Below are 72,089 nucleotides of genomic sequence, written 5' to 3' on the forward strand. Positions count from 1 at the left end.
TTCCACCAGAGGGAGACAACGCTTCAGAAAAGCCATTGTAGCAAGCCAAAAAAGACATTTTAAGTGCAGCAGAGTAACCAGCGCACAAACCTGTTAGCTCAGGTGAGTTTAAAAGGCTGCAGTTGATAACAAGGGCATTTGCTAAATAGATGGTGTGTGTGCAACAATATACTGAAAGAACAATTATATTGTGCAGCTTATCTCACCACCTGTAATTAGTTAGGTGAAAGCTCCAAAATGCTTGCCTAATATGGCTGTTTATCCAAAAGGAAATAAAGGGGGAGAGCTAGATAGATAGCATTGCAGTACAGTACATGGCAATGCAATGCAGAGTTGCTGAAGTTGAGCCAAAATGAGTTTGTCATCTGGCTTCTGCAACTTTTAACATGAAAAATCCAATGAGGAGAAGAAAAGCAAAGCCAAAAAGTCCATCCAAAAATCCGACAAACAAGCAAAAGCAACAAAAAGCATTGAATTCAATTCTTTCTGATTTTAGAAACTGCATTAAAGAATGAGTGCACCGCTCCTGGAGATACTGCAATACCAGGTCAATGCGTGGAGTGGACAGAGCAAGCTCTTTTACCATCTCCCTGTTGTAAAAATCCATTTAATATATGGTCCCCAGATAGGGGACGTATCAGATATTAAACTGATAAGAACAGATACTACACTTGATCTTAGCCAAAAGGCCGAGAAGCGATAACCAGAATTGGTTTTGGCCTACGGTGCCACCCTCGGATTCCGTAAAGTCCATTTGTGCAGATGGGCGCCTGGACTCCCGTTACGAAGACATGTTGTCAACCTCTAGATCCCTTACATGCCTGCACTTTTCGGCTTGCTGCTGCAGCAATCCACGCGTTTTAGATCTGCATGACTCCAACTATTTTAGCACAGCACCCTCACCCCCTGCTGTTCCCACCCGCCTCAACACCCGTGGAAGGGAGGAGAACCAATTAAGGGGGGGACGAGCAGCTGTCTACCCTTAGCAGGAGTGTTGCTGATTACTTACCTCTCCTGCTGCTGCTGGCTGTCCAGCAGCAGACTGAAGGTGGCTGCTGCCGTGCGCAGGTATATAAAGGCTCAGAGCCTATTGTGACACGCGCAGCAGTGTTCCATTGCCACATTCCATCTACTGCAGGCAGGATACCTGGCTGGCTGAACAGCATTGAGAAGCTCACAGAGACCTCCATTAGCAACAGTTTAAAAGAACGCCACAGACCAATTAACCAAACTTTTTTTGGGGGGGCTATTTTTTTATAGTCTGCAGGCTTGAAATGAAAGAAAAAACCCAAACTAAAGTCTAGTAGGTATCTAAAGGTAAGTCAGACAAGTAGAGATATAGCATGAAGAGAAATATAAATAGATACCCAAGACACATTGGAGATCTATACAAAGCATAATCTTTATTCATAGCAACATATTATTCTAAATAAAAACATCACATAAAGAGGTATTGGGAAAAGAGCTGCTAAAACAGTAAGGGATACAGGGTATATAAACCCAAAATAGTAATGAGACCGTAACTAAAGCCCCAGATTAGTATAAATACCACATAAATAATGATTTCATATAGATAGAGTATATCAAGAATGACTAAATTATTTATGCTAGAGTGAAGCACATAAGACAGTGATTGAAATCAGAATAAAACAACCACTGAGGGCAGTATACCATGCTGGCTCAAGGTAAGTATAAAAATCTAAAGTATCTCAGTTTATCTAGGTAGAAGTGAGAGGTCAGGAACTGATACGAATAGACAGCCTGACATTAGTTTAGTCATGTAGCAATATACCGACCAATGCTGTGTAAATAATTACCTTGAGTCATGATAAAGATCAGGGGCTCGTGATAGCGGTCTGCAAAACGCCTCGACGCGCGTTTCGCCTCAGCTTCGTCAGGAGGCGTGGTTAGAGTAAGAGGTGGGTCCTTTTTATGTGAGTGAAATGTGCATTACTGCCAATCGGCGCGCTATCCCCCGCGATGCCGCGCCCCCAGCGATGACGCTGACCGGCGTGCAGCCCGCCGGATGAGGAGGAGGAACGATGTCATCCCCCCCATCACTAAGGCAACCACGCACAGGCCCCGACGCCGCCGGAGCGCCGCAGCACGCGAGTGAGAGCGCATCCACAGATAAACAGACCGGAGAGACAGAATACAAACACAGGTACTCAATACTCACTAGTGGCATCATTGCTGCCAGGGGGTGGCCAGTCCCCTGCCACCAACGAGGACAGATAGGAGGACAGAGGAAAATAATAATAACAGCCTGCCCTGACCTATAATATGACAGTAGAGGACATAAGTCCAATATCTAATAAATCATACCAGATGCCATAGGGTTCTGAGTTATACTCAGGATTAATCACCCAAGTGCTATCCACAATATGTCTGAAAATATTTGCATAATTAGTGATAGACCAGTGGAAAAAACCAATACAGTAAATATAAATACAGTAATTATATAAATAACTTGATACATGTACATAAACAGATGGGCTACAAGTAGATAGAGATCTTGATAGGAGACCATCTGGAGAGATCACTCGAAGGATGTATGGTACTTTTTCCTTTATTTAGTAGAACGTCAGAGCTTCATGTCAGAATAGACAAAGACAATGATGGAGTGATAGCCAGTAAATGACAGAGCACTAGAAATGTCAAAGGACATAAAATCAATAATGAATAAATACAACACAACTCATAAAGGGAATAAAAGAAGAGACCCTTTGGTAGGAACCCATCATTAAAATAGCGCAGTAGCAAAATATTTACAGAAAAGACTTGAAGCTAACAGACTCATTCAAACCAGAGGGCATAACCCTGTCCAATGTGATAATCCAGCGTGTCTCTTTTTGGAGCAATTTTTGTTTAGTATTGCCTCCCCTAATGCCCATGTAGACTCTATCGATGCCCCGAGCTGAAAGGCCCTGAGGGTTACAGCCGTGGGCATCGAAAAAGTGCCTGGGGATAGATTTAAGTTGTTGGGGGTCTAAGCTGGAAGCGGCATTTTTTATGTCTCTAATATGTTCCTGGATGCGGATTTTAAGGGGTCTTGTGGTCATTCCTATGTAGACTAAATCACACGGACATCTAATGTGATAGACAACCGCTTCCGTTTCACATGTAATGTGATGTAAGATTTTAAAATTTTTATTCCTACCAGAGTCTGAAAATTCACCCGTTTTGGTGATGTATTTACAGATTGAGCATCTGCCACAGGCGAAACAGCCCCATGGTGGACCCTTACTACCAGGAAAAAATTGTTTTTTTGGAGGGACATAGTGACTTCTGGAGACGATATCTCCAAGGGTCTTAGCTCTACGCCATGTTATAAGTGGTTGTTTAGTAAGCTGACCGCGTAGATCACGGTCCGTAAGTAAAATTGGCCAGTGTTTAGAAAAAATCTTTTTAATATTAATCCAATTGGTATTGAATGTAGTAATGAATCTAGGTGATATGTCAGTGTTCGATTTCTTTTTAGAATTAGACAGTAGGCTTTGTCTACTGGTGGCTTTGGCTCGTAAGAAGCCGCGTTTAATGTCCTGCTTTGGATAGCCCCTATCCTGAAATCTACAAGATAGATCGTATGCTTGATGATGAAAATTATTATCGTTAGAACAGATGCGTCTTGCCCGTAAAAATTGCCCTACATTTCACTCACATAAAAAGGACCCACCTCTTACTCTAACCACGCCTCCTGACGAAGCTGAGGCGAAACGCGCGTCGAGGCATTTTGCAGACCGCTATCACGAGCCCCTGATCTTTATCATGACTCAAGGTAATTATTTACATGGCATTGGTCGGTATATTGCTACATGACTAAACTAATGTCAGGCTGTCTATTCGTATCAGTTCCTGACCTCTCACTTCTACCTAGATAGAGTGAGATACTTTAGATTTTTATACTTACCTTGAGCCAGCATGGTATAGTGCCCTCAGTGGTTGTTTTATTCTGATTTCAATCACTGTTTTATGTGCTTCACTCTAGCATAAATAATTTAGTCATTCTTGATATACTCTATCTATATGAAATCATTATTTATGTGGTATTTATACTAATCTGGGGCTTTAGTTACGGTCTCATTACTATTTTGGGTTTATATACCCTGTATCCCTTACTGTTTTAGCTGCTCTTTTCCCAATACCTCTTTATGTGATGTTTTTATTTAGAATAATATGTTGCTATGAATAAAGATTATGCTTTGTATAGATCTCCAATGTGTCTTGGGTACCTATTTATATTTCTCTTCATGCTATATCTCCACTTGTCTGACTTACCTTTAGATACCTACTAGACTTTAGTTTGGGTTTTTGGTTTAGTGATTTGGAGATGGCATTTCACCTCTGGTGATCTGCTTTTGTTTTGGTCATTACTTGAAATGAAAGAAGTCAGTGTTCCACCAGAGGGAGACAACGCTTCAGAAAAGGCATTGTAGCAAGCCAAAAAAGACATTTTAGGTGCAGCAGAGTAACCAGCGCACATACCTGTTAGCTCAGGTGAGTTTAAATGGCTGCTGTTGATAACAAGGGCATTTGCTAAATAGATGGTGTGTGTGCAACAATATACTGAAAGAACAATTATATTGTGCAGCTTATCTCACCACCTGTAATTAGTTAGGTGAAAGCTCCAAAATGCTTGCCTAATATGGCTGTTTATCCAAAAGGAAGTAAAGAGGCAGAGCTAGATAGATAGCATTGCAGTACAGTACATGGCAATGCAATGCAGAGTTGCTGAAGTTGAGCCAAAATGAGTTTGTCATCTGGCTTCTGCAACTTTTAACATGAAAAATCCAATGAGGAGAAGAAAAGCAAAGCCAAAAAGTCCATCCAAAAATCCGACAAACAAGCAAAAGCAACAAAAAGCATTGAATTCAATTCTTTCTGATTTTAGAAACTGCATTAAAGAATGAGTGCACTGGTCCTGGAAATGCTGCAATACCAGGTCAATGCGTGGAGTGGACAGAGCAAGCTCTTTTACCATCTCCCTGTTCTAAAAATCCATTTAATATAAGTCCCCAGATAGGGAACGTATCAGATATTAAACTGATAAGAACAGATTTATTTTTTTTTCCTCAGATTAAGACCCACATTAATTTATGCATCATAGCGCATATTCACATAACGGGTTCTCAAATCATCATTCGGAAAAACAAAAACAAAATCCAAAAAAAACACAACCCTGCAATTAACTGTTACTTACTGTAAGAAGTCCAATGTGAAAAGTTCCAGAGTGCTTCTGCTGCTGTCTCACCGTACTTCTTTTTATCCAATAAATAGGCATAAAACAGTCTAGCAAGAAAAATCTTTCTGCATTCCATGGGGGAAAAAACAATCTTTTTAAAAATTACCAAATTCCGAACGTCCCATAAAACCTCTTTATATATGACAAAAATAATCCAGCTTGCCCGCTTCCTTTGCGAGTACTTAAAATCTTGACCTATTAAAATCCTTTCAAAATCGAAACAATGAAAACCAACTAAAGCAACAAACATACGTGACAACAAGGTAAAAACTTTTTTAGCAAAAAAACAGTCCCAAAAAATATGCTGTATTGTTTCCACCTTATTGCAACCTTCCCTAGGACATAGTTCTTGAACCTTTACCCCCGGTCATTCAAAAAAGCCCTTGTTGGCAAGCATCCATGCAACGCCATCCAGGTTACATCCTTCTGTCTGTTGCTGATTCCACGCATGAAAAAAAGCTTCCACACCTGTCCAGACTGTGCATTATTACAAAACGGCACATCACATAACATCTCCTTCTTCTTAATACCTGAGACAATCAGTTTTTTGTCCGGTCTAACCATGGAGCTTATCCCATTTTGATCATAGAAGGACCTAAGCACCACATAAAAAAACGGTATCACAAACGAAACTGGTTTTCTTAAATCCTTCTCACACCAGCTCCATTTCTGGAAAAGCCGTCCTGCTAAATATTTGCACATGTCCGCAGTCCTGTTATTGCACTGGGATAATTTATAAATGTTCAAAAAATAATGCATTCTTAAAAATAAGTCAATGTTAGGAAAATCACAACCCCCATTTTCCACAGAACACATAACCATTCCTCTTCTTAGTTTCTCCATTTTGGATCCCCAAAAAAACACAAACAGATTCCTTGTCACTCTCTTTGTCCAAAGCACAGCAGGTGGGAAAATCAAAGCAGTGTACAGCAGAAGCGGGAGAATCACAGACTTGATTACCAGCACTTTCCCTCTCAGCGACAGGTTCCTTAGTTTCCAAAAGTTCAACTTCTGATCCATTTTGTCTTCTAGAATCTTCAGGCTGCTTTTCCCTTTCAGTTCCTTCTCGAAGATGACACCAAGAACCTCAATTTCCTCCCTACTCTCCACTCCTGCCACCTTAACCTCAACCTGCCTCCCAAAGTTACAAAGCTGGCACTTCCCCCAATTCACCGCCATACCAGCCACACAACAAAAAATCCTTACATGCAAATTCACTCTATTGAGATCCGCTTGTGAACCACAAGTAAAAACAATATCATCCATATAACTCAAAGACTTCACTGGACCCCCGGATCCCCCAGGAATAAAAACACCAGCCACACACTTGTCAACTTGCACACTTTTTAAAAGGGCCTCCACCACACAGATAAAAAGAATTGGTGACAGGGGACAACCCTGCCTAACTCCCGATAAAACATTAAAACTGGAACTCACATGCCCATTAACTAAAATCTGGCTACTGACCCCACAATAAAAACTCTTAATGACCATCAATAATTTATCCGGAACACCAAGGTGACTTAAAGCAGAGAACAAAAATCTATGTGATATTTTATCAAAGGCTTTCTCCAGGTCCACCGACTGTAACAAAAGAGCATTCTTATTCAAATTAGCCTGATAAATTAAGTCTCTTAGAAGCAGCAAATTATCTGAAATTTTCCTACCAGGCACTGCACATGCCTGATACTCCCCCACCATATCACCTATCACATCTGCCAGTCTACCAGCCACAATTTTAGAAATAATTTTGTAATCACTGTTTAACAATGTTATGGGCCTCCAATTTTTAATATCCCTCATGTCCCCTTTCTTATGAATCAGTGTAACAATCCCCCTACGCATAGAAACCGATAAAATCCCATGAGTAAAACCATATTGCACCACCCGGGAAAACTCCACACCTATAATATCCCAAAATGCAACATAAAATTCAGCAGGAAGACCATCACAGCCTGGCGTCTTGCCTTTCGCCAAGCCATCCACTGCCCGTCTAATTTCATCTTTCCCAACCTCCTCACTTAAAAACCCAATTTTCTCCTCAGGAATATTATTAGTTAATACTTTGCAATAATCATTAATTTCCGCATCACTGGCTCTACTATCGTTAGAGAAGAGTGTTTCATAAAAGGAAAGAATACTGCCAATCATCTCATCCCCAGATACCTCCCCTGCAGGAGAAAAAACAGACTTAAAAACCCCTTTAGGTTTAAAACATTTTTGAAAAAAGTATCTCGAACATTGCTCATTTTCCTCCATGTGCTTTATTTTTGCCTTAAACATAATAGTCTTCCCTTTTTCAATAAGTATCTTCTTCAGTTCGTCCTTCAAATCTGCAATCTCTTTATCCACCTCCATCCCCGCTCTCTTAAACTTATGGAGTACTTCCAATTTTGAAATAATAGCAGCATCATGATCCCTTTTGGCTTTCGCTCTCCTAAAACATACCCCTTTAAAATAACATGCAAATTTCTCCTTAGCCCAGTCCCACCACTCTAGCAAGTCTTTAAAAAGGTGCTGTTCAGACACACAAGACAAAAACACTTTATTAAAACCAACCTTAACACTCTCCTCTTCCAGCAGGCTTACGTTCAGCTTCCAGAGTCCCTTTCCAAAAGCCAGGGACTCAGCTATACACAGATCTACCACTATCATCTTGTGGTCAGAAAAAGTCGTCATCACGTGGTTGCACTTGGCCACCTTAATCCCCTCAGACATAAAAACATAGTCAATTCGGGAAACACTACGTCCACTATCTGATATGTATGTGAACTTATCACTTGGCCCAACCATCAGACCAGCATCCGTGTAGCGTAAATCCTGCACAATCTGATTTAAAATATTAGACGTAACATCAGTCCTACCTTCCGTAGAGCTCTTACGATCTTTTGCGGATCTGACACAATTAAAATCTCCAGCCACTATAGTGAAGTCTCTGCCTGGTAAAAACAACTTTAAAGACTCCAAAAACCCAACTCTTGCTTGTTTATCTGCAGGGGCATAAACATTAAAAACCCGTACCCGCTGACCTAAAAAATCCACTAATAAAAACAAACATCTCCCAGGTATGATTACTTTAAACTCTAAAACCTTTAGACTAGAATTACACAGTAAAATGCCCACCCCTTCATTCCTGTTTTCTGAGCATGGGGACCAAAAGGATTGCCCCTTATTCCACTCACTCTCATGCGGGGCAGATTTAATTACACATTCCTGCAGACAGACAATATCTGCATTCACACTCTCAATGTAATCCAGTATCCCTGCTCTCCTACAAGCAGAGCCAATCCCTCGTACATTCAGAGAAGCAACACACAACGCCATCATAACAACAGGAAAAAATCTCCACCATACCCGATCCATCATGAACCAGGAGAAAACCCACTCCTGCCACCCACTTTTCTACGTATATCAGGCGACTCAGAACTCGAGTCCCTGTTAGAATAACCTGGTCTTAGGGAGACTGGATCTTCCTGCCCCCCAGACCAACACCCCTCCACCTTACTTCTTTTAATCACGGAGGCATAACTCTCCTCCTTGCCATCATCTTCCTCCTCATTTTCACTCCAATCACTGTTAACCCTATCACGCTGCTGAGGGGTTATAGTTCCATCCGAATCAGAATCCTCCTCCTCCAAAACCTCCATTTCCTCACCCCCATCTCTTCCCAAAACAGGATTCACTGACTCCGCCATATTAGACAAATCCATCCCATCACCCGGGCCATGCACATCAGCTACTTTGTCTATTACTTCCAGCCCCTCCCTCAAACAAACTTTCTTCTGGCTCCGCCCCTTTTCCTCCATCTTGGGCACCGCATGGTCTCTTCCCCTACCACCATCTTGTTTTTGGCTTTTCCCCTCTGAGTCTGAGCCTTCGTCCTCCTCCCCACTTTCCTGCCGAGTCTTCTTCTGTCTCTCTTCAGCGTCCACCTGTGACCTAGGAATCTGAGCCCACAATCTACATTTCCTTGCAAGGTGATCTGCTTGTCCACACAAATCACACACCTTATTCATTGGGCAACCACTTGCAACATGACCAGATTTCCCACAACCTCTACAAACATCACCTTGCACAGGACAATCTTTCTGAACATGTCCAAACTCATGACGCTTCCTACAATATTCCATCTGTCCATTATAAAAACAAAATCCCCTTTCTCCTCCGATAGAAAATTGTGCAGGAATGCTCTTGGCACCCCCAATAGCTCTATCATCCGGTCTCAGTTTCACAACATATCTCCTCTTGCCATTTAGATAATTGTGTTTGTTCCTCATTCTTCCCACAAATTTAACCTCACTACAATACCGGGCTAAAAAATTGGAAACAGTCTCATCCGGAACTTTAGGGTTATACATGTGCACAACCACATACTTATATGTCTGCTGGAACAGAGGTTCCAGTACAATAAACTCTAGGCATTCCACTTCCTTTTCTTCCTTCATTCGTACCAACTCCATGTAGATTCTCTGGCAAATACTCAAAGAAACAAAAGTAATATCATAAATTCCTTGTTTCTGAAAATCCTGCAGTGCCAATACATCCGTTACCTTCAAGCCTTTAATGTTCTTCAAGACATCAACGCAAATTTGGTCCAAACCGATTTCTCCTTCATGACCTGCAGCCACCTTCAGACGGACCGAGTCCTCTAATCCACGTGCTTTCTCCACCATTTTTACAGCAGATAAACACAATCGCCGCTCAATCGCACACCAGGGCCCCACAAGGGGGAACCCTAGTCACAACTGCCCTCCAAATAACACCAGCAGCAGAAAACCACCACTGATCTTGCCAAAAGGCCGAGAAGCGATAACCAGAATTGGTTTCAGCCCAGGGTGCCACCCTCGGATTCCGTAAAGTCCATTTGTGCAGATGGGCGCCTGGACTCCCGTTACGAAGACATGTTGTCAACCTCTAGATCCCTTACATGCCTGCACTTTTCGGCTTGCTGCTGCCGCAATCCACGCGTTTTAGATCTGCATAACTCCACCTATTTTAGCACAGCACCCTCACCCTCTGCTGTTCCCACACGCCTCAACACCGGTGCTGGTGAGGAGAACCAATTAAGGGGGGGGGGGGGGAACGAGCAGCTGTCTACCCTTAGCAGGAGTGTTGCTGATTACTTACCTTTCCTGCTGCTGCTGGCTGTCCAGCAGCAGACTGAAGGTGGCTGCTGCCGTGCGCAGGTATATAAAGGCTCAGAGCCTATTGTGACACGCGCAGCAGCGTTCCATTGCCACATTCCATCTACTGCAGACCGGATACCTGGCTGGTTGAACGGCACTGAGAAGCTCACAGAGAACACCATAAGCAACAGTTTAAAAGAATGCCACAGACTAATCAACCAAACTTTTTTGGGGGGGGCTATTTTTTTATAGTCTGCAGGCTTGAAATGAAAGAAAAAACCCAAACTAAAGTCTAGTAGGTATCTAAAGGTAAGTCAGACAAGTAGAGATATAGCATGAAGAGAAATATAAATAGATACCCAAGACACATTGGAGATCTATACAAAGCATAATGTTTATTCATAGCAACATATTATTCTAAATAAAAACATCACATAAAGAGGTATTGGGAAAAGAGCAGCTAAAACAGTAAGGGATACAGGGTATATAAACCCAAAATAGTAATGAGACCGTAACTAAAGCCCCAGATTAGTATAAATACCACATAAATAATGATTTCATATAGATAGAGTATATCAAGAATGACTAAATTATTTATGCTAGAGTGAAGCACATAAGACAGTGATTGAAATCAGAATAAAACAACCACTGAGTGCAGTATACCATGCTGGCTCAAGGTAAGTATAAAAATCTAAAGTATCTCAGTCTATCTAGGTAGAAGTGAGAGGTCAGGAACTGATACGAATAGACAGCCTGACATTAGTTTAGTCATGTAGCAATATACCGACCTATGCCATGTAAATAATTACCTTGAGTCATGATAAAGATCAGGGGCTCGTGATAGCGGTCTGCAAAACGCCTCGACGCGCGTTTCGCCTCAGCTTCGTCAGGAGGCGTGGTTAGAGTAAGAGGTGGGTCCTTTTTATGTGAGTGAAATGTGCATTACTGCCAATCGGCGCGCTATCCCCCGCGATGCCGCTCCCCCAGCGATGACGCGGACCGGCGTGCAGCCCGCCGGATGAGGAGGAGGAACGATGTCATCCCCCCCATCACTAAGGCAACCACGCACAGGCCCCGACGCCGCCGGAGCGCCGCAGCGCGCGAGTGAGAGCGCATCCACAGATAAACAGACCGGAGAGACAGAATACAAACACAGGTACTCAATACTCACTAGTGGCATCATTGCTGCCAGGGGGTGGCCAGTCCCCTGCCACCAACGAGGACAGATAGGAGGACAGAGGAAAATAATAATAACAGCCTGCCCTGACCTATAATATGACAGTAGAGGACATAAGTCCAATATCTAATAAATCGTACCAGATGCCATAGGGTTCTGAGTTATACTCAGGATTAATCACCCAAGTGCTATCCACAATATGTCTGAAAATATTTGCATAATTAGTGATAGACCAGTGGAAAAAACCAATACAGTAAATATAAATACAGTAATTATATAAATAACTTGATACATGTACATAAACAGATGGGCTACAAGTAGATAGAGATCTTGATAGGAGACCATCTGGAGAGATCACTCGAAGGATGTATGGTACTTTTTCCTTTATTTAGTAGAACGTCAGAGCTTCATGTCAGAATAGACAAAGACAATGATGGAGTGATAGCCAGTAAATGACAGAGCACTAGAAATGTCAAAGGACATAAAATCAATAATGAATAAATACAACACAACTCATAAAGGGAATAAAAGAAGAGACCCTTTGGTAGGAACCCATCATTAAAATAGCGCAGCAGCAAAATATTTACAGAAAAGACTTGAAGCTAACAGACTCATTCAAACCAGAGGGCATAACCCTGTCCAATGTGATAATCCAGCGTGTCTCTTTTTGGAGCAATTTTTGTTTAGTATTGCCTCCCCTAATGCCCATGTAGACTCTATCGATGCCCCGAGCTGAAAGGCCCTGAGGGTTACAGCCGTGGGCATCGAAAAAGTGCCTGGGGATAGATTTAAGTTGTTGGGGGTCTAAGCTGGAAGCGGCATTTTTTATGTCTCTAATATGTTCCTGGATGCGGATTTTAAGGGGTCTTGTGGTCATTCCTATGTAGACTAAATCACACGGACATCTAATGTGATAGACAACCGCTTCCGTTTCACATGTAATGTGATGTAAGATTTTAAAATTTTTATTCCTACCAGAGTCTGAAAATTCACCCGTTTTGGTGATGTATTTACAGATTGAGCATCTGCCACAGGCGAAACAGCCCCATGGTGGACCCTTACTACCAGGAAAAAATTGTTTTTTTGGAGGGACATAGTGACTTCTGGAGACGATATCTCCAAGGGTCTTAGCTCTACGCCATGTTATAAGTGGTTGTTTAGTAAGCTGACCGCATAGATCACGGTCCGTAAGTAAAATTGGCCAGTGTTTAGAAAAAATCTTTTTAATATTAATCCAATTGGTATTGAATGTAGTAATGAATCTAGGTGATATGTCAGTGTTCGATTTCTTTTTAGAATTAGACAGTAGGCTTTGTCTACTGGTGGCTTTGGCTCGTAAGAAGCCGCGTTTAATGTCCTGCTTTGGATAGCCCCTATCCTGAAATCTACAAGATAGATCGTATGCTTGATGATGAAAATTATTATCGTTAGAACAGATGCGTCTTGCCCGTAAAAATTGCCCTACATTTCACTCACATAAAAAGGACCCACCTCTTACTCTAACCACGCCTCCTGACGAAGCTGAGGCGAAACGCGCGTCGAGGCGTTTTTTCAGACCGCTATCACGAGCCCCTGATCTTTATCATGACTCAAGGTAATTATTTACATGGCATTGGTCGGTATATTGCTACATGACTAAACTAATGTCAGGCTGTCTATTCGTATCAGTTCCTGACCTCTCACTTCTACCTAGATAGACTGAGATACTTTAGATTTTTATACTTACCTTGAGCCAGCATGGTATAGTGCCCTCAGTGGTTGTTTTATTCTGATTTCAATCACTGTCTTATGTGCTTCACTCTAGCATAAATAATTTAGTCATTCTTGATATACTCTATCTATATGAAATCATTATTTATGTGGTATTTATACTAATCTGGGGCTTTAGTTACGGTCTCATTACTATTTTGGGTTTATATACCCTGTATCCCTTACTGTTTTAGCTGCTCTTTTCCCAATACCTCTTTATGTGATGTTTTTATTTAGAATAATATGTTGCTATGAATAAAGATTATGCTTTGTATAGATCTCCAATGTGTCTTGGGTATCTATTTATATTTCTCTTCATGCTATATCTCTACTTGTCTGACTTACCTTTAGATACCTACTAGACTTTAGTTTGGGTTTTTGGTTTAGTGATTTGGAGATGGCATTTCACCTCTGGTGATCTGCTTTTGTTTTGGTCATTACTTGAAATGAAAGAAGTCAATGTTCCACCAGAGGGAGACAACGCTTCAGAAAAGCCATTGTAGCAAGCCAAAAAAGACATTTTAAGTCCAGCAGAGTAACCAGCGCACATACCTGTTAGCTCAGGTGAGTTTAAAAGGCTGCAGTTGATAACAAGGGCATTTGCTAAATAGATGGTGTGTGTGCAACAATATACTGAAAGGTCAATTATATTGTGCAGCTTATCTCACCACCTGTAATTACTTATTACTTACCTTTCCTGCAGCTGCTGGCTGTCCAGCAGCAGAGTGAAGGTGGCTGCTGCCGTGCGCAGGTATATAAAGGCTCAGAGCGTTCCATTGCCACATTCTATCTACTGCAGGCAGGATACCTGGCTGGCTGAACAGCACTGAGAAGCTCACAGAGACCACCATAAGCAACACTTTAAAAGAACGCCACAGACCAATTAACCAAACTTTTTGGGGGGGGGCTATTTTTTTATAGTCTGCAGGCTTGAAATTAAAAAAGTCAGTGTTCCACCAGAGGGAGACAACGCTTCAGAAAAGCCATTGTAGCAAGCCAAAAAAGAAATTTTAAGCGCATCACAGTAACCAGCGCACATACCTGTTAGCTCAGGTGAGTTTAAATGGCTGCTGTTGATAACAAGGGCATTTGCTAAATAGATGGTGTGTGTGCAACAATATACTGAAAAGACAATTATATTGTGCAGCTTATCTCACCACCTGTAATTAGTTAGGTGAAAGCTCCAAAATGCTTGCCTAATATGGCTGTTTATCCAAAAGGAAATAAAGGGGGAGAGCTAGATAGATAGCATTGCATTACAGTACATGGCTATGCAATGCAGAGTTGCTGAAGTTGAACCAAAATGAGTTTGTCATCCGGCTTCTGCAACTTTTAACATGAAAAATCCAATGAGGAGAAGAAAAGCAAAGCCAAAAAGTCCATCCAAAAATCCGACAAACAAGCAAAAGCAACAAAAAGCATTGAATTCAATTCTTTCTGATTTTAGAAACTGCATTAAAGAATGAGTGCACTGGTCCTGGAAATGCTGCAATACCAGGTCAATGCGTGGAGTGGACAGAGCAAGCTCTTTTACCATCTCCCTGTTCTAAAAATCCATTTAATATATGGTCCCCAGATAGGGGACGTATCAGATATTAAACTGATAAGAACAGATAAGGTTTCAACATAATTTTTATTGTACATAAGTCAGATTACAAGATAATAAATGCGAAACCTTTCAAGTACAAAAAACATAACAACATTTAACAATTATACATTACAGAGAATAAAAATAATCAATAAAAAATGGAATTCCACATATAAAAGCACCATCTACGGTTCGCTTCCTTCTTGCCCATATCTTTTACATTTTTTAAATAGTAAACATACATTTCACTAAAAGCCAGTTTAATACAATCAAGCACAGAAATAAAATCACGATTAAACAATAAAATATTCCTTGCTTTCCAAATTGCATTCTTGGCACAGTTTATTATACACCAGCAGATTTCAGATTGGTATGCAGTAGGGCAATTAAAAAGTCCGTATAAAACATATTCATAATAAAAGTCCTTTAAACCGCAAACCCACTTTAAAAGAATCCCCAATTTCCCCCAGAGTTCTTGTGCAAAGGTGTAGTTCCAAAAAAGGTGCATAACGGTCTCATCACAATGGCAAGAGTCTCTTGGGCATTTTGCCCGTGCCACCAGGCCTCTCCGGTGTTGAAATTCTCTGGTTGGGAGGCACTGGTGGACGGACATCCAGGCAAGGTCTTTATGGACATTGGCGAGGAACTTCCCGAAGACATTCCTCCACACACGTTTGGATCTGTTCCATGAGTAGTTACAAACTGGGGATGTCTCTTCTTCTCTCCTCAAGTGGACAAATAGCTTCTTCCGGTCCAGAAGGATGTCAGCTCCAAGGTCTTTTAAATTATGAGTCTTTATAACTTTTTCTAAAATAATAAGGTGCTTTGGTGGACACAATAAAACAGGCGCTGATAAGGATGGCCTAAACCATCTCTTAAAGATAAAACCACACGTGTATTTTAAAAACAGGCCAAAAGTACTATCAGACTTAAAAGCTTTAAAACAAAAACAGAAAATATTTACATATAAAAACAGGCGAAGATCGGGAACATCTTTTCCTCCATTCTGCTTTCTCTTATACATTTCTGATCGTTTAAGCTTTTCCATTTTAGAGCCCCATATAAACATAAAAATACAACGAGTTAGTTTTTTAAGCATTAAGTCAGAGGGAGGATACACCATGGCAATATATAAAATCATAGGTAATAAAACAGATTTAATAACAAGGACTTTCCCTTCGATCGAAAGATTCCTCAGGGTCCAAAAGGAAAGTTTCTTTGCCATTTTATCTTGAACCTCTCCCCAACTCACAAGCCCATCATTATTTGCATCAAATACAACCCCTAAAATTTTCACATTGTCATATTTCACATTAACAGTCGATAAGTCATTTCTATCCCACGCACCCATAATCAAACACTCAGTTTTATTAAAATTCATTTTAAAACCAGAAGCTTGACTAAAAAGATTGGTGCACAATACTACTCTCCGGAGTGAAGCAGGATCAGTACAAATAGCCGTCACGTCATCCATATATCCAAGCACTTTAACCTGAGCCCCTCCCCCTCCTGGGACAGGAACCCCCCGGACTACCTTGTCTTTCCGGATCATGCATAAAAGGGGTTCCATAGCGCAAATAAACAGAATTGGGGATAATGGACATCCCTGCTTCACTCCGGATTCCAGTGGGATAAAATCAGTTAAAAAACCATTGACAGAGATTTGTGAAAACATATTGTTATATAAACTCTTAATGCGAGATAAAAACCAGTCTGGGATTGCCATTTGTTTTAAAACTTTAAAAAGATATTCATGAGAAACCCTGTCAAACGCTTTCTCGAAGTCTAGCGCTAACAGGGCCAGCCCTTGATCCCTGTCTTTACTGTACCATATTACGTCTCTGATCGTATTTAGGGTCTCTGTAATACTCCTCCCTGGTACACCACATACTTGTTCGGGTTGTATTAACACATTAATAACAGTTTTAAAACGGCATGCAATAATCTTAGCTAAAACCTTGTAATCCATGTTAAGGAGGGTGATAGGTCTCCAATTTTTGAGGTCGTCCCGAGCGCCCTTCTTCTTGTATATTAAGGACACTATCCCCCTCCTCCATGACTTGGGTAACTTATCACACAAAAAAACCTCTTTAAAAAGTGCTAAAAGATCCTCTTTTAAAATATCGCAAAAGGATAAATAAAATTCCACAGGAAGACCATCAGCTCCTGGGGCTTTCCCTCTTGAAAAACTTTTAAAAACACTAAAAAGTTCTTCTAAAGTAATATCTTTTGTTAAAAACCCCTGATCTGCAGAATTTAGCCTAAAATCCAGGACATTAAGAGCATCTTGTAAAAACACATTATTAACACTTTTTTTGCTAAAAAGGTTTCTATAAAAATTAAAAGCTACCCTCTTCATACCTTGTATTGTGCTATCTCCATCTAGGCAGGTAATCGTTTCTTTCCTCTCCACCACTTTTTTGAAAAAGAAACGTGTACACTTTTCCCCTTCTTCTAAAAATTGCACCTTAGAATTAAATATTATTTCCTTCCCTTTTTGTTCAAGGTATGACTGTATCTCATTTTTAAGGCTTACAATATCATCATGCACCTCTAAGCCTATCTCTTTGAATTTAAGGAGAGTCTGCAGTCTAGTATTCAAATTTGCATAGCCCTGCTTCTTCTGCCTCGCCTTCCTCTTCCCAGCCCTGATAAAAAAATGTTGGATCTTGTCTTTAATCCCTTCCCACCAGGACAGCATTTTAAAATATGGGGGTTTGAGCTGCCTCCATTTTTGGTACTTTTTGATAAAATCTGACCTTACTAGGGGGTCTTCCAATAGGTGTACCCCCAGGCGCCACAACCCTCTATTAACCTTTAGTTCCCCCTGGTATTCTAACTCTAATTTTAAAATGTTATGGTCAGAAAATAAATTAGGAATTAAAACAAAATACACAAGGCTAAAAACTTCAGATAAAAAGATAAAATCGATCCTGGAGGCCACTCCCCGACCGGACCACGTAAATCCCGGGTCCGTCGGCGATAGCGACCTCCAGGCATCGCGCAACTTAAAATCTGTCTGCAAATTGCTTAATAAAAAACACGATTTATCTAATTTACAGATCGGGTCCCCTCCTCCTCGGCGCTCGTTTACACTGAGGCAATTAAAATCCCCAGCTACCAAAAGAGGAGATGACCCTACACAGAACAACGGTAAAATCTCAAACAACTGTATCCGCTCTTGTTTATCTGGCGGGGCATACACATTTATAACACGAAAGTTAAAATTATTAAAACATAAATGTACTAATATAGCTCTGCCGGGCACAATCTCAGTGACAGAGGAGATTATAAAAGCATTACCTCGGCAGAGCAGACCCACACCAGCTGATTTATTCTCATTAGAGCCGGACCAAATGGAGGGCCCTAGTTTCCAGTCTTTCTTTAGCTCATTATACCGTAGTCCGTGTTGCAGACCGCATTCCTGTAGGAAACAAATATCAAAGTCTAATGTTTTGAAATAATCAAAGAGAGCAGCCCTGCGGACAGGGCTCTTTAAAGATCTCACATTGAGTGAGAGACACTTAATAGATGGCATTTGTGTCATGGGGGAGGGGAGTCATCCATTATATCCCCTGCAGCGCCCGTCAAGTTCTCGAGTGTAGAGGAGAAGCAAAGAATATTCTGGGAGTCCGAACCAGATATCGGATACCCGGAGGAACCGGGTTGCCATATATCATCCCTGGCAAGGCACACATCAGGCGAGTCTGGATTAAATGCCGGAGGATCGTCCGCTCTTAGCTTTTTCCCACACGGCTCAATCACGTCGCTCGTGCAGTCATCCTCCGCTATTGCTGTGTGGCCTCTCACTTCCTGAAGACTCTCCAGGTCAGACATAAAAAACTCGCCATCATTGCCACCTGCTGAACAAAGAACCGTGGTCTGCCGGCACGAGTCCCTAGGTATGTCTGGGGTCTTCGACACAGAGCCCCCCACCGCCAACTCATTGGGGGCGCCCTGCTCCAACACACCAGGGACCATCGACGCAGTGGTCTTCTCCCTGACGGGAGAGTCCCTCTGCTCCGGTCTTTGGGTGGTCCGCCCTCCGCCCTTTTTCTGGGACTTCGCCACAGGAGGCTTTCCACGGGGGAGACCCGACTCCTGCTCCGTCCTCTCCGTCTCCTTCCTCGCGCCCTTGACCTTCTCCGCCACCTCCTCTGTTGTGGAAACAGAAGGACGAGGCTCAGGTCCTTTACTGGTCTCCGGAACACGAACTGGTCCTTCACGTGGCATAGGTCCTCCAGCAGCCTCCGCATATGTTCGGGTCTTGGTCTTCAGTGGGCACTCCCGAAATATATGGCCGTCCACTCCACACAGGTTGCAAGAATCCTTATGGGGGCAATCCTTAAATAAATGTCCTAGTAGACCACAGTTATTACAACGGAAAGCCTTGGACTCCGCACAATTGCTCTGGACATGCCCCATTTTCCCACAATTTCGACAGTACATAGGCATGCCAGCATAAAATAAATACCCCCGACTTTTCCCAATAGTGATAGTAGAGGGGGGTGATGTGTTCCTCCATAGCCCTGGGGATCCTCCCGCAACCGCACAAGAAACCTCCGCTTCCCACCCCAGAAGCCAACAGAGTTCTTCACAGGCCCAAGGTATCTCACCTCATCACAGTGACGGCTCAAACAGGTTTGAATGTCCTGCATCTCCACAAAGGGGTTGGGAAAATACGTTGTTATTTGTACCTCCTCATGGACGAAAAGTAGGGAAAACACCAGGCCATCCATCTCATCTCTCCAGCCATTCTCGTTCACCTTCTGGACCAACTGTTGGCAGCATCCTTGGTTCTTAAAAGTGATGGTATAAATACCTTTGAGTTCATTGTCCTGGAAACAAAAGATGTCATCTCTGTCAAACTCCAGGATCCCAAGGAGGATGGTATTGCAGACGAAGCGGATTCCTTTCTGCTCTCTGAAACTTTCCAAGACCTCAATACAGACTGTGTTTCTCATCCGGGGCTCCCCCGATGCAAAAGAAATTGTAGCAGGCATCCTTCCACGAAAGCGTACCAACTACAGAAGAAAAGAAAAAAGGCGTGAGCCTTTTTAAGGGATCGCAACACGTTGTAAGGGGACTAAGCCAGCTCCCTAATAGCAGCAGGGGGGTGAAGCCCCACCGTAAGGTGGGACGATCCCCCCAGGCCAAGGAGCCGGGTACCCCAAACACCTATCAGCCAAGACCAGATGCAATGCCTAAACACCACACCCGATCTAAGCCAAAAGGCCGAGAAGCGATAACCTGAATTGGTTTCGGCCTACGGTGCCACCCTCGGATCCTGAAAAGTCCATTTGTGGAGATGGCCACCTGGACTCCCGTTAAGAAGACATGTTGTCAACCTCTAGATCCCTTACATGCCTGCACTTTTCGGCTTGCTGCTGCAGCAATCCACGCGTTTTAGATCTGCATGACTCTAACTATTTTAGCACAGCACCCTCACCCCCTGCTGTTCCCACCCGCCTCAACACCGGTGGAAGGGAGGAGAACCAATTAAGGGGGGGACGAGCAGCTGTCTACCCTTAGCAGGAGTGTTGCTGATTACTTACCTTTCCTGCTGCTGCTGGCTGTCCAGCAGCAGACTGAAGGTGGCTGCTGCCGTGCGCTGGTATATAAAGGCTCAGAGCCTATTATGACACGCGCAGCCAGTGTTCCATTGCCACATTCCATCTACTGCAGGCAGGATACCTGGCTGGTTGAACGGCACTGAGAAGCTCACAGAGACCGCCATAAGCAACAGTTTAAAAGAATGCCACAGACTAATCAACCAAATTTTTTGGGTTGGGTTATTTTTTATAGTCTGCAGGCGTTAAATGAAAGAAGTCAGTGTTCCACCAGAGGGAGACAACGTTTCAGAAAAGGCATTGGAGCAAGCCAAAAAAGACATTTTAGGTGCAGCAGAGTAACCAGCACACATACTTGTTAGCTCAGGTGAGTTTAAATGGCTGCTGTTGATAACAAGGGCATTTGCTAAATAGATGGTGTGTGTGCAACAATATACTGAAAGAACAATTATATTGTGCAGCTTATCTCACTACCTGTAATTAGTTAGGTGAAAGCTCCAAAATGCTTGCCTAATATGGCTGTTTATCCAAAAGGAAGTAAAGAGGGAGAGCTAGATAGATAGCATTGCATTACAGTACATGGCTCTGCAATGCAGAGTTGCTGAAGTTGAACCAAAATGAGTTTGTCATCTGGCTTCTGCAACTTTTAACATGAAAAATACAATGAGGAGAAGAAAAGCAAAGCCAAAAAGTCCATCCAAAAATCCGACAAACAAGCAAAAGCAACAAAAAGCATTGAATTCAATTCTTTCTGATTTTAGAAACTGCATTAAAGAATGAGTGCACTGGTCCTGGAAATGCTGCAATACCAGGTCAATGCGTGGAGTGGACAGAGCAAGCTCTTTTACCATCTCCCTGTTCTAAAAATCCATTTAATATATGGTCCCCAGATAGGGGACGTATCAGATATTAAACTGATAAGAACAGATTTTTTTTGACTTGGAATGTACCCAAACATAGGTACACCCGTTTATTGGATAAAACTTAATTACAATACATTAGATATAAACATAAAATCGTTACATTTTAAAATGCATTCATACATAAATTGATTTCAGTTCAATAAGGCAGTAAAATTACATTAAAATACAGACAATGTGTTTAGATTGCTGTGTTCCATTCTTTTACCAGCCATTGTTTTGATAAAATTACATTTCTCTTTTTATCCAATAAATAATACATATACATTTCACTAAAAGCCAACTCTAAAACATCTTTCACAGATAAAACATCGTGTTTAAAAAGAAGGATGTTCCTGGCCTTCCATAGAGCTTCTTTGATGGTACTGATTGTCTTCCATGCGATGATCCTCTTGCTGGCGTTGGGGCACTCCACACGACCAAATAAGACAGTTTCAAAAGTAAGATCCTTAATGTTTGTCATTTTTTGAAGTAAAGGAAATATTGTAGTCCATGTTTGTCGCGCAAAGTGACAAGTCCATAAAACATGTAAAACAGTCTCATCTCCGAGGCATCTTTGTCTTGGACATCTGGCAGTTCTCACGAGTCCTCTTCGGTGTTGGAATGCCCGACATGGAAGACAATCATGCACACAGCTCCAGGCCAGGTCCTTCTGGGAATTAAAAAGATAGGGTTCATTAATAACTTTCCATATGTCAGTACATTTATTATCATTAAAATTCCCAATCTGTGCAATTGATTCCTTTTGTTTGAAACCATTTAAAATCATCTTGCTATCTTTTAAGTCTTCTGCACTTTTCCCTTTTAAGTCATACGTGTTTACAATAGTTCCTAAAATCTTATAGCTTTCTGGTGTATTAAGAGCATATGGGGAACTTAAAACTGTTTCAAACCATCCATGACGTTTCATAAAATAACCTGTGTTAAAACGGATAAAATATGACCAATAACTATTTTTCGACAGTGCATTAAAACATAAAACAAAAAATCTTATTAAAACAAAAGCTCTAAAATCGGGGAAATCTTTACCGCCTTTCTCTTTAGGCTTGACCACTAACTCTCTTCTCAATTTCTCCATCTTGGAGCTCCAGAAAAAAGTGAAACAAGCTTTGATTATTTTCGTAAAGGTATGTGTGGGGGGGGGGGGAACACCAAACTTAAATATAATAACAAAGGCACAATTACCATTTTTATAACTAGTACCTTCCCTTCCATTGTTAATTTCCTCAACCTCCACATACATAGTTTTTGATTTACCTTTTGTGCCACAAGATCCCAGCTTTCTTTACCTTTCTTTGTTTCGTTAAAAATCACACCTAGAATCTTTACAGAGTCACATTCAGGAACCGGTACATCATTTAAAATCATATTCCCCACATTTAAAATACAGCTTTTGTTAAAATTTACTTTAAAACCAGATCCACCACAGAAGTATTCCACTTGTCGTAGTGTTTTCCGGATAGACAGGGCATCTTTACATGTTATGGCTACATCATCCATATATCCAGTAACTTTTGCTTCTAGCCCTCCCCCACCTGGCAAATGGACGCTTCGGATTTGCTTGTCTCTCCTTAAGACACTGAGTAGGGGTTCAAGGGCACAAATAAATAACAAGGGGGACAGAGGGCAACCTTGTTTTACACCAGAATTTAAAAACACATCACTTGTCTTAAAACCATTTACTAAAACCTTACTAGTGCAACCATGATAAAATGCTTTGAGAGAGCATAAAAAACCTTCTGGTATACATTAAAAAGGAATTGGTGTGACACTCTATCAAATGCTTTTTCAAAGTCGAGAGACAGGACCGCCAGCTTACTTCCCCTCGACTTTGTGTCATCTATTACATCTTTGATTAGATTCAAATTTTCCCAAACACTCCTTCCTGGTATGCCACACACTTGGTTTGGGTGGATTATATTACCTATTACCTTTTTAAGTCTATTTGCACAAATTTTTGCCATTATTTTGTAATCACAATTTAGAAGGGTGATAGGTCTCCAATTTCTTAGTTGCGTTTTGTCTTCCTTTTTGTGTATAAGGGAGACCTCACCTTTCTTCCAGGAGTTCGGTAGGGTTTTTGTATTAAAAACCTCGTTAAAAACATAAAATAAATCCTCCTGTAAAATATCATAAAAAATCTTATAAAATTCTATGGGTATACCATCAGGCCCCGGTACTTTACCAGACTTAAAGCTTCTTATGGTCTCAGATATCTCATCTTCAGTTAGACTCTGTAATAAAACATCTTGTGAGACAGGGTCTAAAACAGTTGTAATTTCATCCAAAGTACTTTTCATAAAATGGTCATCAACAGATTTTGTGTTAAAAAGCTCGGAATAAAATTCATGCACTTTAGCTAAAATACCCTCTATGTCTTGTTTACCTTCCATTGATTCAATAAAAACATGATTTTTCACCATACATTTAAAAAAATATCGTGAACAAGTTTCATTATTTTCTACATGTTGGACCTTTGCATGGAAAATTAACTCTTTACCTCTCTGTTCTAAGGTATGCTGAATTTCACTTTTTAAGTCACTAATTTCTTTATCTACTCCAATCTCATGGCTCTTCAATTTATATAAGGTCTCCAATCTAGTGTTGAGTTGCCAATAAAATTCTCTTTTCTCTCTAGCTTTCTGGACCCCAACCTTCATAAAAAAATCTCTTATGTTCTTTTTCATCTTTTCCCACCACCTACTTATAGGAATATGGGGGTCTCTTATTCTTTTAAAATGTAAATAAAATTCAGTAAAATCAGATAAAACTTGGGGGTCTTCTAAAAGGGAAATGTTTAACTTCCAGGTACCTTTTCCTTTTTTCTTAAAATCATTACATTTTACATAAAAGGATAAAAGTTTGTGATCAGAAAAAACATTAGATAAAAGCTCACATTTAAAAGGCAATACATTTTTAGAGCAGAAAATAAAATCAATCCTGGAGCTACAGTTCACGTTGCTCCAGGTTACCCATTCCTCTGCAGGCAAGTTTTTATTACATTCCTTAAAAACATCCGTTAAATTAAAATCCTGTATGACATTTTTTAACATAAAAGATGTTTTATCATAATTCCTACTTGTGGAGCTTGAGAACCTTTTTTCTCCACCTAAAATGCAATTAAAATCACCTGATAAAATAAGAGGGACAGAATCATTAATAAATAAGGGTAACATATTCAACATATCAGCTCTTTCTTGCTTATCTGTGGCTCCATAAAAGTTTAAAAATTGCCATTTAAAACCATCAATAAAAGCTTTTACTAATAAAATTCTACCTGGTAAAACCTCTTGAACAGAGTCAATAAAAACATTCCCTTTAAAAAGAATGGCGACCCCTGCTGACCTGGACCCGTTTGATCCTGACCATACTGAGGGTCCATGTGCCCAATCAGTCTCATATTCTGTATAATTTAAACTGTGTGGGATGCAGCATTCCTGTAAAAAGAAAACTGTAGCTGTTAGAGAGGATAAAAAATCAAAGAGAGCAACTCTTCTGGTCTTAGTTTTCAACCCTCTAGCGTTAAGAGAAAAACCGCTAATCCCTGCCATAAGAGAAAAAAATAAAATTTAGCATTCTTTCAAACTCTTACCTCAGCTGGTTTATATTTCTACTCCAGGAGATGAGGGATCATTGATCGTCAACATAGAGCCCGTCACGGAGGACTCGTCATCTGTTAGTGTCCCAGACCGTAGACCTCCCAGGATATACTCTTGTTCCATTCTGTCCAACTCTGCTTGGTCCTATTGCCTGCCTCTTTGCTCACGAACCCCCATTTGGACCTCTATCGAGGCACCATCTGGGGGAATCGTATCGAGCACATGCATCTCAGGCGTTCACCACTTATTTTCTGGAGTTTCCAGGATCACTGAGGCAGCCATCTCAATCCCTTCCTCCATTTCTGAAGGGGGTGGGACATTGGCAACCTCTTCACCCTGTAAAGGCACCGTTTGGGGTTTCCCACTTCCATCCGGGGGTTCCGGTGGGGGTACTTCCTCAGGTGCCCCATCCACTCTGTGCAACCTGCGTTTTTTTGGCCTAGACTTTTCGCGCTCTTGAGTATTCCCAGGAGGATTCGAAGGTGAGGATTGGCCTGTAGCACCCACCCTCGGTCCCTCCGCAGGGGTTTCTGTTTGTGGGTTACCACGCCGTTCCCTCTTTTGCTTCGAGTTTCCTACAGTACACCATGGCTCACCATCCTCGGTCGGTATTTCCATACTCTCCCCCTCATTCTCCTTCTCCGTGGGCTTGTCCAAATCAGCCGAGGGTTGGTCAGGGGGTGAGGGCTTTTCTGGTTCAGGGGGTGAAGGTCTCTCTCTTTGCCCAGCTTGAGCTCTCTTTGAGGCATTCCTAAAAGGACAATGAGAAAAAGCATGACCTCTGGAAACACAGTTGCTACAAAAAATTCCAGTTGTACAATTTTCAGTTTTATGGTCTTTGCTCTCACAGGCTGCACAAGTAATCTCACAGTTAGAATGGCCGTATTTTTTGCATTTCCTACAGAATACTGGCATCCCATTAAAAAAGAGGTCACCATTCGTGTTTCCAATTCTAAAACGTGCTGGGGGAAGTCTTATGCCCCCCGGGCCTGAAGGGTCCTTAATACATGTTACCGTAAATTTCCACTTACACGCCCAAACTCCGCACTCATTCATTACTTTTCCATGGCTTACCACCTTGCTGAAATAATTGGATAAAAATGAAATAACATCACTTTCTTTTGTATAAGGAGAGTAAATTTTAACAATTATAGTTTTTATCACGTCTAATTCATGTTCGACAATTTTAACACCTTTAAAGATTGGCTTTCTCTGGTAAACTATATCAGGATCATTCATTTTACGGCAAAAATCTTGGTGGATACCTTTTTCAGTGAATGTGACATCATATACACCACGCTTCGGGTAGTCTTGTATTGCCAGGATCTCGGATTTCTGGATTGAAAAAAATTTCACAAGAAGTTCATCTACAATAAAACGTAAACCTCTGTTATCTTTACCTCCCTCATGGAAGTAAAACCGCACCGTATGCCGTAACCGGGCATAGGTCGGAATTTCACCTGGATCTGAATACATGGTGAAACAAGGATTTCCGCAACAGGAAAACGGGGATTTCCGCAACCAATAATGGGGGATTTCCGCAACTAAGGAGTCGCTGAACAATCCTAGGACTGTCCAGCTGGGATCGCAACCCGTTGCCCAGGGACTAAGCCCACCTCCTTATAGCAGCAAGGGCCTAAGCCCCACTACAAGAGTGGGACCCGAACCCAAGGCCAAGAGGCGGGGTACCCCAGGCACCTTCCAACCACAACCAATGCCAGTAAAAAACCAACACTGGATCGCAGCCAAAAGGCCGAGAAGCGTTAACCAGAATTGGTTTCGGCCTACGGTGCCACCCTCGGATCCTGAAAAGTCCATTTGTGGAGATGGCCACCTGGACTCCCGTTAAGAAGACATGTTGTCAACCTGTAGATCCCTTACATGCCTGCACTTTTCGGCTTGCTGCTGCAGCAATCCACGCGTTTTAGATCTGCATGACTCCAACTATTTTAGCACAGCACCCTCACCCCCTGCTGTTCCCACCCGTCTCAACACCGGTGGAAGGGAGGAGAACGAATTAAGGGGGGGACGAGCAGCTGTCTACCCTTAGCAGGAGTGTTGCTGATTAATTACCTTTCCTGCTGCTGCTGGCTGTCCAGCAGCAGACTGAAGGTGGCTGCTGCTGTGCGCTGGTATATAAAGGCTCAGAGCCTATTATGACACGCGCAGCCAGTGTTCCATTGCCACATTCCATCTACTGCAGGCAGGATACCTGGCTGGTTGAACGGCACTGAGAAGCTCACAGAGACCGCCATAAGCAACAGTTTAAAAGAATGCCACAGACTAATCAACCAAACTTTTTGGGTTGGGTTATTTTTTATAGTCTGCAGGCGTTAAATGAAAGAAGTAGGTGTTCCACCAGAGGGAGACAACGTTTCAGAAAAGGCATTGGAGCAAGCCAAAAAAAGACATTTTAAGTGCAGCAGAGTAACCAGCGCACATACCTGTTAGCTCAGGTGAGTTTAAATGGCTGCTGTTGATAACAAGGGCATTTGCTAAATAGTTGGTGTGTGTGCAACAATATACTGAAAGAACAATTATATTGTGCAGCTTATCTCACCACCTGTAATTAGTTAGGTGAAAGCTCCAAAATGCTTGCCTAATATGGCTGTTTATCCAAAAGGAAGTAAAGAGGGAGAGCTAGATAGATAGCATTGCATTACAGTACATGGCTATGCAATGCAGAGTTGCTGAAGTTGAACCAAAATGAGTTTGTCATCTGGCTTTTGCAACCTTTAACATGAAAAATACAATGAGGAGAAGAAAAGCAAAGCCAAAAAGTCCATCCAAAAATCCGACAAACAAGCAAAAGCAACAAAAAGCATTGAATTCAATTCTTTCTGATTTTAGAAACTGCATTAAAGAATGAGTGCACTGGTCCTGGAAATGCTGCAATACCAGGTCAATGCGTGGAGTGGACAGAGCAAGCTCTTTTACTATCTCCCTGTTCTAAAAATCCATTTAATATATGGTCCCCAGATAGGGGACGTATCAGATATTAAACTGATAAGAACAGATACTACACTTGATCTTAGCCAAAAGGCCGAGAAGCGATAACCAGAATTGGTTTCGGCCTACGGTGCCACCCTCGGATCCTGAAAAGTCCATTTGTGGAGATGGCCACCTGGACTCCCGTTAAGAAGACATGTTGTCAACCACTAGATACATTACATGCCTGCACTTTTTGGCTTGCTGCTGCAGCAATCCACGCGTTTTAGATCTGCATGACTCCAACTATTTTAGCACAGCACCCTCACCCCCTGCTGTTCCCACCCGCCTCAACACCGGTGGAAGGGAGGAGAACCAATTAAGGGGGGGACGAGCAGCTGTCTACCCTTAGCAGGAGTGTTGCTGATTACTTACCTTTCCTGCTGTTGCTGGCTGTCCAGCAGCAGACTGAAGGTGGCTGCTGCCGTGCGCTGGTATATAAAGGCTCAGAGCCTATTATGACACGCGCAGCCAGTGTTCCATTGCCACATTCCATCTACTGCAGGCAGGATACCTGGCTGGTTGAACGGCACTGAGAAGCTCACAGAGACCGCCATAATCAACAGTTTAAAAGAATGCCACAGACTAATCAACCAAACTTTTTGGGTTGGGTTATTTTTTATAGTCTGCAGGCGTTAAATGAAAGAAGTCAGTGTTCCACCAGAGGGAGACAACGTTTCAGAAAAGGCATTGGAGCAAGCCAAAAACGACATTTTAAGTGCAGCAGAGTAACCAGCGCACATACCTGTTAGCTCAGGTGAGTTTAAATGGCTGCTGTTGATAACAAGGGCATTTGCTAAATAGATGGTGTGTGTGCATCAATATACTGAAAGAACAATTATATTGTGCAGCTTATCTCACCACCTGTAATTAGTTAGGTGAAAGCTCCAAAATGCTTGCCTAATATGGCTGTTTATTAAAAAGGAAGTAAAGAGGGAGAGCTAGATAGATAGCATTGCATTACAGTACATGGCTATGCAATGCAGAGTTGCTGAAGTTTAACCAAAATGAGTTTGTCATCTGGCTTCTGCAACTTTTAACATGAAAAATACAATGAGGAGAAGAAAAGCAAAGCCAAAAAGTCCATCCAAAAATCCGACAAACAAGCAAAAGCAACAAAAAGCATTGAATTCAATTCATTCTGATTTTAGAAACTGCATTAAAGAATGAGTGCACTGGTCCTGGAAATGCTGCAATACAAGGTCAATGCGTGGAGTGGACAGAGCAAGCTCTTTTACCATCTCCCTGTTCTAAAAATCCATTTAATATATGGTCCCCAGATAGGGGACGTATCAGATATTAAACTGATAAGAACAGATACTACACTTGATCTTAGCCAAAAGGCCGAGAAGCAATAACCAGAATTGGTTTCGGCCTACGGTGCCACCCTCGGATCCTGAAAAGTCCATTTGTGGAGATGGCCACCTGGACTCCCGTTAAGAAGACATGTTGTCAACTAGAGATGAGCGTTGTTCTACTCGAACTGTTCGCCAATCTCAAACTCGAGCTGTTTTGGGCGGTGTTCGAGCCGTTCGGTGAACACGAACAATTTGAGAAAAATTCGGCTGTTCGAGGTTATGTTCGATAACTGTTCGTGCACCAAAATCATAACTGGATTTTTTCTCAGTAATGATGAAAATTAATGTTAATACGCAGTTTGAGTGTACAGCGGGGTGGGGGGAGGGGCAGGGGATGGATCTCTGCAGGAATAATGAAGATCTCCATTTTTTTTTCTCTTTCCCGCATTTGCAGTGGGGAGGTGCAATCTGTCAGCCTATCAGCAGCGCACACATGGAGCGAAGTGCTTTTTTTCACACAAGCAAGGGCATGTGTCATTGGCAGTGTATGTCACATGTCCTTGCCCTATAAGACCAAGCCATTTTCCCCGTCGCCACCATTTTCTCACTGCTGCAGCTGCGTGTTAGACGGCACCGCTGTTGCTGTGTGCGCTATACCTTGTTAATTTCAAGCCAATTTTCGCACAAATCTACAGATAGCTTGGGAGTAGGGAATAGTTGTGATTGCAGTCCTTTTAAGGACTAGGTTACAGCATTTCCTACGACTTTTATCAGGCAGGTCTGTGCTCTTAAATAGATAGATTGTGGGAGTAAAGACTAATTGTAATTGGAGTCCTTTTCAGGACTAGGTTACATCAGTTCCTATCAGTTTTTGCCAGGCAGGTCTGTGCCAGTGCTGTGCAAGTTTTTTCACAGCATTTGGCTGAATCTAGCAAAGCTAATCCTTTTTGGCCTATTGCAGAGTGTGTTAGTCAGTGGAGTAGCCTATCTGTGTTGCAAGATATACCACCTGTGTATAGAATACCAATTTTTTTACTGCACCTAGTGAAGTAAAATCTTTTGGGCATAGCATCATTCTATTAGTCCATCTATACTGACCTCCATCAGGTTGCAAATTGAATATAATTTTTTTCTGCATCTAGCTCTGAAAAAATATTGGGCTTCTAGCAGTGTGTGGGACTTGTTGTATTAGTCCATCTATACTGACCTCCATCAGGTTGCAAACTGAATATATTTTTTTCTGCATCTACCTCTGAAAAAATATTGGGCTTCTAGCTGTGTGTGGGACTTGTTGTATTAGTCCATCTATACAGACCTCCATCAGGTTGCAAACTGAATATATTTTTTTCTGCATCTACCTCTGAAAAAATATTTGGCCTTCTAGCTGTGTGTGGGACTTGTTCTATTAGTCATCTATACTGACCTCCATCAGGTTGCAAATTCAAAATAATTTTTTGTCTGCATCTACCTCTGAAAAAATATTTGGCCTTCTAGCTGTGTGTGGGACTTGTTCTATTAGTCATCTATACTGACCTCCATCAGGTTGCAAATTCAAAATAATTTTTTGTCTGCATCTACCTCTGAAAAAATATTTGGCCTTCTAGCTGTGTGTGGGACTTGTTCTATTAGTCCATCTATACTGACCTCCATAAGGTTGCAAACTGAATATAATTTTTTTCTGCATCTACCTCTGAAAAAATATTTGGCCTTCTAGCTGTGTGTGGGACTTGTTCTATTAGTCATCTATACTGACCTCCATCAGGTTGCAAATTCAAAATAATTTTTTGTGTGCATCTACCTCTGAAAAAATATTTGGCCTTCTAGCTGTGTGTGGGACTTGTTCTATTAGTCCATCTATACTGACCTCCATAAGGTTGCAAACTGAATATAATTTTTTTCTGCATCTACCTCTGAAAAAATATTTGGCCTTCTAGCTGTGTGTGGGACTTGTTCTATTAGTCCATCTATACTGACCTCCATAAGGTTGCAAACTGAATATAATTTTTTTCTGCATCTACCTCTGAAAAAATATTTGGCCTTCTAGCTGTGTGTGGGACTTGTTCTATTAGTCATCTATACTGACCTCCATCAGGTTGCAAATTCAAAATAATTTTTTGTCTGCATCTACCTCTGAAAAAATATTTGGCCTTCTAGCTGTGTGTGGGACTTGTTCTATTAGTCATCTATACTGACCTCCATCAGGTTGCAAATTCAAAATAATTTTTTGTCTGCATCTACCTCTGAAAAAATATTTGGCCTTCTAGCTGTGTGTGGGACTTGTTCTATTAGTCCATCTATACTGACCTCCATAAGGTTGCAAACTGAATATAATTTTTTTCTGCATCTACCTCTGAAAAAATATTTGGCCTTCTAGCTGTGTGTGGGACTTGTTCTATTAGTCATCTATACTGACCTCCATCAGGTTGCAAATTCAAAATAATTTTTTGTGTGCATCTACCTCTGAAAAAATATTTGGCCTTCTAGCTGTGTGTGGGACTTGTTCTATTAGTCCATCTATACTGACCTCCATAAGGTTGCAAACTGAATATAATTTTTTTCTGCATCTACCTCTGAAAAAATATTTGGCCTTCTAGCTGTGTGTGGGACTTGTTCTATTAGTCCATCTATACTGACCTCCATAAGGTTGCAAACTGAATATAATTTTTTTCTGCATCTACCTCTGAAAAAATATTTGGCCTTCTAGCTGTGTGTGGGACTTGTTCTATTAGTCATCTATACTGACCTCCATCAGGTTGCAAATTCAAAATAATTTTTTGTCTGCATCTACCTCTGAAAAAATATTTGGCCTTCTAGCTGTGTGTGGGACTTGTTCTCTTAGTCCATCTATACTGACCTCCATAAGGTTGCAAACTGAATATAATTTTTTTCTGCATCTACCTCTGAAAAAATATTTGGCCTTCTAGCTGTGTGTGGGACTTGTTCTATTAGTCCATCTATACTGACCTCCATAAGGTTGCAAACTGAATATAATTTTTTTCTGCATCTACCTCTGAAAAAATATTTGGGCTTCTAGCTGTGTGTGGGACTTGTTCTATTAGTCCATCTATACTGACCTCCATAAGGTTGCAAACTGAATATAATTTTTTTCTGCATCTACCTCTGAAAAAATATTTGGCCTTCTAGCTGTGTGTGGGACTTGTTCTATTAGTCCATCTATACTGACCTCCATAAGGTTGCAAACTGAATATAATTTTTTTCTGCATCTACCTCTGAAAAAATATTTGGCCTTCTAGCTATGTGTGGGACTTGTTCTATTAGTCCATCTATACTGACCTCCATAAGGTTGCAAACTGAATATATTTTTTTCTGCATCTACCTCTGAAAAAATATTTGGCCTTCTAGCAGTGTGTGGGTCTCATTGTATTAGGCCATCTATACCAAGCTCCACCAGCTTTTCAATTAATAATAATTTTTCGCTGCATCTAGCCCTGAAAATAATTTTTCTTCCCAATAGTGGTAGCAATAGAAATATGGGGCGCGCTCCTGGCTTACAAAAATATACGCTTCATAACAAAAAACACCAGCTTAGCGCACTGCATTAATAAGATGGCATCATCGTCTCTCCCAGTGCTAGGCCTAGTACCCAGGCTAGCATTCCTGTGCCTAAAACACAATGTATGGGTCCGCGCTAGCCACTATGCTGAGGGGTCTAAAGCTGCTGCTAACGCTTTATAACAATTCAATTGGCAGATTTTCACAGAGCTCTTCCACAATGCCCACCCATCGGGACAACAGTTGCCCACCTTCCCTATGGGATCTAGTGGCGAATAGTTGATGCCATTAATCAGAGCGTCAGTTGCCCCGTCGACGTGGCAAGCATACGGTAAGGCATGGGAAGAGTGGACACGACTAGTAGCAGGCAGACGGGTTGACCAATGTGAACAAGCCAGATCACAAGTCACCATAGAATTTCTCCACCAGCTAATGATGAGGGGCATATCAGGGGCGTCAGCGCAGCGGTGTCTGACCGGAGTAGCATTTCACTTCCAACTACTGAATTGGGGAGATGTGACAAAGATTCATCATCAGACAATCCATAAAAGGGTGGAAAAGGGGTCAGCCAAGTCAGGAGTGTAGACGTCCCGTCCCGTGTCACTAAAACTGATTTCTCACATCATATCCCTAACACCATTAACATGACACTCACAATTTGAAGCAACACTACTGTCTACTGCATTTGTGATCGCCTTCTTCGGGGTGCTATGCATAAGCGAATTAGTCCCTCAATCCAAAATTAGCACCAGTGGAGGCTTATTACACCAGGACGTAGTCATAGCCAATAATGCAATACGTCTACGCATACACAAATCGAAAATGGTTCCAGCGGGCAGGGGCACTTGGGTACTTCTACAACCCACAAACGGTACACTGAGTCGGGTGACAATAGTAAAACCATATCTAACCATCAGATCACAAAGTAATTTGTTCCTATCACACATTGATGGGACGCCATTAGCAAGATACCAGTTCCAAGCTATATTTAATAAATGCATAACATCGGCAGGGAACCACCCCAAAGATTACGGGACACACTCATTCCGCATAGGCGCGGCCACAGAAGCAGCAAGAGCAGGACTGTCAGAAACGGAAGTTCAGAGGATAGAGAGATGGTGAGCCACGTGTTTGGCAAGATACATAAGACCGGACTTGTTATCCTAACGTGGTTTGTTTCTTTTACAGGTGACGCTAAGCCAACAGTGTGGGTGATAGGCCACTCGTATATATATTGGGCAGATTAAAGGGCGAAAGTCCGCCCAGGCGGGAGGAAATTAGAGTTTCATAACACATATTTCAACTGGAGAGGTATTAGAGGCCTGCTATGGCCACAGGTACTAATGGAGGTAATCAAGGTAGGGAGAGAGGCAAGATGTCTGGTCATCTTAGTTATACAGGCCGGGGGAAACAACCTAGGTCATCACAAGAGCGCATAACTAATGGCAATAATGAAACTAGACACTGAGCGCTTCAAAGAATTTTTCACAAAACTAGCTATAGTATGGTCAGAGATTGTGCCGATAGCGGTATGGCAAGGTGCGCGAGACATCACGGCCATCAAACGGACAAGGCGGGTAATAAATATTCGGATGGCAAAATTTAGAAGAGACAGAGGCGGTGTAGTGGTACGACACCGACAACTGGAAGGAGATAAAGCAGGCCTCATACGGCCCGACGGTGTTCACTTAATGGATATTGGACTGGACATATTCCTGTCAGGACTCCAGGACGGAGTGGAACAAGCGTTAAGAGTGATGGGTGGGGGTCAGAGTCCTGCATACGAGTACGCAGGATCCTCCGTGGCCTGGAAATAGAAAGGACATGTTGGAGAGTTACACTTGTTGGCCAAGTTGCCGGAGTGGAGACCCAGGGCATGCTGCAACAAGCTGAATTATTTTAGAAATAAAATGTCTTTCTAATGGAATGAGTATAAAGAGTTAATAAAGCTGTGACCGATCCTCACCTATCCAGTTGTAAGAGTTACATTATTGTATTGTCAAGGAAAGGGGGCGGTAGGGGGGCTGAGCGTCTGGGTTTGGTTGGGGGTCCCCACAGTCTGCCTAGGCTAGATGCATTTAAAAATTCTTATTAGATACACAGGCGGTGCAGCTTGCTTCGCAGCTGGGCTACTACGCCCAAAGTATTGCCTAGGCTAGATGCAGTTAAAAATTCTACGCTGACTAGCAGACACTGAAGATTTGGAGCAGACCTCTGAGTAAACAGCTCTTCAGACTCAATCATCTGTGTTACCCCAAGCCATAGTGTATGTAGTTTCTTACAGTTAAAAGGGGGGGGGAGCGACCCAACCCACCTGGAATTGACGATGCCAACGTCACGTAAGACACAGCAAGGGGACTCCAAAAAGAGTTTCCATTTTTTCCCAAAATTGTGGCACAGACACCACTTAACCCTAGAACGCATACCTGGGGCCTCGCAGTCCCGCCCTGTTAATTGTTTTCTATTTTCTGCAAGATTACTTTAGTTAGAATTTTGAAACTCTAGGTATTCTTCATGTATATAGTTGTTTGTCATTTGAGTTTGAGTTATTCAATGTTATTTGCACACGGGCCTAAAAGGCCCCAGGTATATGAAAGTGTAGATTTTTATGGTCATGCGTTCTAGGGTTAAGTGGCATCAATTGCCCCACAGTTGCTTAAAACGGTTGGTGAGGTGATATTACCAAATCCTCAAGCTTTTAGCCTCCCAAGGATAACACAGGATTAGAAAAGTCCTTGCGAATCCATGATTTGTTCATCTTTATGAACGTGAGTCTGTCTACATTCTCAGTGGACAGCCGCGTGCGCTTATCTGTCAGCACACCATCAGCAGCGCTGAACACACGTTCAGAGAGAACACTGGCTGCAGGGCATGACAAGATCTCCAAGGCGTGAGTGGCGAGCTCCGGCCATTTTTCCAGATTGGAATACCAAAATGAGCAAGGGTCCAGTGACACAGTCATGGCTTCGATGTTCACTTGGAGATACTCCTGCACCATCCTCTCTAGGCATTGACTATGTGTCAGACTTCTTGTCTCCTGTGGCCTTGCAAAGGATGGTCTAAAAAAGTGGTGAAACGATTTCACAAAATTGCTGTTACCAGCAGATACTGTGTTACTGTTACGGTTTGAGTGATGAAGACTCGACAGTCCCGAGGTTGGCCAGTTAGAACTGTGAGATTCACTTCGTGCACCACTGGTGTTTTGTGGAAAAGCACATGTAAGATTCTGCAACAGCGTCTGCAGATACTCCTGCATGCGTCAATCCCTTTTTATGGCAGGAATTATTTCGGCAAATTTACTTTTGTACCGGGGATCTAAGAGTGTGGCAACCCAGTAGTCAAGATTACTTCGAATTCTGCAATCTGAGGGTCATGTTGCAGGTAGTGCAGCAAGAAGGCACTCATGTGTCTTGCGCATCCAGGAGGACCAAGTCCTTGTTGTGTTGGTAGCGAAGTAAGAATCATGCTTCTTTCCTCTGCCCTCTCCCCCCAACCTCGCACAACAGAAATGTGATCAAGGTCTCCCTCATCTGATGAGTCTTCCATGCCCATCGCCAGTTCATCCTCCACTTCTTCCTCGGCTCCTGCACCTTCCTCAACAGTTTGGCTGCTACCATGCGCCCTGTTTAATCCCTCTCCCCCACCCTCCCATGCCTGCCTCCTTGGTGCTGCCAACCGTCTGGACCTTGGAGATGTTATCCCTTCCGCATACGACTCCTCCTCTACTTCCTCCACCTCCTCTTGTCCGACCACCTGACTCTGAATTCTGTTTAATGTGTGCTCCAGCATGTAAATCACCGGAATAGTTATGCTGATAATGGCATCGTCGTCAGCACTAAACATCTTCGTCGCCATTTCAAAACTGTGCAGAAAGGTGTGTGGCGCCCCTGAGGGTGCAGTCACCACAGAGTTACTGCATCTCACCCAGAGGTGTGGTATCTCACCCTCAGGTAAGGAAGGCGTATGGCTCGGGACCCTAACACCTGCATCCAACACATACCCGCAGTGGGGTTAGGGCGAGATTGCTCCTAAGGGAGAGCACAGTCCCAGGTCCCTAGCTGGTGGGAGGATCCTATGTAGTGGGTGCTTAGGGGAGCAGCTTAGGGGAGCACATGACAGGGAGAGTATAAATAGGAAGCCATCTTAGAAAGAGCAAGCCAGTCAGAGGAGGAAAAGTGACAGGAGCAGAGGCTCGGCATGAGCTCTGCTCCGGAGGCGGGCCTAGCCTGGGAGGCCCAGGACTGAAGGAGAGAAGAGAGGAGTGGGAGCAGGAAGGCTCCAGGAACCGAAGGGACCCTAGGGCTACGGGCCGTGCAGAAGGCCACCTGTACTCCCGCTGCTACCAGGAGGTAGAGGGGTCAGGCCAGATAAGGGGAACCGGTCCCTCAACTAGAGGAGAAACAGCAAGGCTCAACTAGAAACCGGAGGCTGCAGCATTTCATGTACTGCAGGCAAAAGTCCACACCAGTCTCACTAAGAAGGTAGCCACATAGGACCCAGGGGACGGAACACAAGTCGCCCGCCAAGGCCCGAGGATACCGGATAGAAGTGTCACTGGGTGTGAGGTGCAGGGAGAAGGCCAGAGAAAGGACACACAGAAGGGGGTCCTGCTAAGTACTCCGGAGCTATCTGGGGGTGGACTGAGCCCCTCACTGAGTACGCACAGCACGACGGGTGAGATAGCTCTGGTACCTGTAATCTGGACTGCAACAACTGTGAGTAAAGATCTTGGGACTGCATCACACGGACTCTGTGTTCATTACTGACTCCCTGCACTACAACCACCATCATCCACCCACACTGCCCTGAAGCTACACTCTTCCTGTGGTGAGTAATAATACCATTACAGCAAAACCACCAGCTTCAGAGGACTGTTCCGCAGCGGCGGCCCCTTTGGCCGCACTCCACAGGTGGCGTAGTCGGACATTATAAAATCCATATATACAAATTACCGTTGGATTGACCGCCCTGGGTCACGGACCGGGTCACCGCCACAGTGACTACAACCCCCAGCGTCTACCGGCCCGGCTCCGGGTACCCCACGGCCCAGGGGGCGCGTCAACTTCATAGGTCCCTGATCTGAGACCACTCCTGCTGTGTGATTTGCCCCACCTCTGGATCTCGTTGGCCCAGGCTATACTTCAGAAACTTTTGCACCAGGGCTTGTCGGTGCTGCCACAGTCGCTGCAACATGTGCAGAGTTGAATTCCACCGTGTCGGCACATCGCATTTCAGCCGGTGAACTGGCAGGCCCAACGACTTCTGTAGAGATGTAAGTCGTTGAGCTGCGGGATGCGAACGGCGGAAGTGAGTACACAGCGACCGTGCCCTCTGCAGAAGGCCATCTAGTCCGGGATAGTGGGCTAAAAATTTATGGACAACCAGGTTCAACACGTGAGCCATACAAGGCACGTGTGTAACATTGCCCCGGCGAAGGGCCGCACCCAGGTTTGCAGCATTGTCGCACACGGCCTTCCCTGGTTGCAGGTCCAGTGGAGACAACCATTCATGAAACTGGGTCTCCAGAGCTGACCACAAGTCCTCAGCTGTGTGACTCACATTTCCCAGACATTTCAAAGTAAACACTGATGCCGTTGAGCCCTGCTGCCAGCATAGTAAGGAGGTGCGCAGTTAGAAAGCAGGTGGCATTACCAGACAGGCTTTGGGTGCAGGTGGAGGACCGAGAGGAGGTTGAGGAGGCAGAAGCAGTGGAGGAACTTCTAGATAAAGAGGATTGACGTACAACTCGTGGGGACGGCAAGACTTGGACAGCAGCCCCTTGTCCTGCTGTCACCATAGTTACCCAGTGCCCTGTCAGCGACATGTAACGCCCCTGTCCATGCCTACTCGTCCAAGTGTCTGTGGTGAAATGCACCCTGTCACACACAGAGTTTCTCAAAGAAGCGGTGATGTTGTGTGCGACATGCTGGTGGAGCGCAGGCACACCTTTCTTTGAGAAGTAGTGCCGACTGGGCATCTGGTACTGGGGCACTGCGACGGACATAAGGTCTCAAAAATCCACTGTGTCCTCCAGGCGGAAAGGCAGCATTTCTGTAGCCAAGAGCTTGCAGATGGTGAAATTCAACCTCTTAGCTTTCTCATGGCTAGGAGGAAATTGTCTTTTACTTGTCCACATCTGAGGGACCGAGGGCTGGCTGTTGTGCTTTGACGGGGTTGAGTAGGGTGTCCCTGGCAAACTGCCGGTCTGTGAGGAAGATGCAGGCGGACATGTTAGGTTGCCTTGATCCAAAGGTGGTGCTCTCGATGTCAGAGAGCTCTCAACACCAGCAGGTGTTTCCACTTCCCAATGAACTGACGACCTGCCAATCACACTGGCTGTTGCAGGTAAAGAGGTGGCAGGTCTGCGTCCAAAAACATGTGTGACTGCTGTCCCCCCAGTCACAGAGGATGAAGAGGCCGCGGATGCACAAGATGGGGCAGACGGTGGTTGGCCCAGCCTGCTAGGCCGCATTGTAGCACAGTGAGCTTCCCACTGCAACTTATGCTTCATATCCATGTGACGGTACATGCATGAAGTACTCAAACTATGGATTTTTTGGCCTCTACTTAGCTTTTGGTGACAAATATTACAGATAACACGAGTTGGGTCATCCTTATCGATCTGAATAAATGCCCAGGCTATGCAAGGCTTAGAGCCCATGCGACCTGAAGAGCCACTACGACTTGTGGTCAGAGGCGGAGTTGTGGTTGAGGATGCAGTTGTTGACGTGCTTCCAGTACTCCGTCTCTGTCCAGGAAGGCGCAACCTAACCTCGTCGTCAATAGCATCTGTGACGCCCCGCTGCGCTTGGTATCACAGATCCTAGAAGAGTGTATTGATGGAATCCTCCACAAGAGGCCCCCATAAACATTCACACATCTCCACCTTCCACCTCAGACCAGCAGAGGGAGCCCGTTAGGGATATAAATAGGGAAGGTGGAGCTAGGCAGTTCAGTTCCCCTGAAGAGTTCCTGCAGTAGAGAAGCCTAAGAGAGGTCAGTCTGCAGTGGAGCTCAGTCTAGTCTAGAGAACTCAGTTAATAGTTCAGCAGTGGAGCACGAGGCTCCTGCTAGCTAGATTCAGGGAGCCCAGATAGAGCTTAAGGTGTGCCAGCGTCATAAGATCGGTGAAGCGCGGCAAGCTGCCGTTAGTGTGTATAGCCTATTGAGGGCCCGAGTAGGCCGAAGGCGAGTGGCTAGTTAGTACATAAGGGGCAGAGGAGCTTAACCAGCTCACCCCGAAGCATTTACCGGACACCGGATCCGAGCTTACCGGGATCTCTATGACCCAGTAAGGCATAACCGGAATCCCTGGAGAACTATAAGTCCCAGGATCGCTAAGGTGCTGATACGTAACAGAGCCAGGAGACGCTTAGGCCCCGCATACTGGGAGCGTGAACTTCAAGAGAAGGCCCTACCACAAGGTCAGCCAGCGCAGGACAGAGACAAAGTTAGGCCTAGCTCCAGGCAGGTCAGAAACTTACTGCGCAGAGGCAAGAAACAGGAGGCCCTACACCCGCTCATTGGGGAGGATCCTGATATGCACCCTTCACCCTACAGTGCTCCAGGATGTGCCTGAATTTCCTCCAGTAAAAGGTACTGAAGTGACTACCGTGTCCGTTTCCGTTCTTGCTCTGACCCAGCTGGGTCTCGCCTGTCCTGCATTCCCCCTGCATACGCTGCCCTGAGACCTAGCTCCACCTGTGGGGAGCTATACCATCGAGCTGCCTTATCACGGGCCTCAGTGGACAGCTGCAGCGCTGGTGCATCTCACCAGATACCACAGGTGGTGTCACAAACTCTTATAAAATTAACAATTATCCACCCTTTTAAAGAGTGACCCCAGGGTACGGGCCAGGGAGCCGACCACCGCGACATCCCAAAGGCCAGGCAAAGGCCCAGGTGACCTCATCGACTGGCTGACTGTGGGTTGACAGTAAGTGGGATCTCCAACCTTGTCATCATCACCCTGTGTGTTATCACACCCGTCGTCCTCAAAGCCAACCTCTTCCTGCCCTGACCGAAAAGTCAAGTTGTCGCTCCAATCAGGTATTTGAGTCTCATCATCGTCTTCATCATTGTCTCCACCAACAGGAGTTACAGTTTGGGAACAAGGGTCTACATTATGCTCAGAACCTTCTTCATCTGGTCCTGGATCCGACTTATAAAGATTCTGGGCATCAGTGCAGATCATTTCCTCGTCTGGATTAACAGAAGCTCTGGAGCAGACCTCCGTTTCCCAGGCTATAGTATGAGTAAACAGCTGTGCAGACTCAACCATCTGTGTTACCCCATACTCAGACGGGCAGCTGGAGACTTGGGAGCTGTGAGGAAGCAAGTGCGATTGGGGTGACACCTCTGAGGACTGGAGTATTTGTGATGTTGAAGTTGAGGTGGAGGAGAGCCCACTTGAAGGACCACTTGATATCCGCTGAAGCACCTGCTGTTTTTGTGCCTCATCTGGAATTTGTAGCGATGGGCGTGTCCGTAACAAAGGGATCGTATCACATTGTCCACGAAAAGAAGTAGACATGTTAGTTTGGCTGGAAGATGGTCTTTCTTCTGCAGATGTTACTCCCCCCCACCGCGGGGGGCTCGACCCACCAGCGGACAGGCACCAGTATTAGGAGAGGGGGGCTGGCCGTCAGGGTCCACCGCGGCTCTGGCACAAACCCGGCGACATGGAGGTGGCACGGGCAGGAACGGACTGGCCGTGTCGGCTTCTCACTTTTTGGATTTTAGAAGGGCATGACATGCCTATATCTGTGTCTCCCCCTCCTTTTACTCCTCCACCTCTTTTCTTTTCGCATGACTATATGTACTTGTCACTTTTCCATGTGTTAGTTATGTCTTCTGAGCAGTTTGTCAGCTTTTGGACACCTTTGAAGGTGTTTTCTATGTGTTTCTATGTGTTTTTGTTTGCCTGCCATTGGTTTTAACGGTGTTCGAAGGTGTTCGACGAACAGTTCGACGAACAGTTCGGCGAACACACGGGTGTTCGACGAACCGAACCGAACTCGAACACTACGGGGGTGGCTCAACACTATTGTCAACCTCTAGATCCCTTACATGCCTGCACTTTTCGGCTTGCTGCTGCAGCAATCCACGCGTTTTAGATCTGCATGACTCCAACTATTTTAGCACAGCACCCTCACCCCCTGCTGTTCCCACCCGCCTCAACACCGGTGGAAGGGAGGAGAACCAATTCAGGGGGGGACGAGCAGCTGTCTACCCTTAGCAGGAGTGTTGCTGATTACTTACCTTTCCTGCTGCTGCTGGCTGTCCAGCAGCAGACTGAAGGTGGCTGCTGCCGTGCGTTGGTATATAAAGGCTCAGAGCCTATTATGACCCGCGCAGCCAGTGTTCCATTGCCACATTCCATCTACTGCAGGCAGGATACCTGGCTGGTTGAACGGCACTGAGAAGCTCACAGAGACCGCCATAAGCAACAGTTTAAAAGAATGCCACAGACTAATCAACCAAACTTTTTGGGCTGGGTTATTTTTTATAGTCTGCAGGCGTTAAATGAAAGAAGTCAGTGTTCCACCAGAGGGAGACAACGTTTCAGAAAAGGCATTGGAGCAAGCCAAAAAAGACATTTTAAGTGCAGCAGAGTAACCAGCGCACATACTTGTTAGCTCAGGTGAGTTTAAATGGCTGCTGTTGATAACAAGGGCATTTGCTAAATAGATGGTGTGTGTGCAACAATATACTGAAAGAACAATTATATTGTGCAGCTTATCTCACCACCTATAATTAGTTAGGTGAAAGCTCCAAAATGCTTGCCTAATATGGCTGCTTATCCAAAAGGAAGTAAAGAGGGAGAGCTAGATAGATAGCATTGCATTACAGTACATGGCTATGCAATGCTGAGTTGCTGAAGTTGAACCAAAATGAGTTTGTCATCTGGCTTCTGCAACTTTTAACATGAAAAATACAATGAGGAGAAGAAAAGCAAAGCCAAAAAGTCCATCCAAAAATCCGACAAACAAGCAAAAGCAACAAAAAGCATTGAATTCAATTCTTTCTGATTTTAGAAACTGCATTAAAGAATGAGTGCACCGGTCCTGGAAATGCTGCAATACCAGGTCAATGCGTGGAGTGGACAGAGCAAGCTCTTTTACCATCTCCCTGTTCTAAAAATCCATTTAATATATGGTCCCCAGATAGGGGACGTATCAGATATTAAACTGATAAGAACAGATACTACACTTGATCTTAGCCAAAAGGCCGAGAAGCGATAACCAGAATTGGTTTCGGCCTACGATGCCACCCTCGGATCCTGAAAAGTCCATTTGTGGAGATGGCCACCTGGACTCCCGTTAAGAAGACATGTTGTCAACCTCTAGATCCCTTACATGCCTGCACTTTTCGGCTTGCTGCTGCAGCAATCCACGCGTTTTAGATCTGCATGACTCCAACTATTTTAGCACAGCACCCTCACCCCCTGCTGTTCCCACCCGCCTCAACACCGGTGGAAGGGAGGAGAACCAATTAAGGGGGGGACGAGCAGCTGTCTACCCTTAGCAGGAGTGTTGCTGATTACTTACCTTTCCTGCTGCTGCTGGCTGTCCAGCAGCAGACTGAAGGTGGCTGCTGCCGTGCGCTGGTATATAAAGGCTCAGAGCCTATTATGACCCGCGCAGCCAGTGTTCCATTGCCACATTCCATCTACTGCAGGCAGGATACCTGGCTGGTTGAACGGCACTGAGAAGCTCACAGAGACCGCCATAAGCAACAGTTTAAAAGAATGCCACAGACTAATCAACCAAACTTTTTCGGTTGGGTTATTTTTTATAGTCTGCAGGCGTTAAATGAAAGAAGTCAGTGTTCCACCAGAAGGAGACAACGTTTCAGAAAAGGCATTGGAGCAAGCCAAAAAAGACATTTTAAGTGCAGCAGAGTAACCAGCGCACATACCTGTTAGCTCAGGTGAGTTTAAATGGCTGCTGTTGATAACAAGGGCATTTGCTAAATAGATGGTGTGTGTGCAACAATATACTGAAAGAACAATTATATTGTGCAGCTTATCTCACCACCTGTAATTAGTTAGGTGAAAGCTCCAAAATGCTTGCCTAATATGGCTGTTTATCCAAAAGGAAGTAAAGAGGGAGAGCTAGATAGAGAGCATTGCATTACAGTACATGGCTATGCAATGCAGAGTTGCTGAAGTTGAACCAAAATGAGTTTGTCATCTGGCTTCTGCAACTTTTAACATGAAAAATACAATGAGGAGAAGAAATGCAAAGCCAAAAAGTCCATCCAAAAATCCGACAAACAAGCAAAAGCAACAAAAAGCATTGAATTCAATTCTTTCTGATTTTAGAAACTGCATTAAAGAATGAGTGCACTGGTCCTGGAAATGCTGCAATACCAGGTCAATGCGTGGAGTGGACAGAGCAAGCTCTTTTACCATCTCCCTGTTCTAAAAATCCATTTAATATAAGTCCCCAGATAGGGGACGTATCAGATATTAAACTGATAAGAACAGATACTACACTTGATCTTAGCCAAAAGGCCGAGAAGCGATAACCAGAATTGGTTGTGGCCTACGGTGCCACCCTCGGATCCTGAAAAGTCCATTTGTGGAGATGGCCACCTGGACCCCCGTTAAGAAGACATGTTGTCAACCTCTAGATCCCTTACATGCCTGCACTTTTCGGCTTGCTGCTGCAGCAATCCACGCGTTTTAGATCTGCATGACTCCAACTATTTTAGCACAGCACCCTCACCCCCTGCTGTTCCCACCCGCCTCAACACCGGTGGAAGGGAGGAGAACCAATTAAGGGGGGGACGAGCAGCTGTCTACCCTTAGCAGGAGTGTTGCTGATTACTTACCTTTCCTGCTGCTGCTGGCTGTCCAGCAGCAGACTGAAGATGGCTGCTGCCGTGCGCTGGTATATAAAGGCTCAGAGCCTATTATGACCCGCGCAGCCAGTGTTCCATTGCCACATTCCATCTACTGCAGGCAGGATACCTGGCTGGTTGAACGGCACTGAGAAGCTCACAGAGACCGCCATAAGCAACAGTTTAAAAGAATGCCACAGACTAACCAACCAAACTTTTTGGGTTGGGTTATTTTTTATTGTCTGCAGGCGTTAAATGAAAGAAGTCAGTGTTCCACCAGAGGGAGACAACGTTTCAGAAAAGGCATTGGAGCAAGCCAAAAAAGACATTTTAAGTGCAGCAGAGTAACCAGCGCACATACCTGTTAGCTCAGGTGAGTTTAAATGGCTGCTGTTGATAACAAGGGCATTTGCTAAATAGATGGTGTGTGTGCAACAATATACTGAAAGAACAATTATATTGTGCAGCTTATCTCACCACCTGTAATTAGTTAGGTGAAAGCTCCAAAATGCTTGCCTAATATGGCTGTTTATCCAAAAGGAAGTAAAGAGGGAGAGCTAGATAGATAGCATTGCATTACAGTACATGGCTATGCAATGCAAAGTTGCTGAAGTTGAACCAAAATGAGTTTGTCATCTGGCTTCTGCAACTTTTAACATGAAAAATACAATGAGGAGAAGAAAAGCAAAGCCAAAAAGTCCATCCAAAAATCCGACAAACAAGCAAAAGCAACAAAAAGCATTGAATTCAATTCTTTCTGATTTTAGAAACTGCATTAAAGAATGAGTGCACTGGTCCTGGAAATGCTGCAATACCAGGTCAATGCGTGGAGTGGACAGAGCAAGCTCTTTTACCATCTCCCTGTTCTAAAAATCCATTTAATATAAGTCCCCAGATAGGGGACGTATCAGATATTAAACTGATAAGAACAGATACTACACTTGATCTTAGCCAAAAGGCCGAGAAGCGATAACCAGAATTGGTTTCGGCCTACGGTGCCACCCTCGGATCCTGAAAAGTCCATTTGTGGAGATGGCCACCTGGACCCCCGTTAAGAAGACATGTTGTCAACCTCTAGATCCCTTACATGCCTGCACTTTTCGGCTTGCTGCTGCAGCAATCCACGCGTTTTAGATCTGCATGACTCCAACTATTTTAGCACAGCACCCTCACCCCCTGCTGTTCCCACCCGCCTCAACACCGGTGGAAGGGAGGAGAACCAATTAAGGGGGGGACGAGCAGCTGTCTACCCTTAGCAGGAGTGTTGCTGATTACTTACATTTCCTGCTGCTGCTGGCTGTCCAGCAGCAGACTGAAGGTGGCTGCTGCCGTGCGCTGGTATATAAAGGCTCAGAGCCTATTATGACCCGCGCAGCCAGTGTTCCATTGCCACATTCCATCTACTGCAGGCAGGATACCTGGCTGGTTGAACGGCACTGAGAAGCTCACAGAGACCGCCATAAGCAACAGTTTAAAAGAATGCCACAGACTAATCAACCAAACTTTTTGGGTTGGGTTATTTTTTATATTTTGAAAAGAAAATCGCCGCACTGTGGTCTAATGGTGCTCAAGTAGGGGCCGAACCCGCAGATATATGAAAAAAGCCTTGGCACTCGGAATGTTTCCAAATGTGAAAATTTTATTATTGCAGTCCAAAATATTATAAAATGTTTCGGTCTTAGTGACCTTCATCAGTTAACTGCAAAATGTAACATAATGTGAGTACAGAAAATACAATACATATATTAAATACAATAGACATTCAAATTTTATACATGTAAGGGACAGGACCACTGACAAGGAAAGACAACGTGAGGATGGTAATTAGGAGGGATAGGGGACAGGGATGCGGATCTATAAGCAGCGCTCAGTAGATTAAGGCAGACTACACATACCGCATGTTAGAATGTGGCTAAGGATACTGATATTCACTCAGTATGGACGATAATGGTAAGGACCACCTAGAATCAATAATATAAGTGAGCATGTATACAGAAGCTAGTATGTTACACAGGGAGTGCTGTGTTAGTGACAGAGGGCATTACCTTATTGCTTCATATGACCTGGATGGCGCCAGAACGCGGTATCCACCGCTTGTTGTGGTAGCCAGTGTGTGTGAGAAGGTTCTCATTTATGCAGGAGCTAATAGAGCCCTGCGCAGGTGCTGCTGGGGTTAATTAGCGTGCACTTGGGAGGCTGAGCGCGCGGGACCGGAAGTAGCTCGATGACGTCACCGGAAGTGACGTTCCCTAGTGATGATTGCGTTCCACAGTCACTGTGTTTGCGTTCCAGCTAGCAGGAAGCGCTAGTACGTGCTAGTAGAGAAGAGGGGCGCTTTCCTGGACTAGGGTATAACTGAGTAGGGCTTTCAGAGAGGAGGAGGAGGAGAGGACCAAGGGTAGGGAACATCTGAAACAAAAATAATCGCCATTAATATCATGATATACTGAACAAAATCGCACAGCTTGAAAAGGATAATAGTTGAACTATAGTAGAAGAATAATTTATATACAGTCTATTCACATAAGTGCCTAAAACCAGAAAGCTGTAAATTTATACATAAGGCATTTTGCAATGAGCGGTATGTATACAATACTGCGTTAGTAAATAAGTCTATGTACCTGTGTCTGCATTACATTGTGTGTCTGCATTTCATTGTGTGACACCTGTATGTATACAAATGGTGATCTAGTTTTCCTCGTGTGGATGTTGGATATTCATGTACACAGATACACCTACATATTCCCATTAATGTATATACGTACATGAAAAACTTACAGAGAAAAGTGTATAGAGAAAATATAGACATAAATCCCAGCATATTGTTACATAGGTGCTAGATGACTGTCTGGGCTGTCTAGACAATGGGTGAGTATCCATTAGGTGAAGGATAGTAAGTCGTATTTGCGGTTGAGGCCTTTGGGTGATAGAGACTCTAGAGTGTGTATCCAGAAGGCCTCTCTCTGTTTAAGGAGGCGGATACGATCGCCACCACGTCTTGGTTGTGGAACCTGTTCTAGGACTTGATACTTCAGTTGAGATATATTATGTCCTTTACTGATAAAGTGGTGTGGAATGGGTAGTAATAGGTTTTTGCAGCGGATTGTGGACTTGTGTTTAGAGATCCTGTCCCTAACGGATTGGGTGGTCTCACCTATATATATCTTGCCACAAGGGCATTTGATAAGGTATACCACAAAGGAACTTTCACAGGTGAAGTAGCCTTTGATGTGAAATTTCTTACCCGTATATGGGTGGTGAATGGTATTTCCTCGTAGGACGTTATTGCATTGTCTGCATTGGAGGCATGGGAATGTGCCGGTTTTGGGGTTCTGCAGGAATCGTTGTGTGGGTCCCTGTTTGGTGACGCCTATATCTGCCCGAACTAAAGAATCTCTGAGATTGCGGGCCCGTTTGAAGCAGGGCAAAAAGGGCTTCTGTAAGCTAGGGATAGTAGGATAGCCTGAGCCCAGTATATTCCAGTTTTTTCGGATTGTTTTATGTAAAACATATGCATAGGGGTGAAAAGTGTGGACAAAAGGAATCCGGTCGGAATTATCATTGCGAGGCCGAGGCTCTGTTTGTTGAATTAAGTAAAGATGGAGGGTATCCTCTGGAGATGAACTTAGAGCCCATTTCTTGTAGCCTTTCATGGCGTGTACTGGGATCTGATACTATCCTCTCTACTCTCTTGAGCTGGGACCTAGGGATAGATCTTTTGATATGTGCCGGATGATTGCTGGAATAGTGGAGTAGTCCGTTGCAGTCCGTCGGTTTAGAATACAGGTCTGTGGAGAGGAAGCCATCGTCATCTTTGATGACGACAGTGTCCAAGAAGCTTACTTTATGCTGGTCATAGGTGACAGTAAAACCTAGATCAGGCCAGGCTGTGTTGAGGAGGTTGAAGAACGTGTTCAGGGTTTCCGGGGTGCCATTCCAGATGCAAAAGATGTCATCAATGTATCTCTTCCAGAGTACGGAATGTGTCTGGAAGAGAGGGTTAGTATAGACTACCTGGGTCTCGAAGGCTGCCATGTAGCAGTTAGCATACGGTGGCGCTACGTTCGAGCCCATAGCCGTCCCTTTGACCTGGAGATAGTACTTATCTTGGAACATGAAGTAGTTTTTGTGAAGTACTATGGTGAGTAGGTCAATTACCAGGTCAGTAAGTCTAGGGTCAGTGTCGGACTCCTTAAGCAGGGACTCCACCGTGTAGATGCCCTGATTATGAGCTATAGAGGTATATAGATTCTTGACGTCAAATGACACTAGAAGAGAAGCGGCGGGAACTTGTTGTAGATCAGATAATGTTTTCAGGAACATATCGGTGTCTAGCAAAAAGGCCGGGGTTTTCTGAATCAGGGGTGTGATGATTTTCTCGAGAAATCTGGACAACGGAGAAAAGATGGAGTCGGTGGAGGCAACTATGGGTCGTCCGGGTGGGTTAGTCAAGTCTTTATGTATCTTGGGTAGTATATAGAAAACTGGAGTGATAGGGTAAGTTTTGTTGAGAAATTCACCTGTCTTACTGTCGATAATACCCGTTTCTATGTATCTATTAACTGTAGTCCTAATGAGGTTGGTGAAGGAGGTGGTAGGGTCCTGAGGGAGTTGTCGATAGGTAGTCGTGTGATGCAATTGACGCTCTACCTCCCGGATATATTTGTCTCTATCCATGATCACTATAGCCCCTCCTTTGTCAGCGGGCTTAATGATCAGGTCTTTGTCATTTTTGAGGCTGGAGCTACAACGCTTCTACCACTCTCTTAGGCTCTCTTAGGCTCAAGACTCATTTCATGGATACCGACCTCCCCTCCTTAACAAAAAACCCAACCACCACGAGAATTAACACTGACGTGGTTATCACATCTCAGAGTCTGGGACTATTCAACAAAAGTATGTAGAGGCCTCCCCATGGCTCACATGCTCTGGAAACCTTTATTGGGTTCGTAGACTCAGCCTTCAGAGACCTAAGGACCAGTGTAGACAGAGGGAAACTCCATTATGAGCCCAATCTGTCTGCACTGGACCAACAGGCTCTCAATAGCCTCAAAAATGACAAAGACCTGATCATTAAGCCCGCTGACAAAGGAGGGGCTATAGTGATCATGGATAGAGACAAATATATCCGGGAGGTAGAGCGTCAATTGCATCACACGACTACCTATCGACAACTCCCTCAGGACCCTATCACCTCCTTCACCAACCTCATTAGGACTACAGTTAATAGATACATAGAAACGGGTATTATCGACAGTAAGACAGGTGAATTTCTCAACAAAACTTACCCTATCACTCCAGTTTTCTATATACTACCCAAGATACATAAAGACTTGACTAACCCACCCGGACGACCCATAGTTGCCTCCACCGACTCCATCTTTTCTCCGTTGTCCAGATTTCTCGAGAAAATCATCACACCCCTGATTCAGAAAACCCCGGCCTTTTTGCTAGACACCGATATGTTCCTGAAAACATTATCTGATCTACAACAAGTTCCCGCCGCTTCTCTTCTAGTGTCATTTGACGTCAAGAATCTATATACCTCTATAGCTCATAATCAGGGCATCTACACGGTGGAGTCCCTGCTTAAGGAGTCCGACACTGACCCTAGACTTACTGACCTGGTAATTGACCTACTCACCATAGTACTTCACAAAAACTACTTCATGTTCCAAGATAAGTACTATCTCCAGGTCAAAGGGACGGCTATGGGCTCGAACGTAGCGCCACCGTATGCTAACTGCTACATGGCAGCCTTCGAGACCCAGGTCGTCTATACTAACCCTCTCTTCCAGACACATTCCGTACTCTGGAAGAGATACATTGATGACATCTTTTGCATCTGGAATGGCACCCCCGAAACCCTGAACACGTTCTTCAACCTCCTCAACACAGCCTGGCCTGATCTAGGTTTTACTGTCACCTATGACCAGCTTCTTGGACACTGTCGTCATCAAAGATGACGATGGCTTCCTCTCCACAGACCTGTATTCTAAACTGACGGACTGCAACGGACTACTCCACTATTCCAGCAATCATCCGGCACATATCAAAAGATCTATCCCTAGGTCCCAGCTCAAGAGAGTAGAGAGGATAGTATCAGATCCCAGTACACGCCATCAAAGGCTACAAGAAATGGGCTCTAAGTTCATCTCCAGAGGATACCCTCCATCTTTACTAACAATTCAACAAACAGAGCATCGGCCTCGCAGCGATAATTCCGACCGGATTCCTTTTGTCCACACTTTTCACCCCTATGCATATGTTTTACATAAAACAATCCGAAAAAACTGGAATATACTGCGCTCAGGCTATCCTACTATCCCTAGCTTACAGAAGCCCTTTTTGCCCTGCTTCAAACGGGCCCGCAATCTCAGAGATTCTTTAGTTCGGGCAGATATAGGCGTCACCAAACAGGGACCCACACAACGATTCCTGCAGAACCCCAAAACCGGCACATTCCCATGCCTCCAATGCAGACAATGCAATAACGTCCTACGAGGAAATACCATTCACCACCCATATACGGGTAAGAAATTTCACATCAAAGGCTACTTCACCTGTGAAAGTTCCTTTGTGGTATACCTTATCAAATGCCCTTGTGGCAAGATATATATAGGTGAGACCACCCAATCCGTTAGGGACAGGATCTCTAAACACAAGTCCACAATCCGCTGCAAAAACCTATTACTACCCATTCCACACCACTTTATCAGTAAAGGACATAATATATCTCAACTGAAGTATCAAGTCCTAGAACAGGTTCCACAACCAAGACGTGGTGGCGATCGTATCCGCCTCCTTAAACAGAGAGAGGCCTTCTGGATACACACTCTAGAGTCTCTATCACCCAAAGGCCTCAACCGCGAATACGACTTACTATCCTTCACCTAATGGATACTCACCCATTGTCTAGACAGCCCAGACAGTCATCTAGCACCTATGTAATAATATGCTGGGATTTATGTCTATATTTTCTCTATACACTTTTCTCTGTACGTTTTTCATGTACGTATATACATTAATGGGAATATGTAGGTGTATCTGTGTACATGAATATCCAACATCCACACGAGGAAAACTAGATCACCATTTGTATACATACAGGTGTCACACAATGAAATGCAGACACACAATGTAATGCAGACACAGGTACATAGACTTATTTACTAACGCAGTATTGTATACATACCGCTCATTGCAAAATGCCTTATGTATAAATTTACAGCTTTCTGGTTTTAGGCACTTATGTGAATAGACTGTATATAAATTATTCATCTACTATAGTTCAACTATTATCCTTTTCAAGCTGTGCGATTTTGTTCAGTATATCATGATATTAATTGCGATTATTTTTGTTTCAGATGTTCCCTACCCTTGGTCCTCTCCTCCTCCTCCTCTCTGAAAGCCCTACTCAGTTATACCCTAGTCCAGGAAAGCGCCCCTCTTCTCTACTAGCACGTACTAGCGCTTCCTGCTAGCTGGAACGCAAACACAGTGACTGTGGAACGCAATCATCACTAGGGAACGTCACTTCCGGTGACGTCATCGAGCTACTTCCGGTCCCGCGCGCTCAGCCTCCCAAGTGCACGCTAATTAACCCCAGCAGCACCTGCGCAGGGCTCTATTAGCTCCTGCATAAATGAGAACCTTCTCACACACACTGGCTACCACAACAAGCGGTGGACACCGCGTTCTGGCGCCATCCAGGTCATATGAAGCAATAAGGTAATGCCCTCTGTCACTAACACAGCACTCCCTGTGTAACATACTAGCTTCTGTATACATGCTCACTTATATTATTGATTCTAGGTGGTCCTTACCATTATCGTCCATACTGAGTGAATATCAGTATCCTTAGCCACATTCTAACATGCGGTATGTGTATTCTGCCTTAATCTACTGAGCGCTGCTTATAGATCCGCATCCCTGTCCCCTATCCCTCCTAATTACCATCCTCACGTTGTCTTTCCTTGTCAGTGGTCCTGTCCCTTACATGTATAAAATTTGAATGTCTATTGTATTTAATATATGTATTGTATTTTCTGTACTCACATTATGTTACATTTTGCAGTTAACTGATGAAGGTCACTAAGACCGAAACGTTTTATAATATTTTGGACTGCAATAATAAAATTTTCACATTTGGAAACATTCCGAGTGCCAAGGCTTTTTTCATATATCTGCGGGTTCGGCCCCCTACTTGAGCACCATTAGACCACAGTGCGGCGATTTTCTTTTGAAATTTTCAGGCACGTGACATATTTTGATCGCTTTCTATTCCAGCTTTTGGGAGGCAGAATAAACAAAAACCTACAATTCAGGAATTGTTTTTTTTTTTTTTTATTCTACTCCACGTGTGGTAAAATTGATAAGGTAGCTTTATTCTTTGGGTCAGTACGTTTACAGCGGTACCACATTTATATCGTTTTCCTATGTTTTGGCGCTTTTACACAATAAAAGACATTTTATAGAAAAAATTATTTTTTTGCATCGCTTTATTCTGAGAGCTATAACTTTTTGAATTTTCGGATTATGGAGCTGTATAGCGGCTTGCTTTTTGTGGGACAAGATTACGTTTTCAGCAGTACCATTTTTATTTATATTCATCTTTTTGATCGCGTGTTATTCCATTTTTTGTTTGGCGGTATGATGATAAAGCATTGTTTTTGGCTTCGTTGTTTTATTTATTTATTTTTTTACCGTGTTCAATGAAGGGGTTAACTAGTGGGGCAGTTTTATAGGTCAGGTCGTTCCGGACGCAGCGATACCAAATATGTGTACTTTTATTGTTTTGTTTTTTTTTTCATAATAATATTTATTGATGGGTACATTATATTTTAATTTTTGGTGGATTATTTTTTTTATTTTTTTTAAATATTTTTACAATTTTTTTCAAAAATTTTTTTCACTTTCTGAGAGGTTTTTCACTTTTTTACTTTGTCCCACTCTGGGACTTTCACTTTTTTTATTCTGATCGCCTGCATAGCATAGGGATGGATCACCATCCCTGAGCCATGCAGGCAGTCAGCGCTGCACAGTGAGAAGATTGTTCGGTCATGCACTGCGCATGACCAAACAATCTTCCTGCTGTCTGGTGACCCGGATGTTGTCATGACGACATCGGGTCATCTTGGCAACACCCGGCAAGCCGCGGCAGACAGCGCTGGAGGCCGGAAGAGGAGGTGAGTATTGCGATCACCTCCCCTTGCCACCGCAATGCTGCGATCGACTTCGATCGCAGCATTGCGGGGGTTAATGTGCCGGGAGCGGTGCGGGACCGCTCCCTGCACATAGTACCGGGTGTCAGCTGTGACAATCAGCTGACACCCGGCGGCGATCGCGCCCGCACAGCCTGTGTGCGCGCACGATCGCCATGACGTACTAATAAGGGTCAGGCTCTTAAAGCCCAGGGCACAGACGCGTATTAGTACGTCATGGGCTGTAAAGGGGTTAATACAAGATGAGGACAAATTCAAAAGGTGTATAGAAAAAAAATGATATCACTAAAAATGTCATTTTGTCATGCAAAGAATGCGGACCATCTACCCAGCCGAGTTTGAGACCCTTGCTTTATAAAGTATCTTTGCTTAACAAACAGTTGTTTCTGAGAAGCTAATGATAGCAAATGATCAGGCAATATTTTCTGTGCATTTTCCCATTTCATTCTACTTGTGCCTCCTTTTTGCAAACATTCTGTTGTAATTTTTGGGTTAACTCCTTTATTTTGGATTTTATCTTATTGAATGGTTTTTAACAGGGAAAAATGCAAAGTACTACATCTGGGCAATAAAAATGAAAAAAGCATATACAGAATGGGAGGAATAAAGCTAAGCAACAGTACATGTGAAAAAGACTTAGGTATACTAATAGATCATAGACTGAACATGAGTCAACAGTGTGATGCAGCAGCAAAAAAGGCAAATACAATTCTGGGATGTATTAACAGAAGCATACAGTCTAGATCACGTGAAGTCATTATCGGACTTTACTCCTCTTTGGTCAGACCTCATCTGGAATACTGTGTACAGTTTTGGGCACCACATTTTAAAAAAGACATAGACAAACTGGAGCAAGTTCAGAGAAGAGCGACCAGAATGGTGACTGGTCTGCAAACCATGTCCTATGAGGAACGGTTGCAGGATTTGGGAATGTTTAGCTTGCAAAAAAGAAGACTGAGAGGAGACTTAATAGCTGTCTACAAATATGTCAAGGGCTGTCACATTGTAGAAGGATCATCTTTATTCTCATTTGCACAAGGAAAGACTAGAAGCAATGGGATGAAACTAAATGGGAGGAGACACAGATTAGATATTAGAAAAAACTTTTTGACAGTGAGGGTGATCAATGAGTGGAACAGGCTGCCACGAGAGGTGGTGAGTTCCCCTTCAATGGACGTCTTCAAACAGAGGCTGGACAGACATCTGTCTGAGATGATTTAGTGAATCCTGCTTTGAGCAGGGGGTTGGACCAGATGACCCAGGAGGTCCCTTCCAGCTCTACCATTCTATGATTCTATCTCCCCTATGCGTATTCCCCGTACATATGCTTTCATAGCATCCCATATAAATCTCGTAGATGACGACCCATCATTAAAACGAAAATATTCTAAGATTCTAGAGCTAAGAGTAGGACCAATTAGTTGCAGCCAAAAAGGATTGATGTGCCATGTATATTCCCCCAGAGACCTCACAGCACCCATCTGCAGTTATACCTGTATAGGCGAGTGGTCAGAGAAACTCCTTGGCAGATACCTCACTGATTTAATATAGGGTATGATTGATTCAAAGCCAATAGCTTGGTCTATTCTTGACAAAGAATGATGGGAGGTGAAGTAACAGGAATATTGTCTGACATCAGGGTGCCGTATTCTCCATAGGTCCACTATGCCTACCTCCTCTAGCAGATAATGTAGAGATGTATATTGTGCATTTTGAAAAATATTTCCAGTATGGAATTTATCCCAGAAAGGGTGGAGGTAGGTGGTAAAATCCCCTCCCCCTGTGAGGTTGGGATTTAGGAGGATGTTAGTTTTAGATCAGTTGCAGAACGGAGGGCACGGGAGGGGTGATAGACAGAAATGAGGGATGAGATATAGGGTGGTGCAGAACTGTGGAGGGCTTTATGGGTGAGAGAGATGAGTTTGTATTGTATTCTGTGGTGAATGGGTAACCAGTGCAATGACTGGCACTGGTTAGAGGCGTTGGTGAAGCGGCCTGAAAGAAATACGACCCTGGCTGCTGCATTCAGAATGGATTGGAGAGGAGAGAGTTTGTTTAGAGGGAGACCGATTAGAAGAGAGTTGCAGTAGTCCAGACGAGAGTGAATAAGAGCGACAGTAAGAGTTTTTGCAGTATCAAAGGTGAGAAAATGGGGGTTCTGGAGATGTTTTTAAGGTGCAGGTGAGATGAGTGAGTCAGTGATTGTAGCCCAGTCAAGAGAGCTTGTAAAAGAACTTCTACATGATGTTTCAAGGATGGAAAGAGACTGCCATCTACTGGCCAGATGCAGTCAAGTGGAACCAAGATATGCAAGGGAAGTTGCAGGGAGAGCAAGTTCAGACGCTGGACCTGATCAGGTGACTTCCAGGAAGGAGTTCCGGAAAATAAGAGGCCAGCGCGCCAAACCTGAGGGGTCTTTGGCGCCAAGCAGCAGAAAGGAGCAGATGTGTTCCTTGCATCCATAGAAACCCTGCGTGACAGGCCTAAGCCAGAGGCCTGTGAGGTGCCACAGCCGGGCACCGGTAAAAGAGCTCCGGATATCTCGGGGATGTTACCTGAGTGCTGTGCCTGCTGAGGAGACTAGGAACCTAATTGCGGTGCTGAGTGAGTTCGCGGAACCCGACGTCGCCCGCCGACAGACGAGGCCTGGACCCCCCTATCCAAGGCTCGAGAGACTGCCTCCAACAGCCAAGCAGAGAGGAGTTGAGAGACGGTTGCCCCAGGAAAGTCACGCCAGCGGAAGCGGAGGAGCTGCATACTTGAACAGGGCCGTCAATTCTACTGTTCACCCACAGTACCGGGGACAATTGGGTTTAGATAATCAGGTTGGGAGGGGAACGGTTGGGACTAAAGGAGCACAACGTGATCTAATTGAATTCATGCGGAAGAGACTCACGGCCTAGCGGGAATAACCGATGACCCCCGCTAGGGCCAAATGTACAGTTAAAGAACTTACGTGGTGTCTCCCATGACTGAGGGCATCACCCTACTTAAGAGACTTCGCCTTACTTAAGAGACTTCACCTTACTTAAGAGACTTCACCCTACTAAAGAGACTGCACCTTACTTAAGAGACTTCACCGTACTTTGAGAGGCTTCACCTTACTTTGAGAGACTGCGTCTTATTTTGAGAGATTTTGCCTTTTGATGATATATTGAATTACTGTTCATTACCCTTGTTACTAATCCCTTGTTCAGAATACCTGTTGCATAAAATTGTTTATTTTCATCTCAGACTGTTCTCGCCTTGTGTCTCTGTGCGTTGCATTCCCGCACCTGCATTACATTTGGCGTAGTCGGCAGGATGCAACATTCAGACGCAGAGATGGGGGATCAGTCTGTGGCTGGGTCCGATCGGACCCATATACCCCTGGGGGCTATGCTCAGCCATCTTCCCAAGTTTTCAGGGGATGGCATGTCACTGTGGGACTGGGTAGAAAGACTGAGAAGTATGCTACGGATGTACCCCCTTGATCCCCTAGCCCAGGCGGAGCTGGCACTCCTAACTCTTGATGGAAAGGCCCGACAGACTGTGATGTACCGCCCACCTGGGGACCGTGACACCGTGGATAAAGTGATAAAAATTTTAGAGGACATGCACGGTGACACTACACCCACTGTCAAATTGGTGGGGGCCAATCAACTACCTATCCCAGTAGCGGGAGTAGTATGGATGTCCATGCGGGCATGTGGAAAGGACCTCGGTCGAAAAGGGATCGTACTAACCACAGGGCCCGGAGGCGATGGGCCCATTGTAACCCTGGGCATGAATGTGCTGAAAGAAGTCGGACAGTTCCTGGCTGAGGGCTGTAGCAAAAACAACTGGACCCGTGCCACTCGAGACCCAGCTAGCAAGAAAGTGTTCCAACACCTCGTGCGGGTCAGCCAGATTCAAAAATTGCCCGCTACCTCTCAGTACCTTGGCAAGGTATTGATACCGCCCGAAGCCACAATGACACTGCCGGTGGGACAAACTATACTCACGTTGCCGGTGCTGGCACATGTGTCCTTAGAGGGCGTGGACATTCAAACTGAACCAATGGAAGGAGAAGAAGCGCCCTCTGGACTCCTGATTGCTCGAACCCTGGCCACCGTGCGGCACGGCCGAGTACCCGTGCGCTGCATCAATTTAGGTGGCACCAGTTTACAGTTGTTGCCCCAACAAGAGGTGGCGGGAGTGTACATAATGCCAGAGGCCCTTACTAGAGCGGACGCTATAGGGCTGGCACCTGTGGAAGGAAAACCATGGACCCTGGAGGTGTCCCTCAACAGCCAGGAGAATGGAAGAGAACCGTTGGCTGGACGCCACCTTCTGGAACAAATGGAGGCTAATCTGACTGAGTTTTCTGCTGGACAAGTAAGACAGATCGAACAACTTCTACAGCGATATCAGGGAGTGTTTGCACAGCATGAAGATGATTTTGGGTGCACTCGGGACATTCAGCACGAAATACCCACCGGAAATACTACTCCCATCCGAGAGAGATATCGGCAGATCCCTCCTCAAATGTACCAGGAGGTGAAAGAGCTGTTGGCCCACATGTTGCAGAACAGTGTGATCCGTGAAAGTCAGAGCCCCTGGGCGGCTCCGATCGTGCTGGTCCGAAAGAAGGATGGTACCCTGAGATTTTGCGTGGACTATCGAAAGCTGAATGCCTGTACAGTCCGGGACTCCTATCCACTCCCCCGAATCGAAGAGTCTCTATCTGCACTAGGAAGCGCCAAATTCTTCTCTTCCCTCGACCTGGCCAGTGGCTATTGGCAGGTCCCAGTAGCTGAGAAGGATCGTCCGAAGACCGCTTTTGTTCTCCCTATGGGCCTGTTTGAGTTCAATCGGATGCCGTTCGGACTAACAAATGCGCCAGGGACCTTCCAACGGCTGATGGAGAGATGCTTGTGGGACCTCAACTTTGAAGCCACTTTAATATATCTGGACGATATAATTATCTATTCCGCTACGTTTGAGGATCATCTCCGCCGATTGGAACAAATGTTAGAACGGCTTCAGAGACACGGCCTGAAAATTAAGCCTCGAAAGTGTCGTCTCTTCAAACGAGAAATTGAGTATCTGGGGCACACTGTGTCCAGTGCAGGAGTACACCCCACTGCAGAGAAAGTAGCTGCCGTGCAGAAGTGGCCCACGCCCGCCAACCTAAGGGAACTGAGGGCGTTCCTGGAGCTTGCTGGATACTACCGCAGATTCATTAGAGACTTCGCTAAGATTGCGATCCCGCTCAATGAATTGCAGAGAGGAACAGCAGGGGGAGCCAAGCGACAGCCCATCCAGTGGGGTCCACGACAAGAAGAGGCATTCCGAGCATTGAAAATGGTGCTAACAGATGCCCCAATCGTGGCCTACGCCGACTTTTCGCAGCCTTTCGTGTTGTACACCGATGGAAGCTTGCATGGACTGGGAGCAGTGCTGGCTCAAGTACAAGGAGGAAAAGAGCGAGTGATCGCGTATGCCAGCAGGTCACTCCGAGATACGGAGAAGAATCCGGAGATGTACAGTTCGTTTAAGCTGGAGCTACTAGCACTGGTGTGGGCCATGACCGAGAAATTTGCTGAGTACTTGTCAGGGTCAGAAGTGCAAGTGCGGACAGATAACAACCCTTTGGCCCACTTGGAGAACGTCAAACTGGGCGCATTAGGACAGCGGTGGGTCGCAAGGATGTCCAAATACCAGTATAAGATTGCCTATCGGTCCAAGGCCCTGAATACCCATGCCGATGCCCTGTACCGGGTCACTCAGGCGGGGCCGAAAGAGGACAGAGATGAGGAGCTCGAAGGCGACGAGATTCCGGATTTCAGCCAGTTCGTCGATGCCCAAGAGACCAGAGAGGAGCCGAAGCCCACTCAGATTCTGGGCCGTTCAAGAGACGAATGGATACATCTGCAGCAATCCGATCCGGAGTTAGCAAAATTGAGGGAATGGGTCGCCCTTAATCAAAGACCCGACCAGGAAACCAGAGCTGCTTCACTTCCAACTACCCTACAAATCCTAGGTCAGTGGGAGAGGCTTCTCCTGAAGGACGGCTTGCTATGCCGAAGAATCCAGCTGCCTCGAGAGTTTGATGTTACCTGGCAGGTGGTAGTTCCAGGAGCGCTAGTAACACAGCTAGCCCAAGAAGCTCATAGAAGAGGTGCTCACTTCGGAGTAGAAAAGACCTTTCGGTGGTTGCAACGGCTGGTGTATTGGCCTCAACTGCAGCAAGAAGTCGAGGGAGTCTGCCGAGCATGTTGCCAGTGTGAGTTGAATAAGCCCCCGTAACAAAGAGCTCCCATTCAGACCATCCGAACTTCTGCCCCCTTGGAGGTCTTGATGATTGACTACTTGATGATAGGAACTTCATACAATGGTTATGGACACTGTTTGGTCATGACTGATCACTTCACCAAGTTCGCAGTAGTGACGCCTACTAAAGACCAGATGGCAGAAGCCGCAGCTAAGGCCATCTGTCAAGATTTCATCCGGATTTATGGGTGCCCGAAGCGAATACATTCTGACCAGGGGGCCTGCTTCCAAGGGCGAGTGATGGATGAGTTGTACCGCATCTATGGAATCGACCGTTCCCGAACAATGCCCTACCACCCGCAAGGGAACGGCGCATGCGAGCGCTTTAACCGAACCCTGTTGCAAATGTTGCGAACGTTGGAAGCGGACAAAAAGATGAAGTGGCCCGAATATGTGTCCGAGCTGGTGTGGGTGTATAATAATCGAGTTCATGCGACCACCGGCTACACCCCTTACATGTTGCTGTTTGGAAGAAGTGGCCGAGAAATCCCTGAACTGGAGCTAGACTCAGAAGACCCCGGCCCGGGCGGTAGCCCAAGTACCTGGATTCGAGAACACCGGCGTAGGCTCCATACAGTGAAAAGACTGGTTGCTCAGAAGTTTCAGGAAGTAGAGCATGCAGTTCGGCCCCCAACGACAGGTGGATCACTTCAGCCAGGAGACCGAGTGCTGGTGAGGGCTAAACAATTTGGAAGTAAACTGGAACATCGTTGGGAGGCGATACCATATCGGGTGGTGAAGAAAGTTCACCCAGACAACCCAGTCTACGAGGTTAGACCCGAAGGGGATGACGCCGCGACACCCAGGGTGTTGCACCGTAATATGCTGCGACCTTGCTCCTCTGAAGCAGAAGTCTGTAACGGAGTTGGGCCCCCAGACGTATTGGCTGAAGTGCCACATGCAGGAACCTTAGGGGATGAAGAAGGATGGGCCACAATGCAGTTGGGCCCGTCAGAACCGTTGATGCCAACCCCGAGTGGAATTCCAAATGAGTCGGGAAATGATTTGCAATCCCCAGTGGTTGATTCCTCGGATCTCCCGGAGTCACCTCCGCAAGAAGAGCTCCGCAGAACTGAGCGGGCTAATGCCGGAATCCCTCCTAACCGGTATGCTCAGGAAGAGTTCATCTGGTCTCAAATCCAACAGAAAATGCAGGAGTGTGCCCAACTCCTGTCTGAGCTTGCACTGCCTGGAAGGAGGCATCAGTTCTGCGAGAAGCCCACTCGCCCGAGGACTGGCGAGCAAAAAGGAGGGAGGAATGTAGCCCAGTCAAGAGAGCTTGTAAAATAACTTCTACATGATGTTTCAAGGATGGAAAGAGACTGCCATCTACTGGCCAGACGCAGTCAAGCGGAACCAAGATATGCAAGGGAAGTTGCAGGGAGAGCAAGTTCAGACGCTGGACCTGATCAGGTGACTTCCAGGAAGGAGTTCCGGAAAATAAGAGGCCAGCGCGCCAAACCTGAGGGGTCTTTGGCGCCAAGCAGCAAAAAGGAGCAGACGTGTTCCCTGCATCCTGAGAAACCCCGCGTGACAGGCCTAAGCCAGAGGCCTGTGAGGTGCCACAGCCGGGCACCGGTAAAAGCGCTCCGGATATCTCGCGGATGTTACCTGAGTGCTGTGCCTGCTGAGGAGACTAGGAACCTGATTGCGGTGCTGAGTGAGTTTGCGGAACCCGACGTCGCCCGCCGACAGACGAGGCCTGGACCCCCCTATCCAAGGCTCGAGAGACTGCCTCCAACAGCCAAGCAGAGATGAGTTGAGAGACGGTTGCCCCAGGAAAGTCACGCCAGCGGAAGCGGAGGAGCTGCATACGTGAACAGGGCCGTCACTTCCACTGTTCACTGTTGGGAGGGGAACGGTTGGGACGAAAGGAGCACAACGTGATCTAATTGAATTTATGCGGAAGAGACTCACGGCCTAGCGGGAATAACCGGTGACCCCCGCTAGGGCCAAATGTACAGTAAAGACTGAGGGCATCATCCTACTTAAGAGACTTCGCCTTACTTAAGAGACTTCACCTTACTTAAGAGACTTCACCGTACTAAAGAGACTGCACCTTACTTAAGAGACTTCACCTTACTTTGAGAGGCTTCACCTTACTTTGAGAGACTGCGTCTTATTTTGAGAGATTTTGCCTTTTGCTGATATATTGAATTACTGTTCATTACCCTTGTTACTAATCCCTTGTTCAGAATACCTGTTGCATAAAATTGTTTATTTTCATCTCAGACTGTTCTCGCCTTGTGTCTCTGTGCGTTGCATTCCCGCACCTGCATTACATGATTGTATATGGGGGATAAAGGAAAGTTGTGTGTCAAATATGACTCCAAGACATCGAGCTTGCTGCTTGGGGGTTATGGTGGCGCAACCCAAGAAAATTGAAAAGTCAGGTATAGGTAGGTTAGTAGAGAGAGAAAAAACAAGGAGTTCAGTTTTGGAGAGATTCAGTTTCAGATAGAGGGAAGACATGATGTTAGAGACAGCAGACAGACATTCACTGGTATTTTGTATTAGAGTGGGGGTGATGTCAGGTGAAGAGGTGTATAGTTGGGTGTCATCAGCATTGAGATGGTACTGGAAATCAAATCTGCTGATGGTTTGTCCAATAGGAGCAGTATACAAGGAGAAGAGGAGGGGACCTAGGACTGATCCTTGTGGAACCCCGATAGTAAGAGGAAGATTAGAGGAAGAAGAGCCGGCAAAAGATACCGTGAAGGAGCGGTCAGAGGTAGGAGAAGAACCAGGAGGGAGCGGTGTCCTTGAGGCCTATACAGCGTAGCATAGTGAGGAGGAGCTGATGATCTACAGTGTCAAAAGCGGCAGAGAGATCCAGGAGAAACAGCAGGGAGTAGTGACCATTAGATTTAGCTGTTAGTAGATCATTAGAGACTTTAGTGAGGGCAGTTTCAGTAGAGTGTGAGGAGCGGAAACCGGATTGTAAAGGGTCGAGAAGAGAGTTATCTGAGAGATAGCGGATTAGGCGGGAATGGACCAGGCGTTCCTGGAGTTTAGAGATGAAGGGAAGATTAGAGACCGGTCTGTAGTTAGCAGTGCAGTTCTGGTCCAGGGATGGCTTTTTCAGTAAAAGGGTTATGATGGCATGTTTAAGTGAGGAGGGAAAGATACCTGAAGAAAGAGAGAGGTCAAATATTTTAGTTAGGTGGGTAGTGATGTCAAGGTAAAATATATATATTATAGAAAATCAATTAGTTTATTTTAATAGATTACCTATTCAGTGTGAATTAATATAGAGATGATGGAATAATCTATGTGTATGTATGTATGCAAATGTGTATATGCACATTGATTATGTTAATAGTTAATGATATATAACAGTTTCTGTTCTCAGGCTATGTGCCCACGATGCAGAAATGCTCCGGATTTTTCCTGAGTGTTTCTGCATCTCCCTGGCAGAAAAAATGTATGCGGATTGTACATGCGGATTTTACATGTGGATTGTACATGCGGATTTTACATGCGTTTTTCCTGCCAGGGACAAGCGGATGTGAAGCTTTCTTCACATGCATTTCCGCATGCGCATTGAAAAGCTCTTTCCAAGCGATTTTAACATCACTTGGAAAGTGCTTGACAACTTGGTCACACTATATAAATCCATGCAAACGGCATGGATTTATATAGTGTGTCCGAAAGAATGTTAAAAAATAAAAAATAAATGTCATACTTACCTTCTGATGGCCCCCGGTGTCTTTATCCGATGCGTCTCAGCTTGCCGGCAGCTCGCGGTACACTGAAGGACCTGTCGTCACATGACTAAATGACATCAGCGCAGGTCCTTGAGTCCACCGCGATCTGCCGGCAAGCCAAGACAAGCACACCGGGGGCCATCAGAAGGTAAGTATAATATTTATGTTTTATTTTATTCTTTTTTTACAGGTACTATGGTACCTGGGTCCGGAGGAGAGTCTCCTCTTCTCCAGACCCGGGTACCATCCGCACATTGAAACGCATGGAATGCGTATGTACAGATCCAGTGATGCGGATTCCATGCGTTTCAATGCAAAACGCAGCGCTTCCGCAAAATAATTGATCGTGCTGCGTTTTTTTCCGCAATGATAAGACGCAGAGGAAATTTCTGCAGCATGTGCACAGCACATGCGGATTATCATTGGGGAACATGGCAGGCCTTCTACCAAGCGTTTTTGAAGCGTTTCTGCAGCGGAATTGCCGCTGTGGAAACGCTTAAAAAACGCATCGTGGGCACACAGCCTTATTGTAGACATGAACAACTAAATGATTTCCTGGGAATGACATATGTATGTGCATGGCTGATAACAGAGAGATTCATGTCGAGTTGGCAAAGATGGCGCTGAGAGACGACTTCACCCCTCCCATCAGAATTCCTAAGGTGTTACTGAGGCCAGGAGATACATGGATGAGCAAATTGCAGTGTGCCAAGTTATCAGAAGGAGCAATGAATTTTACTAATCCCACCTAGAAGTAGAATACTATATAACCCCATGTGTACATAATAAAGTATGTCATTTTGCGTGGTTTAGTCTCTGAGTGAAGTTTTTCAACCATATTAGCAAATTTGGTTGATTTGCATTCACTCGGACATATTTAATTAGGAGAGCAGTTACCTAGTGTATCTTAAATTGGTGAAACCTCCACGGTGACAGCTGGGGAAAGGAACTGAATGAGCTGTGAGGGAATAGGGTCACTGTTGCAGGTTGTAGGGCGGGAAGAAGTGAGGAGTCTGGTCACTTCTTCTTCTGTGACCAGCTCGAAGATGGAAAGTGAACTTGAGGTGCGGGAGGGAAGGGAATCCAGACTCTGAGGGGATTGTGTAAAAATGTCTTGACAGATATGATTGATTTTTTGTAGGAAATAAGTGGCCAGATCGTCAGCGCTTAGGTTGGTGACGGGGGTCTGTACTTTAGAGCTCAGGAGGGAGTGTGTAGCGTCGGCGTCCCTGCCTCCTGCTAGGCAGGGACGCCGTTCCCCTCACCTCTCCGCTCCGTGCCCGGCATCCTCCTCCCGCTCTGCTGGCAGCGCGCGCTGCTTCCCGGTCACTGTGCTTAGGGCGCACGCGAGCTCCCTCTCTCTTAAAGGTGCCGCGCGCGCCGTCCTAAGGAGTCCCCGGCCAATGGCCGGAGGATCTCACCATATATAAGGCACCTCCTCCAAAATGGAGGTGCCCGAGCAATGTTGTTGCAAAGCCTTTCAACTCTGCTTCAGCCCTCAGGTCCCGTTGCCAGCTTGTTTTCCAGTGCTGTCTACCTGCTTGCAATCCTGCGGTCCGACAGTCTGCCTACCAGCATCTGCCAGTCTGTCTATGGATCAGTCCGCCTGCGGACCAGGAAGCACCTGCCAGATACCTGCTGATACCTGTCTACCTGCTTGCAATCCTGCGGTCCGACAGTCTGCCTACCAGCACCTGCCAGTCTGTCTATGGATCAGTCCGCCCACGGACCAGGAAGCACCTGCCACCAGATACCTGCCTGATACCTGCCTGCCTGCCAGCCTGTCCAGAGACTCTTACCCGCTCACCTGGGAGCGCTCACCTGCTACCTGCCTGCTAGCCTACCTGGAGGCTTAGCCGTCACTTGCCGTGACCACCTGCCTGTCTAGAGACTCTTACCCTGCTGTCACTTGCCGTGACCACCTGCCTGTCCAGAGACTCTTATCCTGCTGCCACTTGCCGTGACCACCTGCCTGTCGAGAGACTCTTACCCTGCTGTCACTTGCCGTGACCACCCGCCTGTCTAGAGACTCTTATCCTGCTGTCACTTGCCGTGACCACCCGCCTGTCAAGAGACTGTCCCCGTCACTCGCCGTGACCTCCTGCCCTTCTACCCAGAGACTGTCCCTGTCACTTGACGTGACTGCCTGCCCGCTTTCCCTGGGAGCCACCCGCTTCCTTACAAGGACTGCCCCTTTGTATAGTAGCTCAGAGGTTCCACCTCCCAGACCCGTTACAGAGTGGAAGGTTTCAAAGAGTCGTTTAGGATTGTTGGCTAGAGATGTGATGAGAGTGGTAAAGTAGACTTGTTTAGCCGGATGGAGAGCAGAATTATAAGTTTTGAGCATGAACTTATAGTGGATGAAGAGAAACCAAAAACAAGAAAAATACCCAAATAATTGAAAGTAAATGTATAGTGGATGAAGTTTTCTGTCAAAAGAGATTTTCTCCACAGATGCTCTACTCACAAAATAAGAATACTTTGTATGTACAGTAAGGCAGGTACATAACTCATCATAGCTCAACATTTCCCGCTCATAATAGAATAACGGAATAGATTCAGGGATAGGCATTTTTTCATAATGGTATATGAAAAGTGCTTGGAGAAAACCGCCTCATGAGAAGTCTCTCATCCAGCTCCATTTCGCAGAGATCTCTTATTGGCATCCATTCATGATAAAGCATTTGGAAGGGAGTCAAGCATATGAACTCCACCCTAAGCCGAGCAGGGTAGATTATAGAATAGGAAATTTGCTTTTCACAGAGCCTCCTTTTTCTATCCCAGAACTTGACCCTCTCCTTCTGAACTTCTGTTGAAAAGTCAGGATAAATAGATATTTTCCTTCCATCAAGGGTAAGTGAAGAGTGGTCCCTGGCCTTTCGTAGGATAAGGTCTCTCTCTCTTTAAAATTTTGTAATTTGATGAGTACAGGTCTTGGTGGAGCACCCGGTGGCAAAGGACGTGTAGGAACTCTGTGAGCTCTTTCAATTGCAAAAAATTGAGAGAGAGTGTCTTTGCCGAACATTGTAGTCAGCCAGGATTAAAAAAAAATCAACTGAATTACGACCCTCCGCTTTTTCATGAACCCCGACTAAACGTATGTTATTTCGCCGATGCCTATTCTCTAGGTCATCAACCTTCTTGAGAAGGGCATTGATATTCTGACGACCTCTCCTGAGATATTTATGTATAGTAGGCATTTGGTCCGCAACAGAACTCACTCTTTCCTCCAACTCATTGACTCGGCTGTTTATTTTCTTCATGTTTTGTCTGATGAGATTAATGTCCTCTCTAAGCCCTCCCATGTGTTTGTTGAGAATTTCTAATGAGAAGCTACAGGATTTTCCAGCAGAGAAAACATCTTGTCGTGTAGGCTCTTGCCCAGAATTATTGACTTCTCCATAGGTGTTGTTAGTGCTCTGCATTTCCTGCACTTCTCTGTTTAACTGTTGCTGTGAGAGTAGTGCCACATTGCCTCCCCTGCACAGTCTCTGTATCTCTCTTCCTCTGTGAGCATACCTGATCAGGTTGTAAATCATCTGAAGGGTCAGAATCTAAGGTCAGTCTGGCAAATCTCCCCAGCTTTGCTGCAGCAGCCTCAGCATCTCTCACTCTGGCTGGTGTTGGGGAGGAGGCGCCATGTTGGAAGGCCCACTATCTGGACTCTGCTCCTTCTGATGCTTGCTTCTGGTCATGTCTGAGTGCACTTTAAGCTTCTCTGTGTACTTTCCCCCAGCCTTTGGTGTGAAGGAATCAATATTTCACTGCTAATAGGTGGAAATGAAAGGATGCAGAGCAGGAGCAAAGCACAGAGCTTCCATGTGAAGAGGCTGTCAGCAAAAGGTCCTTTTTAAAGGGGAATCTGTAACACTCCCATCATCTGCTCCTGAGCTCACATCAAAGACAGTCTGTATTATATGTATTTTATATGAGCACTGCACTTGGCTTTTTCTGGCAAAGAAGATGACACACCTGATCTGCCGCTCCATTTTACAATAGGAATAAAAGTGCCCTGTCAGGGATAAAAACTCCCCATTCTTCCAATCGGTACAGTCCCAAATGGTCAGACCAATCAATCACTGACCAATAAGACATCACCTCTCCTGTGGATCCTATGGAGTTATCACCTCTCCTGTGCATCCTATGGTCATAACTTGTTTTCACCAACAAAGTCCTTTACTGCAAATTACCGTAATTGTACATCCCAGTTATGGTATCGCACAGTAAGAGGTGCAGGAGCCTCCTGTATTTTACAACCGACGCTCCACTATAATTGGGATAATGGCTAACAGGTTTTCATATACAGCTGTAGTGTGGGCCCCTAGAATCAATTCCTATTGGGGCCCCAGACACCCCAGTTTGATCCTGGTTGGGGGTGGGGAGGGTAATTTTGCACCCTGTCGTAAAGAAAAATTGTAAAATCCAAAAAGACATCTCTGGAGAGGGGACATATCACCCTCACATTGAACATATAGGATTATAACTAGAAAAGTGAGAAAGAGCTGACACTTCAACCTCTATTGACTTAGGGCCTCCTGCCGTGGTCAGGTAAATTCAACAAAGAATCTGATGAGAACCAGCCAGCAAGTCTAGAATTTGCATACTCAGAGGCGGATAAGTACATTTCCGAAGCAAGGGCTTCCTCTTTTCAAAGGACTTGTCTCAGACACTCTGAAGACTGTGGTCAGTGATGAATATTGGGGTTTGCATCAATCCAATATTCATGGGAGATGTATTTTCGACATCGTAGCAAAGGGACGATCATAACGCATTCACTCACATCATTGTAAGGCCAGCCGAACACCCCCAACTTAATATCGTATAGATGGATAATGCTATCCATGCCATGTTTCATCTCTATAGAAAGGTAAAATCATGATAGAAAACATGACCATGATATTTCCCGCCCAAGACCTCCATGAGCGAAGATATCCTGAAAGTTGGGGATCTCATAAACTTCTAAAAGATCTAGCACACCTATGACAAGTCCTCATATGAGCTCACCAATAGAAGGTATGTGGGTGTAACCGTGATCTTATTAAATCAGAGCTTGGATTTTGGTCATTGGTCAGTCCTGGAAGGTACAGCTTGCTGTAGTTGTATCTGTTTTCCTAAGGAGTTCTTCTAAGGAGTGCTTCCTTGCGCTAAGCTCTGAGCTATTTCTCTGACACAGGTTTAGCACTTTTCTTTTATTATCTTTTTGATTTTATGTTAATGTATATATCATATTGTTTGTATCATCTTTGTGTATTTTTTATACACACTGCCTACTTTTCAAGATTAGATCTCTTGTTTTTATTCTGTTATTCCCTCACCCTATCATTTCTTTACTTAGAAAATTGGGCGTGAGGAACGATCAACACGCCCATATGATGGCGCGGTCGAGCATGTAAATTGTAACTCCCTACTTGTATTTCTATAGCAGGACGAAGAACGTTTGGCGTTCGAAACGTGTAGGTTTCACAGAGGTCTCCACCTTTATTTATTTTATTTTTGCAATGTGTATATCTTTTTAATGGATTAACAATAAAATCATAATTTTATCTGCAATTGGATCTGGAAGCTGGCGTATCACAATGTCGGTGGATATGCACCTTCTCTTTTTGGTTGAGGAGAAGGTGACTCCTACAGGGTGAGATAGAAAAATGCAATGGGCCTAAGAACTATCAGGCAGGTAATTGCTTATTACGTGCTTGTTCTACCCTGTGGTGGCTCAGATTGCTCCTGGACCGCTCCTAACAGCGATTCGGCTGCTTCACGTCAACAGAACAGCTCTTCCTCTTCCCGACTGCTCTGTCAAAGAGGCGTGACTGCCAACTTTATGCTGATTGACAGACGGCTCCCTGCAGTTAGGCAGCAGGGAGCCAGCTGTCAATCAGCATGACACCGGCAGTCACAGATCAACAGATCAGAGCGGGAGCTGAAAAATCAGGAGCGCTCCGTGACCACTCTGAACCAGCAGATATCGGCGCCTGGCACAACAGGCACATAGTTAGCATATACTTGCCTGTTAGTTCTTAGGTCCATGGTAAAAAAAAAAAAAAGTCCCGGACAACCCCTTTTAATATTAAGGAGCAGGAATTCTCCGCATGATGCTATAATCAAGAAAACATGAAATTCTCTCCTGCCCAGTCAGTCTGCCCGATCTGTTACACCATGATTACCAAAACCTCGACTCATTCCACTGCCCACTTGTATTACCACTTACCCGGCTCTGCTTGGCCCCTGTTACCAGGCCATTGGCTTGTCTGACTGCAAGTGCACACTTCTGAACCGGGAGTCCCTGTGGATTTTCACATCCCCTCAATTTGACATAATGAATTTCAGTGACACAGAGGATTGTTCGGCTAGACTGAACAAACTAGCATCTATTTTTGATAATAAACCGTCAGTGGTGACAACAGAACTGGATGAATTTAAAGATCTCATGTTCCAGATGGAAAACAAAATGACCAGAGAACTTAAAGTTTGGTGGGATCTCACAACCTTGGACACATATATAAAAAAGGAAATGATCCCTAGAGGTCTGCGTTTAAAAAAAAGTCGCCACCACTATATACAATGACGGTTTTCAAGAAGATCAGAATGCGATTCTTAGTCAGTGTTCACTGAATCTTATGCACCTCATAATCAAACATGAGGAACTGGAACTGACTTAAATTAAATTGGATATTAAAAATATACAATCGTCTTTGGGGAAATATGTGCAACTAAAAGAATTTAATATTTGTAATGACAAACTGAAATCTAATTTGGCCAAGTTGGAGAACACCATTATGGATATAAAAAGATCCAAGTTCAAAAGGGACAGTGAGGACTATGCGCAGAACAAGATTTATAGTTGGAATAAACAATTACCATCCATCTTAAAAAAAAGCTCCCACAAACGTTTTCAGAGATCTGGAAGAGGGAGTTTTAAGGAGCATGATGATGTTACGGATAATTCTTTTGCTGCCACCTCTGATGATTACTCAGATTCATCTATGAGTTCAATGGGAGAAATGCAACAATTGTATTTTATCAAAAATAAATTATCTAGTGCTGGTGGAACGATTACAAAAAACGAAGGAAGAGGGTGTGGCGCCCCTGAGGGTTCGGTCGCCACAGGGGGGTACTGCATCTTGTGAAAGAGGTGTGGTATCTCCTCTCCCAGGTTAGGATGGATCACCTGTCAGGACCCCACCTCATCACTCAACACTACACACTCCTGTCCTATGGGGGGCTAGTATGCACTAGTGTGCTGCCCCAGCAGGATAATGGAGATGGGGGAACCAAAGATAGGAGGAACCATGTAGTGGGTGAAGGTGGAGGACGCACTTTTAGGTTACACTTGTAGATACATATTTAATAGCCAGCCATCTTAAGTTCAAGGTTGTTTGATTGTGGTCTTCACAGCTGGCAGTGGCCTTGTGTAGGAGCCTGCAGCGTGCTGGAGATGCAGGAGATGCACTGTCCTCGTGCTTTGGCCTTGAGACGAGGAGCAGGATAGAGTTAACGGAGGTCTCTACCCGGTCAAGGTCCCTGCTTAAGAAGGCCTGGAGGGGAGCTGAGGAGGAGAGCTCCGCAAGCAAAAGGATCCCAGGAAATACGGACGGATCGGCATATACCACCTGTACTCTCCATTCTGGCCTAGTCAGAGGGACTCCTGCTGCAAGAGGGGTACCGGCCCCCGATATCTGACTTTGTTACTTCACGTCTCAGTCGGAAAAGCCTGAAGGCTAAGTGGTTCCCACCGGGTAACAGACGGAGCGGAGTCGCCACCTGTGCCCTTGTTCTGTGTATAGCCAGAGGGAGACCCAGCCTTGCAACATGCACCGCACACGGACAGGAGAGGCCCAAGGGGGAGATTTCTAGGAACACACTGGTGCTTGGGGTCCTGATAGACGCACCTGAACTACCGGGGTGTGCCGAACCCCCTTCTCTGGTGGCCGCAGCACGCCGTGAGGAGCAAGGAGAAGCCTTGCAGCTGACCTCTAACAACGTGAGTAAAGCTTGGAAGACTACATCCATTGCCTCCGGTCCATTATTGCAGCGGGACACCACACCGCACAACTGCACCTACTACAACTCCCCTCATCCTCCTGTTTCCTCTGCCCTGAGGCCCTGCTCCGCCTGTGGGGAGTAGTACTACAGTCGGCTGCCACAACATCCCGCCTCAGAGGACTGGAGCAGCGCTGGTGGAGCATCACCAGACACCACAGGTGGCGTAGTCGTTTATCCACTCATAATTGCCACTCATCAACTAGC

General features: G+C 44.7%; 9 non-coding genes across 9 annotated transcripts; all 9 read right to left on the reverse strand.

Annotated features, from left to right (window-relative positions):
* Window positions 1–510: 510 nt before the first annotated feature.
* LOC141178715 (U2 spliceosomal RNA) lies at window positions 511–701 on the reverse strand. The gene has a single exon (XR_012254847.1). It is a non-coding gene; the product is annotated as a U2 spliceosomal RNA (small nuclear RNA).
* Window positions 702–4,905: 4,204 nt separating this feature from the next.
* Window positions 4,906–5,098, reverse strand: LOC141178731 (U2 spliceosomal RNA). The gene has a single exon (XR_012254852.1). It is a non-coding gene; the product is annotated as a U2 spliceosomal RNA (small nuclear RNA).
* Window positions 5,099–14,755: 9,657 nt separating this feature from the next.
* Window positions 14,756–14,940, reverse strand: LOC141178723 (U2 spliceosomal RNA). The gene has a single exon (XR_012254850.1). It is a non-coding gene; the product is annotated as a U2 spliceosomal RNA (small nuclear RNA).
* Window positions 14,941–21,227: 6,287 nt separating this feature from the next.
* LOC141178721 (U2 spliceosomal RNA) lies at window positions 21,228–21,414 on the reverse strand. Its single transcript, XR_012254849.1, has one exon. It is a non-coding gene; the product is annotated as a U2 spliceosomal RNA (small nuclear RNA).
* Window positions 21,415–27,835: 6,421 nt separating this feature from the next.
* Window positions 27,836–28,026, reverse strand: LOC141178743 (U2 spliceosomal RNA). The gene has a single exon (XR_012254860.1). It is a non-coding gene; the product is annotated as a U2 spliceosomal RNA (small nuclear RNA).
* A 1,098-nt stretch (window positions 28,027–29,124) lies between these two features.
* LOC141178716 (U2 spliceosomal RNA) lies at window positions 29,125–29,315 on the reverse strand. Its single transcript, XR_012254848.1, has one exon. It is a non-coding gene; the product is annotated as a U2 spliceosomal RNA (small nuclear RNA).
* A 13,506-nt stretch (window positions 29,316–42,821) lies between these two features.
* On the reverse strand, window positions 42,822–43,012 carry LOC141178727 (U2 spliceosomal RNA). The gene has a single exon (XR_012254851.1). It is a non-coding gene; the product is annotated as a U2 spliceosomal RNA (small nuclear RNA).
* Window positions 43,013–44,110: 1,098 nt separating this feature from the next.
* LOC141178740 (U2 spliceosomal RNA) lies at window positions 44,111–44,300 on the reverse strand. Its single transcript, XR_012254857.1, has one exon. It is a non-coding gene; the product is annotated as a U2 spliceosomal RNA (small nuclear RNA).
* A 1,098-nt stretch (window positions 44,301–45,398) lies between these two features.
* LOC141178742 (U2 spliceosomal RNA) lies at window positions 45,399–45,588 on the reverse strand. The gene has a single exon (XR_012254859.1). It is a non-coding gene; the product is annotated as a U2 spliceosomal RNA (small nuclear RNA).
* Between the last annotated feature and the right edge of the window lie 26,501 nt (window positions 45,589–72,089).

Source organism: Phyllobates terribilis, unplaced genomic scaffold (assembly GCF_046119375.1).
Source record: "Phyllobates terribilis strain yellow unplaced genomic scaffold, ASM4611937v1 Scaffold_29__1_contigs__length_15306474, whole genome shotgun sequence".
In the NCBI taxonomy this organism is placed as follows: Eukaryota; Metazoa; Chordata; class Amphibia; order Anura; family Dendrobatidae; genus Phyllobates; species Phyllobates terribilis.